The sequence below is a fragment of the Nothobranchius furzeri genome, chromosome 10 (assembly GCF_043380555.1).
Source record: "Nothobranchius furzeri strain GRZ-AD chromosome 10, NfurGRZ-RIMD1, whole genome shotgun sequence".
Classification (NCBI taxonomy): Eukaryota; Metazoa; Chordata; class Actinopteri; order Cyprinodontiformes; family Nothobranchiidae; genus Nothobranchius; species Nothobranchius furzeri.
In genome coordinates this window covers 42,474,860-42,546,948 of record NC_091750.1, presented here as the reverse complement: position 1 = coordinate 42,546,948, position 72,089 = coordinate 42,474,860, and the positions used below count along the sequence as shown (strand labels likewise).

The 72,089-nt window shown below is 43.0% G+C and overlaps 2 protein-coding genes across 4 annotated transcripts; both read right to left on the bottom strand.

The window, feature by feature from the left end:
* Positions 1–282: 282 nt before the first annotated feature.
* Positions 283–8,340, bottom strand: poli (polymerase (DNA directed) iota). Of its 3 annotated transcripts, none has more exons than XM_054730447.2 (11): positions 8,151–8,340; positions 7,967–8,086; positions 7,729–7,893; positions 7,201–7,347; positions 6,810–7,046; positions 6,524–6,702; positions 5,724–5,815; positions 5,493–5,626; positions 5,087–5,307; positions 740–1,381; positions 283–415 (listed from the first exon to the last, which is right to left on the bottom strand). In XM_054730447.2, the coding sequence occupies exons 1-11, from the start codon at positions 8,227–8,229 to the stop codon at positions 350–352; spliced, it is 2,082 nt and encodes a 693-aa protein (XP_054586422.1). In that variant the 5' UTR covers positions 8,230–8,340; the 3' UTR covers positions 283–349. The 3 variants fall into 3 exon arrangements, with proteins under 3 accessions (XP_054586422.1, XP_054586423.1, XP_015815624.1); XM_054730448.2 differs by having other exon boundaries at positions 303–412; XM_015960138.3 differs by lacking the exon at positions 283–415 and having other exon boundaries at positions 570–1,381; positions 8,151–8,339.
* A 12,559-nt stretch (positions 8,341–20,899) lies between these two features.
* Positions 20,900–54,314, bottom strand: acer3 (alkaline ceramidase 3). Its single transcript, XM_015960141.3, has 11 exons — positions 54,105–54,314; positions 37,362–37,472; positions 35,517–35,569; positions 35,361–35,413; positions 31,833–31,914; positions 31,719–31,754; positions 25,170–25,228; positions 24,993–25,094; positions 24,656–24,760; positions 22,105–22,150; positions 20,900–21,087 (listed from the first exon to the last, which is right to left on the bottom strand). The coding sequence occupies exons 1-11, from the start codon at positions 54,232–54,234 to the stop codon at positions 21,034–21,036; spliced, it is 831 nt and encodes a 276-aa protein (XP_015815627.1). The 5' UTR covers positions 54,235–54,314; the 3' UTR covers positions 20,900–21,033.
* Between the last annotated feature and the right edge of the window lie 17,775 nt (positions 54,315–72,089).

Here is a 72,089-nt window from a genome sequence, read left to right as displayed (position 1 = left end):
GACCATGGAAGTCACTGAAAGTCTCTACATCTTCCTATTTCGATAAGAAAAGTCAAAAACATCTGTGCGTTTTAGGTTTTTCCTGTTTTTGTCACGTTAAGAGTTCACAAAGACGACTAAACAGTGATTTAGAAGTAAAATCATTAATACCATAAGATGTATTTAAGGATTTAAACAAGCAAAAATGCAGTAAAACAGATAAAAAAATACTTTTCTGCAACCAAGCACATAAATCTTACCACGTTATCCACAGGAAGTACAAACGTCCATCCAGAAGTTGTTTTCCACTTTATTAGATCAAAGATGACGGGACAGCGAAGGCATGCTCCAGGCTGAACTTTTCCTCGTCTCACGTGTGATGCAGGGAGGAGACTGTTCCGATTCGAGTGGGGCTGAGCTTACAGACTCTGTTCTGCTGTTTCTCATGAGGGATTAAAAAAAGGCTCTTTTAAAACTGGATTTATTCCCACAAACACCATCTCAGTGGATTTAGTTAAGATCTCAGCCCACATTCAGATCAACTCTCTACCGTTAAACGTTACATGTTAACCATGAAAAAACACATAAACTTGATGACAAAGTTTTATTTAGTCCTCATCACATGAACCTTTTCCCTAGAAAAACAACACACCTGGACGTGAACGAAGTGTAGAAACAACAAAGTTTAACTGGGTTTAAAATACTTGAACAGATTATTTGCCTGGCTGCTTTTCCCTGCAGACTTTCTGTCTTTGCTCACCGAGCCTCCTCCTGGTTTCCTGGACGACGGCGTCTTCAGAATCAGTTTCTCCTGCTTCCATTCAGACATGAGCTCCCGTTGAACGTCCGGTGGGAGCTCCGAGAACACCTCAGGGTCCACATTTCCAGGGAACTTACAGTCAGAAGGCTGGGGGAAGGGCAACTCATCTCCTTCCATGACGTTCTCTCCGTGACTCCCACTTGTTCCTGCAGGCTGACTCATGGTGGTCGCTCGGTTAGACGTGTCCAGTGTGTTAGCAGGATGTCCAATCCTTTCAGAGTCTGAGGACTTGTTTGTTGGTTTGCGGGTGACACCCGAGACTAAGTGATAGCTGGACAAGGAGTTTAGGAAGAGAGGAGACAACAACTCTTTCTGAATTTCCTCTGGAAGGAGCTTAAACACCTCTGGGTCAACATCTGGGGGCAACTGATCTGCCGCAGTGTTTGCTGTTGCATCAGGACAGGAAACCTCGGAGCAGCAGGCAGTTGTCTGATTCTCTTCCATAACAGAATCTTGTTTCCATTTAAACCCGTGTGATGCCCCCTCAGAGCTAGTTGAGCTTTTTGAGGTGACATGTTTTTTTTGTGGAGAAATCCTGATTTGTGTGTCGAGCCGGCCACCGGCGTTCCGAGGCGAATCGTCCTATTGGAGCAAAAAAAGGAGGGGGGGGGGGGGGATCAGAAAGCATTTCAGGAATTTCTAATGGGCTCGATACACGGGAGGCGACAAACGACTGCGATCAGCGAAATTTGTCGCTTTCGTTTTTATTACTAGACACACAGGAGGCGACCTGAGCAGTGGCGGTACCAGGGGGGCGCTCTAGCTACCCCTGGATTAGTCATTGCACCCCCCCCCCCCCCCAAGTAAGTATTAGATTTTTTTTTATAATTTCATTTGAACTTAAGGTGTGGATGTGATAATATTTAACATACAACACAAAAATAGTCAGTAAATTATCATATATAGTAAAAACTTAAACCAAAACAGGAAATTGGTGTTAACCTTTGACCTCATTTTCCACCTGTAAACGAGTGAAAGGTAGAGCTAGTGATAAAATGGATCGGTTTTTGTTGCCCAAATTTCCACGGGTTCAGTCAGAAACGAATGAATCTTTGGAAGTGATCTCAGTCCCACAAAAACCTATGGATCTGGATGAAGAGAGTCAACCCACTACCGCCGCAGCAGTCGAGGGTTTTGCCGCTGGAAATGCTAACACTAACGTTAGCTAACCTTGCAACACTATGGATGGTTTTCTGTGCGGCTGTATGTGTTTATGATTTCATGGAAAAGTCAGCGATTGTTCATATGTTTATGATGTATATTAATGATTGTTTCAGGTGTTGTTGAGGTTGTGTGCGCGCATGTGTCTCTGCTAGTGTTGAAGGTGTTTTAGAGAACAATAGGTACGCATGACCACTTCCTTCATAGCAACCTCAATAAAAAGACTAGCTCCTTCATAGCACCTGCAGAAAAACATTTCTGGAGCCGTCACTGGACCCACGGCAGCGGCAAAGCCGTCGACACGTTCTGTTCCATGGCGAGATCGAATCTTCCGTTGCTTTTTCATTGGCTGTGTCAGGTTGGAGGGAATTAAGGTTATTTAAGAGGTTCAGAGTTAAAAATAGGCGGTAGATATGTTTCACAAGGTGCTTCTAGAGTTATGTGAAATCTTACTTCTGGAAAAAAAACAGAGAATGGTTCATTCCATGTTACAAACAAGGAGAGGGCTGCTCTCTGTCTGTCAGGATATGCTTCAATTTATCACACGGTTTGGATCTCACATTAAGATGAACACAGTCACTGAAGGAGAAACGGAGTCCATGTTTGCTCGGAGATGTACGGAGCATCCTGTCTGCTCATTGGTCAGTGAATGAAACCTCCGTTGATTGGTTCTCGTCCGAGCGACAGCGATAAAAGTTGAAAATATTTCAACTTTCTGGGATCGCATCGCTGGGTTGCCGGTGCACGACACGTGCGCGAGCGCAAAATTTCACACGCGAGTTTTTCGCATTTCGCTTAGTAGGAGAGAGACCTGCGATTATCGTTGTGCCGCGCACATCTCATTGAAAATGAATGGAGGAGAGGCGATGTCGCCTCCCGTGTGTCGAGCCCATAAGAGTTGGCACAAATAAAGCAGCTAAAGAGAGCAACTCATCTGCTCGCCAAGATAATTGACAGCTTTTAATACCCAAATATTCTGTCCAAGCGAGAGATGAATAATAATAACTGCAACATCTAATGCTTACTCACATTTAAAAAAGAAAAAGCACTGATTAACAACATCTACAAATAATTACATACAAATTTCTTGCAAAAAATACTAAAAACAAATGTTAAAATTCTGGTTTTCAACTTTGAAAATATGATTTGCTTTTTTCCTCTTAAAAACAAGAAAAAGTTCATATTTTAGTTTAGTTTAGATGTGCAAAAGCTCTGAGTCATACAGTTTTCACTATTTGTTTAATTACCGTATTTTCTGGAGTATTAGTCGCACCAGCCATAAAATGTATAATGAAGAAGAAAAAAACATGTGTACTGTAAATCCTCCAATACAGGCCCAGGTCTGTATTTGACTCAAGCTCATCAAGCTCCAGGCCTTTATTGGAAGGAGGGCCAGAATTAGAGGCAGGCCTCAATTTCTATTTGAGCAAAATGAACTAATGGTTCGCTGGAGTTTTTGACAATTAAAATTGCGCCCACATTTTCAAAGTTAAACACATTTCTTTTAACAACGGTAGTTTCTGCTTCAGCCCTCTCCCCCCTCCCCCTGCGCAGCGGCCGCAAACTCACTGATGCGCCTGCAGCCTGTCAGAGTTCCTGCTGCTCTAAACATTAAAATAATTATTTCATTTTCTGTTCCTCACTTCTGATTACCTTCAATGGTGTCTGTTTGTTGCAACCACCAGGTACAAAAACTAGCTTGTTTTTATTTGACTATTTTTCTGTCCTGTCTGTTTATTATCTTCCTGCATCTCCTCTCAATCCTAAAGAAAAACTGCTACCTGGGTTCATATATATTCACCTTATGAGTTACCTTTGAACTGCAGTTCTAAAAGATCTACCGACCGCAAAAACAGCGGAGTGAGCGCTGCTTGCTTGTATCAGTGGTGCTTCACCGAGGACAAAACAGTCGATGCGCCCCAGTCCACAGCAGTGAAACACATCAGGCACAAATAAAAGAATAAAAAAGCAAAAAACGTAAAAGGAAATGAGCCGACATGAACGATCTTGTGTTAAATTAGTTTTTGAGGTGGCGACACCTGATTTGACAATGTTACTGTGGCAGATGTCTGGAGCCCGTCAACAATCAGAGCTTTGCATGCGCAAGCTGGTTAAGGTTAGGATGGGGGTGAGGGGAAGGTTAAATTGCAAGAGGGTAAACGTCACAATTTGGTTAAATGTCCGTTTTACGGCAGGTGTCAGTACCGACGCTCTGGCACAGCACGTTGCCTCCCGACGCGCAGGAGCTTGTCACCTGCTGACAGCAGGCTGCTGTCTTTTCCGAGGACTGCATCTTGCCGGTCATTATCACGTGACAGCGACTAGTCGATGACAGGCATAAAAAGTCACTATAGAGCGGTGAAGTCGACTAGTGACTAGTTCATACAACCCCTGCTACTGCTCTCCAGAGTGTTCGGCAGCATAATCTGCACATTCTCTTTGAACTTGATATCAAACTTTCGCCTCCTCTTCGTCTCCGCACGGTTAAAGTTACCCTCGCGGTCTGTCACTGGCAAATCAAAAGTGAGACGGATGACACAACCGCCCCCCGTACTTGCTTGTTACCACATTCCACCCGGCCACAATTAAAAAACGGCCATTATTCACCTCCGCCGACACCGACCAAAATATGATACCCGGCAGTTAATTAAATACAGGCTAATATTAGAGGATTTACGGTAAGTTGCACTGGACTATAAGTCACATTTTGGGGGGAAATATTATTATTTTTCTTACAAAATCTGAGACCAAGCATGTCACAAGTACCGGTAACAATAACAGAATAAACAACGCGGGCGCAGCAGCGCGCCACGGTCTCCAGCAGAGGATGGCGGGGCAGGGGAGCTCATTCCTGGTCCAGAGCTGGCCCGCAGCAGCGCGGTATAGCCTACATAATTTGGTATATAAGTCACAGGACCAGACAGACTATGAAAAAAGAGTGACTTATAGTCCAGAAAATACAGTATTTATTTAATAATAAAAAAGTAAAAATATGGTAATAGTCTTTAAATTTTCAGAAAAATCCTTTAAAAATACACAAAAGGTACAAACCACCTTTAATGATATAAAGAGGAGAAATGAAGAGCTCATTTAAATGACAGAATCTGTAGATCTTAAACACACCACCTGGTTTTGTGACGGTAAGAGATGGGGTTTTCTGGGGGATGCGTTCTGCGTGAAGAACGATGTGATGGCGCCCCTCCCGCTCACGGCCGCCCCTCTCGTCTGCAGGTTGCTGAAGCAGACATTTATGAGTGTGAGGTGAAAATCAGCACTGCTGTCCACCATCTTCTGGAAAAGTTTCATAGCCATCGAAACCAGCTGGACCACAGCTTCTTCTCTGTTTTCTGTGGAGAGAAAATAGAAAAACTTTTATTTTTAGGTGGTTTCAGAAAGCAGGAACAAATAAAACTCATCTAAAGTTCAGGAGAAGAGGCTCTCACTGCCTCGAAATAAACACTGAGATTAATCCGGAAATGTGTTTCAAACCAAACTTGTTTCACTAAATAAAAGTAGATCAAAGTGGCCACACCAGAGCTGATCTTCTGTCCGATGCTGTTGGGGATCGGGCACTGGCGGCTCTCCCGACTGAACCACTTGTTGGTCGTCGTGAATCTTCGGATTGTAAGCCTGAAGGTTTGAGGCTGGCGGCCATCTTTCTGCATCCTGGTTTTTATAAAACAAGACAAAGTAGAAGCGGCAAGTCTTCATTCAAAGATTAGAACCATGGATCCATTGATGAGGTGCTGAAACTGGTCCTGACCTTTCTACCAGACTGCTCAAGAGCTGCTGAATCTTTTCCACAACTTCTTTAGTTGAAGACATTTTTTTGAAGGAATCTTCATCACTGAGAGACTGAACGATGAAGAGGACATTAATGCAACTGATAAACACCATTTCCTGATCAAGCAGCATCTAAAGACAGATTCACACCAATACATTGATAGTTTCTGATATGTAATCTTTATTATTGGAGATATTGTCCTTAGTTAAACCTACTTTTATTGCATAAAATTAATGTCAGTGTAATAATCCTACAAAATTCTACTTAAAGAGCAAGTCACCCCCTACCAGAGCATTACTCCACTCCCACTTCCTGTTTGAAAAATGCAACAAATGCTGTTACCTAGCAGACAGAGAAGGCGGAGCCGCTAACAAATACACACAAACAGGCTCACAACGACATTGTGACATCATATGGTACCAGCTAATGTCCTAGGTTACCTCTTAGCCAATAGCGATGGCAGATTAAAATTCAAATGCAGTGCAGAGTTTTCCCCGACAACGGCACAACACCGACAGTTTTAAGCAGAAAATTTAAACTTTAACTAAAATGCACTAAAGTGCAAAACTATTGACTACACGTGTCTGCAGCACGATTAGACACGCGTTTATATAGTTTATCAGAAAAATAAAGTTGATTAGGGGGTGACTTGCTCTTTAAATAGACATAAGTCCAAATCTATTCACAGCTTCATGGCGGTCATTTCTAATATATGATAAATAACTAAATGCTACTTAAGGATAAACGTGTTAGAAAGTCTTTGGGGCCTCTAAATTCACCTGAGGGGCTCCAGAGGGGGTGACAGGAGAATCATCAACACCTAGCACCAGATTCTTCAAGCGCTGAGCCGTAGGACCTCCAAACTGCTTCGCTAAGTCGTTTAAAGGGTAAACCTGCAGGTCTTTAACACTGACCAATCCCAGAGATTGAAGTTTTTTAGCAGTTTGGTGACCCACGCCTGAAAGAAATCACAGAAACACAAAGTTGTTATTTAATACACAAATTAAAGTTTTTTCCACCCTTAAATACCAGCTCTGAATCAGAATATTTTTCTAACGTGCATACCCGGTACTTTTCGGAGGCCGCTCAAGCAGCCCATAATGTCGCCAACGTTCTCCTGCAGTAAAACGGTTTGCTGGTTTGGTTTGAAGGTGCCAGAAACAAGTTTGGCCAGCAGCTTGTTTGTGGCGATGCCAGCACAGCCAGTCAGGCCGAGTTTGCCGCGGACGGCTTCTCTCAGCTCTGCTGCGATGTGAGAACCTAAAGCCAACCTGGGGTGGTCGCTGGCTTTAGCATCAGCACCTGAGCAAGAACGGAGAAAAAGAAAAAAAAATCTAAAATGGAACGGTTAGAGTGACACTGAAAACGGCATGCAAATACGTCACAAATGAACTCTTTCACAAGTTATCTTTCAGTTTCAGTGAGCCAGATGTGCAGCGGCAGACACACAACTCACTGGAGTGATTGTAGACGCGTCCTTTGAAGGAAAAGCAGCCAGGCTCTGCTGTCTGTTTGAGCTTTTGTTCCACCATCTCTGTGACATCCATGAAGTTTTCATCAAATCCAAGCCTCTCAACCAGGGGACAATAAGACATCAGCAGCTCTGAAAGTGAAGGTGAGCAGAAAACATTTATAATTTATGCATTTTTGATGTTAACTAATTTAAACATCAGCTTTTTTCTCCCCACAATAACAATAACAGAAGACAAGGACACATTTCTTGTAGCAGCTCAGCTGCGATATAAATTTGTATCTTCTTTACTGACTTCTGTGACACTTATTTTTAATTTTCCAGTTTTGATAGCAAAAGGCGCTCTTTTATTATTATTTTTTTTTTGGCTGCATATGATAGTTTAAGGTTTAATGTGCTTCCTGTTGGGATTTAATAACTAAAATCAAACAGCCAACAGCACATTTTTCCCCACAAAAATCAATCTGATGTGTTGGAGGATATAAAATTCTCTAAATAGGTAAGAACGGCTACCTGTCACTTTATAGGACATTTCTCTGTAGTGTGTCAGGTCTTCTCCGTTAACCAGCACCAGCTCGGGACACTTCTCCTTTGCGTCAGAGACAGACATCAGCTTGGTAACACCCCGCCCCCTGGCCATGTAGTTACTGGTGACTATGATGTATTTCTGCTGAACACCTGAAGACAGAAGTGTTTAACCTTCACAGAAACTCAGCAACTTTAATATTCCATAATAATATTTTAGGTTTACCTAAAGGCACGCATCTCAGAGCTGGATTTCTTATCATTTCCACCTGAGCGTAGAAGCAGTCCAGGTCAAAATGCAAAATGACTCTGTGTGAAGGAGCTGATGATGCTTTAACAGCTGATCCTGAATATAAGACACAGAAGTTATCTTCAAATCAAGCTGAAGCACCAAAAACTTACAATTTTACCAGAAGCGACTGAGGAGGTGGAAAAGAGAGCTGCTGAATCCACGAAGGAGTTTTTCCACTCGCTAAGTTCTTCCTCCATCTCATCGTCGCTATTATTGATTTTAAAAGACTAACGTGATGGCGTTAACATCACGTTCAGCATAAATACATGCTTTTGTTATTTTGTTTACAGACAGTTCCGCTGCGCGTGTGCGCAACAGCGCCACTGGCCGGCCCGGAGAAGATATTGCAACACACCAAACAGCCAAAGACATCAGGAGAGAAAAAAAAACACATAAAAATGTATGAATGTTGATAAACTTTACAAATGTTGTTTATATAATGTAAATTCCGCATTTATATCAGGGCTTCCAGCATTTGCAAAACTCTCAGGGAACTGTTATTTTACTTTATTTGTCTTTTTTTATTTTATTTAATTATATGCAAAATGTATGAATATAAATTTATAAAAACTGCTAAAAAACTGAACTGTCTGGAGCACTATAGCTAGCTGGGCTTAGCACTTTCACGTCACAAAAACATAGTGTTTTCTGTTACATAAATACAGTTAATAATTATGTTTACAGCTAAATAAATATAACAAAAGAAAAAGTATGTTAGCGTTGAGAAGATCTTTTATATAGAGCCTCTCAAGATAAAAATCACGAGGTGCTTCACAAAAACAAAACAATTAAAGTATAAAAATATGTTTAAATGACTAAAAATATGTTTAAAAATAGAAAAGAACAAAAAATAAATAAATTAGAAGAAAGGAAAGGGAGAGAGAAAATGAATAGCGAGACGCCTTCATGCTGCTGCCAAAACGTTTTAGTGTTTTAATAAGAAAGATTTTACAGGAGGAGTTTCTTCTTCCTCTTTCTCGCCATGGGAGCGGAGGAATTGTTTTGGACGCCTATTTTCAACTTCTATCTCTTCTACTGGTGTAAATAATTATTTTCAGTAAATTTCCTACTTTATGTTTTTATTTAGTAATTTTAGATTATATTTAGTCATATTTGACATTGCTTTGCCATTTTTGTACTGTTCGATCACCCGTAGTTTTGTCTTTTTTCGGCTGCGTTTTTCACTGAGGCTTTTTAGTTTTTTACGTTAGATTGGTTTTTGTAAATAAACCAGGAAACCTTCTAGAAAGAGGAAACTTCTCTCAAAAGTTGTTGATGAGGAGCAAGATGTGCCCACATTGTTTTTCCATCCCAAATGCAGTAAGTATCTCTGCACTAAACCCGTTCCAGTTTCTGTTGTCTAGTATTTCTGCTAATACTATTACTATACTATTATATACTATTACTGCAACTTCCAGAAAAACAAAAGGTCCATGTACATCTGTGGTGAGGATTCAGGTGTGGATGAAGATGATTTGCCATCACAGCTACAGTATATTTATCTACAGTTTAATTAATTTTTTTTTACAGTTTTCATTTTCTAGTATTTACCAGTTATAATCGGTATGTTGCTCTTGAGGCTAACAACAACAATAACAACAACAACAACAAACAATTTCCAGTCAGTCGTAGGTTGCAGTGAGGCAGCGTGATGAATCATGGAGAGGAGGGAACAAGGAGTGGACAGTAGAGAGGGGGGACGGGTGCAGGGAGGGTGCTAGTTTAGAAGACGCTCTGTGAAGAGCAGGGTCTTCAGGAGTTTCTTGAAAGTGGAAAAGGAAGCCCCTGTTCTTGTAGCGCTTGGTAGGTCTTTCCACATTTGTGGAACAATGCATGAGAAGAGTCTGGATTGTCCCGAGCGTGGCGTAGGCTCTGCTAGCCGACGATCTTGTGATGACCGGAGCGGCCGAGCCGAGACGTAAGCCTTTGCAAGAGGATTCAGGTGGATGGGAGCCGTGCCATCTCGGACTTTGTATGCTAGTGTTAGCAATTTGAATTTGATGCGTGCAGCTAGTGGTAGCCAGTGGAGCTCAATGAACAGAGGGGTGATGTGTGCTCTTTTTGGTTGATTGAAGACCAGACGCGCCGCTGCGTTCTGGACCATTTGAAAAGGTCTAACAGTTAGTGGTGTGCATCTCTACCTGCCTCACGATTCGATCCGATTCCGATTAACTGCCTAACGATTCGATTTGAGTCTGAAATGCATCACGATTCTTCACACAAAAATTTTCATTACTTAATAAAAGCAGTAGAATAGTTTTCAATTTCGTTTTGAATTCGAAATCCCTGAAAAACAGAACATTCATCTATTCACTATAGTGAGCAATAATGTTTAAAGTGTGCTGCCGATAATTACTTAAATAATATAAGAAATAATGTTTTCGGTAGAGCAGCTTTAAGATAGAATATTACTGAACTTAAAAATAGTAAACAAATACTGTATTAAGCGATTCTTTCACATCCAGGATCCCAAAACAGAAATTAGCCCAGACATCCGATTTAAATGTAACGGGTACATCTTTGATTACTGGTAATGTTGGCCCTGTACCCCTGTCCAATTGCTTCTAGGACAACGCAGTGCGCATGTCATTGCAACTCTGCCCCCAGAAGTAATTATAAAACCTCAAAATTTTATTGTTCTCGCATAGACTTAGACCAGGGGTCGGCAACCTGTTCCCATCAAAGAGCCATTATTACCCGTTTCCCACAGTAAACAAAACACCGCAGCAGCCACGGCGTTGTGGGCGGGGCCTATCCTCAGACAGCAGCCGGTACCGGTCGCTCGTGTACGTCAAAGTTGTCTTTCATAAGAAGATAATCAATAAAACGATTTATATAAAGTAGATCCAGAAGTTATAGCCCATCTCTGCCTACAATATTTTGATATTTTTCACCCTGTTGATGGTTTTACTGAGCAGGTCCCACTTTTGTCATACGTTTCTTTTTAAAACATGTTTAGACAGTTCAGAATACAAATCCAGGCTCTGTCATGTTTGATTGTTGTAATTAAACTTTGTAGGTGGGGAAGGTCAGAAAAGGATCCGATCATTTTGTTTTTCCCTCATTTACAGTGACGGAGACAACGACGCAGTGCGCCTGGCTCTGGTGTTAATCAAGTTTAATTTTATCTATTTTCACAAGAAAACAAAACAGTTAAAAGCAGGGCTTGTGTTGTGTTGACCGGACAGTTCCCGTTTTTGACTATTTATTTTGACGGAGAAAGAATAGAAAGAATACCCGACGCATGCAGACGAACTGACATTTTATTCGTTTCGCACATCGCAGATGTAGCTAAATCACTTAAGAAAAGATTTCCATCTGAGCTGGACACAGAGCTCAGAGCAGCTCGCTGTCAGCGCGTACGTACGGCGCACAGTGAGCTGAAGATGTGGAGAGGGGCTTGGAGCACGTCGCAGAACCAGGGCGCATGCAGGAAGATTCCTCCGACTGAAGCGAGACTTGTCACTTAGAAAATGCTCCCTGATTGTGAAACTTTGGCTGAATAGCGCTTGCTCCTGTCTCCAATGTGGCGACACATCCAGGAGCTGAGGAGAATCCCAGAATCTCACATCCTTGTCAGGTCAGAACACGCATATGATTACGCACAAGCGTGACGCGTCTACCCGGTCTCACAGTAAGACCGGGTTGGAACTGTTCAGGTTTACGCAGACAATCTTTACATTTAGAATTAGCTTACAGATGTAAAATTAATGCAGTAAAATATAAAGCATTTTATTTAAATATCCATTCATTATTTTACAAGCACAGAGAGCCGCATCAGATGGATGGAAGTGCCGCATGCGGCTCCAGAGCCGCGGTTGCCGACCCCCGACATTAGACATAGGGAGAGAATCTCATTATGTCACGTTGCTGCATCGATGCGGAATCATGCAAGGCTGAATCGCGATGCATCTTAGAATCGATCATTTTTCCCACCTCTACTAACAGTACAGGCTGGAAGACCAGTTAGAAGGGCATTGCAGTAATTGAGGCGGGAGATGACAGGAGGTTGCACCAGGAGCTGGGTGGCATGTTGTGTTAGGTATGGTCTGATCTTTCGTATGTTATACAGCGCAAAGCGGCATGAATGAGCAAAAGAGGCAACATGATCTTTCAAGGTCAGGTGTTCATCAATCACAACACCAATATTTCGAACTGCCTTTGAAGGAGCCAGAGATAGAAAGTCATTTTGGATTGAGATATTGTGCTGTTTGGATGGTTTTGCTGGGATGACAGGTAATTCAGTTTTAGAGAGGTTGAGTTGGAGATGGTGGGATTTCATCCATTTTGATATGTCAAAGAGACAGTTTGATATTCGTGCAGACACAGTATTGTCGTCCGGTGGAAATGACTGATAGAGCTGGGTGTCGTCTGCATAGCAGTGGTAGGAGAAGCCATATGATCGAATGATCTCACCCAATGAGGTGGTGTATATGGCAAAGAAAAGAGGTCCTAGTACAGAGCCCTGGGGGACTCCTGTGGCAAAATGGTGCACAGTAGAGGATTGTCCAAGCCAAGATACACTGAATGATCGTCCTGTGAGGTACGATTCAAACCAGGCGTGTGCTTTCTCTGTAAAGCCCATGCTAGAGTGTGGACAAAAGGAAGCCATGGTTGACAGTGTCAAATGCAGCCAATAAGTCGAGCAGGATACGCACTGAGGATTTGGCAGTCGCTCTAGCTTCTTTTAAGGATTCCGTCACTGCTAACAGAGCAGTTTCAGTGGAGTGGCCCTTTTTGAGCCCAGATTGGTAAGGGTCAAGCAGACAGTTTTGTGAGAGGTATTCTGTGATCTGCTTGAAAGCCACCAAGCATCTTCTGGACTCCTGGACAACAGAGTCAGACCCAGGTGCAGCCGACCCACGACACCCAGATTTATCCCCAGAAGAACCTCTTGTTATCAGCTACCTCTCACCACCAGCTCCACAAACACATCAGCAACAAGTAACAGAAGGAGGCCGTGAAACATCAACAATTTCAGGAGCAGCATTAGTGTGTGTGCACATGATGAAAACCCTCCAGTGACCTCCGCTCAAGGTCACATCCCTGTCCCCTGGACCAGTGGAGAAGGAATGGACAAAGCACGGAGGGCAGGTCAGGGGTGAAACAGGTATGCTCTGTGCACAAATAAATAAATAAATAAAAATGCTCCCTGGATGTGCAAAGTGTGAAAGAAATAGTTTAGTCTGCAGCAGGACAAGAACTGCTCTGCAGAATACCACAACAGCTAAAAGCTCCTGAACATTGACAGACAGTATCTACGGAAACTCAGACACTGAACGTTGTGCATATAAATAAATCAATACAAGGTTGTGATACATGTTATGCTTGATTTCTGCTATTTTAGATTTTTTGTTCTTGTACAGTTTATTACAGTTATAACATACTGTTTTGGTTTAAAATCCCAATTCTAAACCACACACCAGCTTTAAATGTTAACAGCCCAATAAAACCAGAGTTATTCTTAAAATAATTCCATCTCAGACCATCAGAAAGATTGTGATCTTGACCACTGCCATGATACAGGAATCTTTAATCAATTGTTGTCGTACTTGTTCACATGCACTTGGCCCCTTTATGTGTATGTGTGATGTGAACACCCCTCCCGGGGTGGAGGGCTGCACTCTGACTGCTTTCTAGTTTGTATTACTTAGTTATATTTCTTGAGTGAGTGTTTAATTTTAACATTGTACCATGTTTTTGCTTGCAATTTGTGACAATTCATGGTGTGTTTATAGATCATCAATTGCAGTTTGTCAAAATAGGGGGGCCCAGAACAATTTCATGCATAGGGCCCCCTCAATGCTAGAAACGGCCCAGTGGGCCAGAGTGAGTACGATCTGGAGTCTTGAACGTGGGGTCCGCGGTGCCGCTGCTCGAGCTCCGAGTGACGGACAGCTAGCTAACTAGTTAACTAGCTTCATCATATCAGGTTTTGGGTAGTTTACCGGAAAAGGTGCTATTTAACAGTTGATCAGACTGTCTAGCGATTAGCTTTGCGCTAACGTGAAGAGAGAGAAATTAATTATCTGACTAAGGAGTGACACAATGTAACGCATAAACACACAAGTAAACACACTTTTAGCAAATAGAATGTGATTTGAAACGCTCGCTTCTTACAGACTCGGTTGATTTTACCGTGTTCAGACTACCGGAAGTTTATGCCGGAAGCCGGTGTTGTCCCTGCAGCAGAACCACTCCTACCAGAGTTGGGAAAGCCACCTGACCCAGGGGAGGCTGACGCTTGTAGCGACGCTCTGCCTGAGACTCCACACCCTGCAGTGGGGACACCACCTGCCGCAGGGAGAGTTAATGGTGGCACTGAGACTCCAGCTGAAGCCCAGTACCTTGAGGTGGGAACACCACCTACCAAGAGGGGGGCCGACGCCATCACTGACCTTACTCCACTACAGCTGGCGCTGATGACCTCTGAACCTCAGGTGGGTGACTTACCTACCAAAAGGGGGGTCGGATGTCGCCCTGTACCTCTACTGGCTGACCCTGATCTCTCTGATCGCACCTGTGTGTCGACCGGGGGCCCTCCAGAGAGCACATCTGCTCCGGACCCTTGTAAGACTGCAACTGCACCTGTCTATAGCCCAAATCATTCTTGGTTTCAGTCTTCAGAACAGGCAATGTTTCTCTTGCTGGTCACATGTCTGTGTCTGATCCTAAACGTGGCTGTGCTTCCTCCGCAGCCTCCTCTAATATGACCGTATGAGCCTGGCTCCTATTCAGGTGTCTCACTCCAAGGACTCCCAGATCTCTTGATGTCCAACCATCACCTGCTGTTCCAGCCAGTTCAGTCTGGTGGTGCTGTGACTTTCACTAGTGAGCGGGCTTTGCAGAGCCTTAACGACAATCTGCATGCTGTGTTTTCTTTTCCACAGACAAGTCTGAAGAAACCAGCAGGGGGCAGTATGACTCCTCATGATCAGAGGGCCTCTCATTCTGACCTCAGTTTTGCACCTAATTCAGGTCACACAATAGTCACCTCTGGTAAACTGGTAAATAACCTTTCGCAGGAAAGGTCAGGTCCGTACCTGACAACTAAACCACTCTCTCCAGTCGTGTATCTGATCAAAGACCACCAAAGGTAACAAAGTTCCCATCTATTTGAGGATGGTCTGTGTGTGAAATATGTTCAGAACCAGCAAATCCAGAGAGACTATTAGTTCTGAGTGGGAGTGAAAGGGTGTTTCGCTCTAAGCTTTTGTTTGGAGATTACAACACACATTGAGACGCCATCTGTCGGTCTACGTACCCCAATTGGATCAGAAAAAGGAGATGTGTCATGTGACTTTAGCATTACGTGTGATCATTCTAGTGTCTAGTTTAAAGTTATATTACTTATTATAACACTATCATAGGATTATAATATCAAGTAATTCATATTCTCATTTCACAGATTGATTGAACATTGAGCTTCACATGATTATTTGGACTAACAAAGTTATTTGATTATTATTTAAAGAGAAAGAGTTCTTCATTTTTTTTCTTCTTTCTTGTGCTGTCCGAGGAAGCAACAGTTTAGATAAGAGCACAGAGCATGAGTGGCCTTGGCCCATATCTTGTAGATTAGGCTTGTGTCAGAAACTTATGGTTTTGCTTGGGCAGAGCAAATAGAGCAGGGCCTTTAGGTCAAAAATGGACAATTCATCATGCTACATAACTAACCTTGTCCCTAGACTCAGAGACTCTGCATCTCAGAGCGTGTGTTTCTGAGATTCTTGGTAAGTTTGGTAACAGATAACAGCGGGTATATACCAGCCGCTCTGCTTTCTCGTCAGTCGGAGAGGAAGCTGGAGACTGGCCATCTCTTAGCAGATCATCAACCCAGAAAGGATTTTGACACGCTGTCAAAACCTTAAAGCTTTTTTCACCTGCGAAGCTGGGGACAACAAGATAGTTTTTCCTGCAGAACAAAGCAGATTTTGCAAAACTCCTTCAGAGTTATTTTAAAACGTGTAGTTTCCATCCAACTGTCATGACCCGAGACACATCTCTAGGACTGAAAGGACGGCACCTCGGTACTCTACAGTTCTCCGGTGCCAGCAGTCATCCGACAACTCTGACTTTCGGATCCGCCAAGAGGGTGCCTCTACGGTAATGTAGACACACAGATGGCGACTGTATGCAGTTTGATGAATAACAGCTTATAGCTTATCTGCAAACCAAATTATTTTATCCAGAACGCACCTCTCTGAAGATACGGAGATTCTTATTCATCATCATATTCACATATAGTTTTCAGAAACCCATCTTTTAGTTCCATCCACTTACAGGATAATAGTTTAAACCATTTGTCAAGTCTTAATTGTTTGTAAAATAAATTCTTATTTGTTTGCAAACACTGACTGGTTCTTGAATCATAAACAACGTGTGAACGATCCCTTAATAATTAAAAGAATCCTAGAACCTTCTAATCATCCTAAGACCAAGCAAGGTGATATTATATAATTGATATTGAGTATTACAGCTATTGGTCACAAGTAATGAGAATAGAAATAAATAGCTTTTAAAGCAGTTTACTTAGCCCACATTACTCTGCTATTTTCCATTACAAGGGTCATCAATATTTGAACATTCTATGCTGGCGATACTTAGGCTTTGGTTCTGTATAGATATTTTTAGTATTATAAATCTACCCTTACTGTGAAATTGATGTTTTTGTGTATTAAAATAGCTACACCTCTTTGCCTAGAGCATGGGCCCCCAATTATAATGATCTGAGGACCACTCACAAAAAAGACCCCGAAGCTAGGGGGCCGGGGGGGGGGGGGGGGGGGGGGGCTGCTGCTGTTTGGATCGCTAGCTGTAATGCACATTACACACAAGCTTGCAATATAAAGCAGGACAACACCTGTCCCCCTCCAGCTCGGCTGTGTGACTGCGCTAACCTGTCACAGCACATTTATTACGTCCCCGGCTCTCTAGGAGTGATGAGGAAGAGGGAGTAATAAATGAGTTGTGCGAGTGAAATGATAACAAAGTGCTGTGTCGCTAAAACAGAAGACTTTATTACAAAAAGGGTGCGCAGAAGGATATTTACAACAATAATGATTATATATATATATATATGTATATATATATATATATGTATATATATATATATATATATATATATATATATATATATATATATACAAAGCTAAAGGGACTATATACAAAGAGGAGAACGGAAAACGCCAACCCAGAAGGGGTAGGGGATTAACTAACTGAAAAAGTACAAATAAGAAGAGCAGTCCTGATAAGCAGGAAAGCTCAGGGAGATCCAAAGACAAGGTCAATAAACTTTCCGAAGTCGAGTTACCAAACCTTCTAATCCTGACACTAATCTAATACTTCATTTGATCTGAGTGCTCCAGCCTACCTTTTTATTCTTAAGTTGCAAGTACCAGCTGTGGATGAAGCGCAGTGTGTTTGCTTCCTCATACTAAAAAGTTTTTATTTAAAATATATAATTTTAAAAGGTCATATTTCCTAAAATAAATAAAATACATTAAAAAAAACATCTTTTTGGTCAGCTGCTCGTCCTCTCGTCAGGCAAAGTTTCGATTCGATTGGGTTTGAGTACCAGGAGGAGGTAATAAAAATATGTTTGACGTATTATGCAATGTCTAAAAAGTGTGCATTTATTTCAAAATATTCATCTAAATTTGACTGACTAAAGGAACATACAAAATAAGATGATTTGTTTTTTCACCGAAGAAATGGAGAGAAAATTCCCCAAAGATTTTTGGGGGCACAGCAGCGCCACCTATAGGACAAAAATGATTTTTTTTTTTTTTTTGTGGTTTGTAAATGACAGTATGATGAATATGTTTTGTAGGATTCTGGATATTTTTCATGAGTAAAAGGGCACAATATTTTTAAGCCTATAAGCCACGCCATAAAAATAAATAGAAATTTTTGGTTAAGGGTGCGTTAATGAACATCTATGCCAAGTTTTGTAAAAATCCATCAAGCCTATTATGCTGAAACAAACTGCAATGTTCTTCATCAAAATAACTTACCTTCATCTATAGATCATGTTTCCCAAGTTTCAAGTTGATTCGACAAAAAATGACGGATTTGTGATTAAATTTAGGTTTTGTGTTTTTCACAATCTAGAAAAATCTGGTTAGGCGCAAAAGGGCGTGGCCAAAACAAAACACAAGCAGAATCATCCAAGGATCAAGCACATATAAAGTTTTTGAGTGTGTGACTTATGGTTTGGGAGTTATTAGACAAAAGCATTGACCCACCTAGGTGTTTCTGGGTATGAATTTTTTTAATCTGAGTAGCGGTAGGGATTTTCTATCAGTCCGCCATGTTAGATTTTTCCTGGCATTTTCTGGCTCTTGAGCCTATATCACTTTAGCGGAGAATAATAATGAAAAATCTGTACAAAAACAACAGGGCTCCCTGGCCTCTGGGCTTGGAAACCTAATAATACCACAGTAATCTAACTATCAATGAACCAATAACATCAAATGTCACTAATAAGAAGAGTACTACTAATGAGTAATTTAATGTTGAGATCATTTGTTTTATTGGACAACATGATAAATGACTGGCATGATCACACTTCAGCATAACTGTTGGCAGACATTGGTCTAGTGGTCTAAACACAAACACTTTAATTTCATGGGAACAGTGTGGAAGTTTTTAACCATGAAATCAATGGAAGGATAAAAATCAGGCACACACTTAGAAGCTGACAATGTCCTCCTGATGCATTAGCAGGGGATAAGCATGTGAGAAAATATAACACACATCAAGGTAACTTGGAACACACTTCAATGATAACAGTAAGGCACCTCGATTCCTGATGAGCAGTGATTCAAAAGTAAACCACAGGAAAGTTCACAAAGACATGTGGACAGTGCTAATACTTCTTTCACATAATGTGCTTATGGATGTTTGTAACACCGAGAGTTTAGACTCATGAGCAGGGGGGCTGCAAGATATGTTGGGCCCCATGAAAAAATATCAAGTTGGGCCCCCTGGCGGCTCCTCCATAAGAGGCGCTGTGGCTCTGCCTTCCCAGATGCGAAGGAAGAAAAAAATTGAAAAAAAAAAATAAAAAAATAAAAAATTATATATATATAATTATACTTTATATTTATATTATATATTATAAATTATATTTATATCATATTTATATTTATATTATACTTTATACTTTATATTAGTGTTTCAGTTTTGCTTAATTGTGCATGTCTACAAGCATTCTTGCTTATTTCAATGTTCAAATGAACTTGTCAAAATAAAGTAGAGACCTCTGAATTCATTTACATTTGATTGAGACAAAAATATTGTTTGTTTAATGTCTTAAATTAGAAAAAATACTGCAAAGTAAAGTACTTATGGTTTTTAAAATGTTATTTTTTTATTTAAGTTTGAAACTTTTTTGGGCCCCCTGGCAGACTAGGGCCCTTAGACTCGTCCTAACCTTTCCCCCGTTTACGGCGCCCCTGCTCATGAGTATAACAATAATGGTATGTGTCCTCGGGAAATGATCCAGCAGTTTAGGAAATGACTAAAAGTTCATCTTGAAACCACCCAAATGTTGTGCATATTCCAGTTAACCAGTGGAGCTCCTGCCTCCTGCTAACACAAATCTAGTTTCACAGCAGCAGGAAAAAAAAACCTCCCATTCACCATAAAGAACTAAGAAATACACATGGAGATTCTGAGAGGTCTACAGCAAATACACACTGTGGCATGTTGGGTAAATTCACTATGAGTTGGAATCTGTTGCACCCTAGTGATTTAAGCAGTTTTACAAAAGTACTCCTCTGGAAATTCCTTCTTTATGAGTTACAATAATAATAAAATTAATAAATATTAAATAAATGCATCAGTACTGGTGCACTTAGCCTTATTTCTGCATTTGTTAGAAATATAAAACAGTTTATAGAGAAGCTAGAATTCCTGTTATGAGCTGTCATTAAATCATGACATTGTTTCTTCAAGATAAAATTAGTGATACATCTCACACAATAACATAACTTTAAAAATATGTGCAACTTTGGCAATAAGATCATTATGAGTCTAAAACTGAATCTGTCCAGTTGTGACATGTTATAATGTGGAAAAATGAGCTTCATCAAATGGGATTAGAGTTTCCTAAGTTGAAAGTTGTGACACTAACATCCCAGTTAGCATGTCTGGTGATCCCATCCTTCTTAAGAATGTGACTCCTCAGCACTGAGGTCCATGAAAGGTCTCAGTTTGTTTTTAAACTCACGCTGTTGTTAAAATTACTTGTAATATAAAACCAGTGGTTCGACTAATAAATGACAGTCTTCGACATGAGCCTGAGTAAAAAAAAACTTTCGTTTGATTTTCATTAAACTTTCAGATAAGGCAGAAAACATCTCGATATAAGCCATCGATGGACTGGCTTCGTCTACATGCCAGCACCGGCATGGGCAGATATGTCGAGCTCTACTGGGTCAGGGAGAAACATTTTACTGAAGCAAAATCAGGTAGAACAAAAACCAGAACCAGATTTTTTTTAAGGTAATCGTGAATTTGATCCCACACAAAAATGGACAAAGAGATCAAATTGAATATGTCTGTTGAAGCGGGTACTTTTTTATAAAATGATATATTAAACATTAAAAGGTCTAATTAATTTTTTTCTCATGTCTTCATTAAATAGTCAAACTAAACTTAGAATGTTGAAGGAAATGCACATTTTAAGTATCCTTAAACCCATCAATGTTTGCCAGGACAGTGGGTCGTAGCACCGTGCCGAGCTAATAAAATATCTATGTTATAATAAAATTAGATAAAACTAGTCTAATAAGCTATGCTTGATGAAAAAAAAATAGTTTGACTAAGTCCTATACTGGAAGTAGTGATTTCCTACAGCAGAATAAAGTGGTTGCTAAAGGGCTTTTCTGGTGTTGACCAGCCCCAGCAGTTGGTGAGCAGCACCGGCAGGTCTCCGTGCCAACAGTGTCTGAATCTGGCAGTCACCATCTTTAAGCTAGTCCTATTCTTTCATTTCAATTCTTCTTCTGTGGTCCGATGTGCATCGTGGGCCAGACTCCAAACAGAAACTGGAAGAAAGGTCAGATCCACAAGTATGGTTCAGTCATCATGAGCTGAATGTCAGATACAATTTAAGGTTTTGAGAACTGGTTTAATCTCTTCTTTTTACCAAAGCGAAATGGTGATAAAACATATTTATTAGGGATGTAACAATTCACTCAAGCCACAATTTGATTTGATTCCCAATTTTAAGTTCACAAATCCGATTTATTATTTCCGATTTCTGTCTTGATGGTATTTTGTTCACCCTTTTCATTTTGTAAACATGGAGAAACCAAAACGCTGACACACTGTTGATTTTATATGGATTGGAGCATCCACTATCTCAAAGTTCCTGTAGCCATGCTTGCCTCTAGTGGTGCGACTGATGAAAAATCTCACGGTTTGAATTGCATCACGATTTTCTGTCACGGATCGGATTGTTATTTGGATCAGCAGAAAGAAAGAACAAGAAAAACAGAAAATATGCTCTCTACTTTGTAGAACACTTATTTCTGCAACTTGTTGTAAAAGCAGGAGTTACAGAAAGCTGTGATTGCTGATGAAATGTTAAAACTGCTTGCCTTATAGTTTTTCAAGCTCCTCTCCTTCGTTATGACCACTGTTTGACGTGCGTTTCTACTTTGGATTAAACAGGTAGCACCTACAACCTCTGCGTGACTGATCTGGACCACATGCCTGCTGAACCAATCCATATGGATCACAGATCAATAATAATAATAATAATAAATTGCTGATCCATTGCATCCCTATTTGCCTCTGTTCTGATTAGCAGCACCATGGCCAATGTCTGGCACAAGCAAGCATGCCATATTACGTAATATTTGTGGTCGCTGTGAATCGATTTTCCTTCTTTCTACAACAATGGATATTTTAACTAGTTTGCAGCGATTTTAAATCGATTCTCGGTGCATTATTACATCCCTAATATTTAATACATTTTAAAAACATGAATTGATAGCACAAGGGGCTTTCACATGAAGACAACATGAAGACATCTAATTAAAGATTTAAAACCAGCCTACCTTAACTTTTGGTGTGTACTTGAGGTAGGTTGCTCTGATTTGCAAGCTACAGAAAGATGAAATTTTTATTTTAGTGTAATTTATTTCCATCCATCCATTTTCTTTTGCTTATCCGGAGTTGGGCAGTGGGGGCAGAAGCCTAAGTCGAGAGGCCCAGACTTCCCTCTCCCCAGCCACTTGGGCCAGCTCCTCCAGGGGATTCCAAGGCGTTTCCTGGCCAGGTGAGAGACATAGTCCCTCCAACGTGTCCTCGGCCTCCCTTTATGTGTCCTACCAGTTGGACGTGCCCGGAAAAGCTCACCAGGAAGGCGTCCAGGAGGCATCCTAATCAGATACCCGAGCCACTTCAACCGGCTTCTCTTGATGTGGAGGAGCAGCAGGTCTACTCCAAACCCTCCCGAATGACCAAACTTCTCACCCTATCTCTAAGGGAGAGCCCAGCCACCCCACGAAATAAACTCGTTTCAGCCGCTTGTATCCGCAATCTTGTTCTTTCAGTCACTACCCAAGGCTCGTGACCATAGGTGAAGGTAGGAGCGTAGATCAAGTGGTAAATCAAGAGCTTTGCCTTCTGGCTCAGCCCTCTTTTCACTATGACAGACAGGTACAACGCCCGCATCAGTGCAGACGCAGCACCAGTATGCCTGTCGATCTTGCGTTCCATCTTTCCCTCACTTGTGAACAAGACCCCGAGGTACATAAACTGCTCCACTTGGGGCAGGACCTCATCCCTGACCCGGAGAGGGCCTGGTAACCCATACACCTTTTCCCGACTCAAGATCATGGTCTCAGATTTAGAGGAGCTGATTCTCATCCCAGTTGCTTCACACTCGGCTGCATACCGCTCCAACAAAAGATGGAGATCACGTTCTGATAAAGCCAACAGGTCCACATCATCTGCAAAAAGCAGAGACGCGATCTTCAGGCCCCTAAAACAGATCCCTTCAACACCTTGGCTGTGCCTAGAAATCCTGTTCATAAAAGTTATGAACAGAATCAGTGACAAAGAGCAGCCTTGTTGGAGTCCAACTCTCACTGGGAAAGAGCCCAACTTACTGCCAGCAATGCGGACCAAGCTCAGACACCAGTCATACAGCCACCTAACAGCCCGTATCAGAGGGCCTGGTAACCCATACACCTGAAGTACCCCCCACAGGGCCCACTGTGGGACGCGGTTGAACGCCTTCTCCAAATAGGTCACAAAACACATGTAGACTGGTTGAGCGAACTCCCACGTACCCTCCAGGACCCCTAAGGGGATAGAGCTGGTCTAGTGTTTCACAGCCAGGACGAAAACCACGTTGCTCCTCTTGAATCAGATGTTCAACAATCTGACGGACCCTACTCTCCAGAACCCCTGAACAGACCTTACCAGGGAGGCTCAGAAGTGTGATCCCCCAGTAGTTGGAATACACCATGCAGTCTCCCTTTTTAAATACGGGAACCACCTCCTTCTGACAGGAGACTCTGCCAGATGTTCTTACAATACGTTTTGGCATGCCCAGTCTGATCAGCATCCTCCCCCATCATCGAAGCCAACTTATCACCAGGAAGTGGTAAACTGACAGCTCCGCCCCACTCTTCACCCTAATGTCCAAGACATGCGGCCGCAGATCAGACGAAACAACAACAAAGTCGATCATTGAACTGTGGCCTAAGGTATCCTGGCTCCAAGAGCACATACGGACACCTTTATGTCTGAACGTGGTGTTCATTATGGACAATCCATGACTAGCACAGAAGTCAAATAACAAAACACCGCTCAAATTCAGATCGGGGGGCCATTCCTCCCAACCACACCTCTCCAGGTCTCACTGTCTTTGCCCACTTAAACATTAATGTCCCCCAGCAGAACGAGAAAGTCAACGGAAGGAGCACTCTCCAGCACCCCATCCAAGGTCTCCAAAAAGGGTGCATAAGCACAAACCAGTCAGGACTTGTCCCTCCACACGTAGGCAGAGGAAGGCTACCTTCTTGTTCACCAGGGTAAACCCCAGCGTACAGGCACCAAGATGGGGGCAACTAAGTGTGCCCAATGCCGCTTGTTATCTCTCAGTGGGAGCAACTCTAGTGTGGTAGTATCCAGCCCCTCTCAAGGAAACTGGTTCCAGAGCCAGAGCCACGCGTTGAGATGAGTCGGAACCTCTCAACCTTGCACACCGACTCGGCTCCTTCACCAACAGAAAGGTGACATTCCACGTGCCAAGAGCCAGCTTCTGTAGCCAAGGATGGGACTGCCAAGGCCACCGCTCTTGGCTCTAGGCTTGGGTCCAGAGGGGGGCCCCGGTGACCTGCGTCCAGGTGAGGAAATACTGTTTCCATGTATATTTTTCTTCACAAGGGGTCTTTGGGCTGCTCTTTTCTGATCCCTCACTTAGAATCTGTTTGCCATGGGTGACCCTACCAGAGGTAAAAAGCCTCAGACAACTTAGCTCCTAGGATCAGTGGGACACGCACACCATTCCACCATTGTAAAGTGGTAGCCCAGGGAGGGGTAACTTAATTCATCTAACTGAAACACTGTAATTTCCTAAGTCAATAAGAGCATCACCTGAGAAGAATGTGCAGGTAGGATCCAAGACCCGTGAAAATGTGCCAACAGGCATGTAACTGTGTCAGGACTCCAACACCAGGGGGCAGCATTCTCCTGCTGGCTCTGGGTTGAAAAAAGAGAATAAAACATAATTTAACAGTAAATATTACAAAGGATTAGAATTCTTAATATTTTTTGTCAGGAAAACAGTTTTTATAGATTCAAGTGACTTTTTGTTATCTCCTGAGTTTTTCCACAAGAGAATAACTTTCTTTGATCAAAGAATTTAATTTAATTAATTCTGATCAAACCTATACATGACAGAAACAAACTCCTATACTTCACAAATGACCACCTTAATGAGTCACAGAAGATGTTGTCGATGTTCCACAGCAGGAACCCCAACATGAAGATGCCTAAGGAGGTGTAAGAGAGTGGCCTGAGCCATGGGTACACCCTAAAAGGAAAAAAAAACCACCACATGAGCATGATATGGGTATGGTCAATTTGGATCTACTTTTGGCAAACTTACCATGTAACAATGAAAATAGATCGCACCACCAAACAAGCCACTAGAACACCATACATGACCTGAAAAAGGAGTTCATCTGTGTAAAACAGTGCATTAGCAGATGATCTACTACGGTTAGAAGTAGGGTCAATTACATTCTGAACTCAGAAAAGGATGTTAGACATTCTGCATCCATCTGAAAACAAATAATGTTATTTTCCTAGTGAACATGGGTGAAAATATGTTTATTTGTGACCTTTAGATATCAGGATGTGGTTCTCTGCTACAATGGAAAAAAGAAGCATTAAATTAATTAGTCTGTTTTTTGGCAATCCTCTAAAAATGCCACTGCATATTGACAGCACCTTTGTTTGATGACTCTCCTTATATGTGCATTTGCGGAGGAGTCAAGGACAACACAAAGGTAGGTTTCATTCACATTTTTAGTATCTCAACACTGAATCCTTCTCCTCAGTGTTGGGCATTAAAAGCAGTCTCAAGTCATTTACATACAAGCCTGCTTGTATCAGGAGACAGCCAGGCATCAACCATATTTACACACACACAGAAACAGTAAGCATCCTGCCAGGTGCAGGAAGACTCAAGGCGTTAACATTATTTACATACAGTCAAGAGACCTGGGTGTGAGTGTAGCCTCTTTTGGCGCTTACACATTAGCGTCAGCACGGTCGGGGTTTGATCGGGCTGGATGGCGTGAGTTCGGTCTCGAACGGGCGGTGGTGTAGTGTTCACATATAAATCCGAGGGACTTCTCAAGAATGTGGAAATCTCCGAGCCTGTGGGCGGAGTTTAATACGTGAGGGAAAGTCCGCTCCACAAGGTAAACAACAGGCAGACACGAGCTGTGTTGCTTTTGGAGACACTGAACACCATTACTTTATTAATTTGCTGTGTGTGTCCTCATAATCTTGTGCCACACACACACTAGGGCTGCAACTAACGATTATTTTCATAATCGATTAATCTGTCGATTATTTTTTCGATTAATCGATTAATCAGTTTGTTATTGTTTAGCTATTTAACCTATACAAGTGATGAATACATTTCAGTTAAGAAAAAGAAAAACATAAGAGAATTGTGCAGTTGACTGCAATCTATTTTATTGCACATGAACACAGTCAGCAGTGTAAAATGAGCTTAACAGTGCAAAATATCAGTCCAGAATAATTTTTTGGCATCAAAATATCAGAGGTAAATTCCATAAAAAAATAATGTAGAATCTAGAATAGAGTTTGTAAGTGGTAGGCATTGCTGGGGGGTGAGTGTCTTGTTCCCCATGTAGTTGTCCATCGTTGCTTGTTTTTTTTTTCTTCATGAGAAACACAAATAGACTGAAATAAGTACGCATATAAAATAAAGCAGCACACACACTACAACACTAAATCAATATTATATTATTTGAATTAATTAACAATATACAGTGATCATTTATTTGGACAAAAATGTGTTGCGAGGCGTTTTACAGCCTTAGATAGTAAAACAGCCTTATAATAGTAAAAAAAATGATTTTCTGAATTTCTCCTGTGTTTAAAAATTGAAAGCATACAACTATGCCGCGTTATATTCACCTGGACACAGCTCGTCTGTATGTTTTTCTCCGCGGAGTTGTCCTTTTTTGAATGAGGAACATAGTTATGGGTTTGTGCCGTTTTTCTCTTAACGAGAACATTCTTATAAACAGATGTGCTAAATTTGGCAAGCGCATGATTCACAACACGGAGGAGATTCACGATTGCATCTAGTCAATCAGAAGTAGAACACCGTAGACTGACGCGGCAAAAAAAAACATGTTTAACATCCACTATAACGAACTCAGCTAAAACACTAAGTCCCAAATTTGGTCGGCGTGTAGTGATGGACCACTATAATTAGCTTGTTTATTTTCTGTTACTTACCGGGCTGGCGCTTCCTCTGCTGCATCAGCCCCCACATGTTTTCGTCTCAAATGTTCACTTAGGGATGTCGTGCTTCCGTGCCATGCTAGATGGTTTTTGCATATTTTGCAGGTCACCCGTCTTTTCATGGCATCTAGAGTGAAGTGCTCCCATACTCATGAGGTATTTGTCCAGGATTTCTCTTCAGTATTGTCGCTTCTATTTTTCTTCAGTCTGACTGCTGCGGAGAAGGTCTGAGAAAAAAAGTTGCCTCGGAACTGAAAACGCAAATCTGACCTGTGTGTGAAACCAAATTCCGGTGCCGTTCGGTACCGTATGGGCCCGTGCCGATGCTAATGTGTAAGCGCCATTTGTGCCCCCCCACACATTAATAATAAAAGGTGGACAGCCTTCTCCATTTTTTCAGTGCCTGCATTGATTGGTTTCAAGCATACAGAACCCAGCTGATAACGCTGTGTCAGTGACATTCGGCCACTGACTGACTAGGGGACAAAGTAACTATTTGTCCCAGACATTTCCGTCTGCTGCCTGCTTCCATTTCTGGGTTTAGAGTCTGATAACAAATCCAGTGACTGAGCAGAGTGTTCAACATCACCATCATTGTTGTGCTGCGTTTTTTGTGACATACAGATCACACTGTGCTACTTTTTAGTCGGGTACAGATCACCTCGCATTTGCAAATTTTAAATGTAACAAGTTTCTCTACATCAATATTCATTATTGCATGGATGACTACACCGTAACGTCACATAACTCACGGCGGGCGGGGCATTCAGACCCCGTAACAGTTAGCTCTGCGTTAGCCTGCTAGTTAACATGTTGCCTCAGGACAGCAAACATGTCTGCAGTTTGGATGTAATTTAAAGAGAAACAAACTTAAAGGAGCATGGGGCAGGATTTGTCCAAAAACAAGAAATAAATAGGATATATGTTCATTCTTGTGAAGCTAATGGGTGATGAAGCATTTTAAACTAAAAAGAATGATGAAATCCATTTATCATTCCATTTTGTTAAATAGGCTGTGCGCTGCAAAATGCGCAGCAGTTCGGAACCGAATTTCCCACGCTGTTTTACGGATGTGACGTAAATTGACACTTCAAGCGCATTCTCGACAAACTTCAAAACTGGAAGAAGAAGTAGAAGCTCGCTAGGTGGTGGTAATGCATCGTTTGCTAGCCGCGTTAAAACCTCAAATAGAAGAGGAAAAACTCTGCAAATGGATTCTACAACCAAAAAAAGACCAAGCGCAACAACTCAAAGCCCACTAAAGAGTGGCAGAAAGAAGGTTTTATCAGAGGCATCTCGAGAGTCAAAAAGAAAATATGATAAAAGTCGGGCAGGTTTTTGTTCATGTATTTAGCAGATGCTTCTGCCCAAAGCGACTTACAAGTGATAATCGGCATGTTGCCCTTGAGGCTAACAACAACAACTTGACATCAGTCATGGAGAGGAGGGAACAAAGGAGTGGACGGTAGAGAGGGGGGACGGGTGCAGGGAAGGTGCTAGTTAAGAAGATGCTCTCTGAAGAGCAGGGTCTTCAGGAGTTTCTTGAAAATTGAAAAGGAAGCCCCTGTTCTGGTAGTGCTTGGAAGGTCATTCCACATTTGTGGGTTACCCAAGGCAAAGCCTTCCAGTTGTTTGTATATTGTGTCATCGTATGTAAAGTAAGTGGAGTTAGCTACCAGTCCTATCAGTTGTGCTGTCATCTGCTGTGAGGTTTGTTCTTTTGTGTAAAGTTTAGTCCTGTCTGATTCTGTTAACTACTATGTCTATGGTTTTTTGGATTGGTGTTTTTGTGAACAAGGATGTGACGTCATGTGAGAAGAGTATATCGTTATCTTTTATTGTAGTCTTTTTTAGTTCTTTTGCCAGTTCTATGCTATTTTTGCAGTGTTGATCTGTGTTACCTAATAATGGGCCAATGATTTTGCTGATTTCTTTTGCCATGTTGTGTGTTGGTGTACCTATGCAATCTATTATTGGTCTAAGTGGGGTGTTTTGTTTGTGTTTTTTGGAGTTCCATAGATTCTTGGTATTATGTTTGCTGTAGGAATCCAGTGTTTGTACATTTTTTCTGTTAGTTTGCCTTTTTCTTGTAGTGGCTTCAGTATTTTTTTCATGTTTTTCCTAATGCTTTCTGTTGGGTCGTTTTTAAGTATTTTGTATGTATTTTTGTCCTCTAACATCGGTTTCATCTGTTGTTTATATTTTCCTTTGTCCATTACTACTGTGGTTCTTCCTTTGTCTGCCGGTAGAATAATTATCTGTTCATTTTTGTATAATGCTGTCATGGCTGATTGTTCTTCTTTTATAATATTGCTGTGTTGAATTTTGCTGCCCGCGGATAAACGGAGTAGAAAGTGACGCCACCATCAGCATCAGCTCTGAGGATGTTTTGCAGTCGGCAAACGAAACGTTAGCAAGGTTTAGAAAAACCTTTCCTGTGTTTTAAAAAAGAACCAAAAATGGAATTAGAAACTAAACACAGTAAGAGCACACCGAAGATGGTTATAGCTACTCTACCAGTTAAAAAAATGTTATAATTATGACTGTTTTATCAACCTACCAGTCCTGAAGGAAGCAAGCAAGTTCTGTTAGATCTTAAAGTGGTCACAATTCACACACGAAGGAGGGGTGACGTCAGCCGGAAGGTCAGGTGTTGTGAGAAATTGTGTTCCCTTCATCGACATATAGATATATGGACAATGGGTTTCCAAAGACTCCAATAACAGGTTTTTGAGGAAAAATGGGAGGTGGCCACCACCGCCATTTTGACCGTGTCACAGGTTCCGTCAAGCCCAGACAATTCCACAAAAGGGAAGAGAAGTAAAAAAAAAAAAAAAAAAAGAGAAGTGGAGCTGAGGGTGGGGCTGTAAGGCTGGGATCAAATGACGACACCCGGTCGAACTAGCTACAAGCTAACCTGAAGCTAACCCAAAGCTAATGCGGAGGTGGGAGCTAAGCTAATGGAGGTAGCTACCTAGCTACAACAGGAGCTAACTCTGTGGAACACCAGCGACCTGAAACTCACATGGAGTTTGTGTGGAGGTTTGCGGCGCTTTTTCATGAAAACTATCTTTCTGTGAATAAAAAAGTATTAAATCGGTAAGTTTATAAGTTATTTCCTTAATGAAAATATATTTTGCGTTGAGCAAGTTTTCAATATTTTTAACGTACCGTGTTTTCCGGACTATAAGTCGCACCAGCCATAAAATGTATAATGAAGAAGAAAAAAACATATATAAGTTGCACTGGACTATAAGTCTTATTTTGGGGGAAATTTCATTATTTTTCTTACAAAATCTGAGACCAAGCGTTTCACATTGCAAGACAAGTATCGGTAACAATAACAGAATAAACAACGTGGGCGCAGCAGCGCGCCACGGTCTCCAGCAGAGGATGGCAGTGTTTGAAACCGTCCCAGCGGGACAGGGGAGCTCATTCCTGGATCGGAGCCGGCCCGCAGCAGTGCGCCACAGGCTGCAGCAGGTGATGGCGGTGCACAGGAGCTGAAATGCATGGTGGCGCAGCTGTTAGCACTGTTGCCTCGCAACACGAAGGTTGCAGATTCGAAATTCGGCTGCGGCCTTTCTGCGTGGAGTTGCGTGTTCTCCCCATGCATGAGTGGGTTTACTCCGGGTACTCCAGTTTCCCCCACAGATCACAACATGTCCTATAGGTTATAAATTGTGCGCAACGGCGAGCAACAGGCTCCGGCAGGTGATGGCTGTGTGTTTGGGACTTTTTAACCTACTTTATGCTTCTTTGTGAAAAATCTCCTGATGTACATTTCTGTGGAGGGATCAGACATAGAAACAACTTATTGTGGGATAGTGACTACTCCTCCAGCTTCAAAAAGCCTGCGCGGTTTCAATTTGGTTTGGTCTCTTTGTATTTTTTATTTTTTAATTTATTGGCAACCCTGGCTGTCCATGTGTGCGCCAGAGCAGAGCAACCAGGAAAACATGGAATGGATTTCAGCAGGCTGAGTAATTTCCAATGGATCAATTGGAATGGAATTATTTGAGAACCATTGAAAGAGCGTAAGGCAGACTAAATGTGGGTGGGGGGGAGGAAACCAAGTGCGTCATTTAAAAAAGTGGGGGGGGGGGGGGGACACATCCTCTTCTGACATAATGGTTCATAAACCCATGGTGTGTGCATGCGTGCGCGCATGTGTGTGTGGGGGTGAACGTGAGAGTGTTGTGATTTTGCACTACTTAGATGTAGTCATCCTTACGCTGACAAAAAGTAACTAAGCAACTTTTACTTAGAGTACATTTTATTTATCAAAGTTTTTTACTTTACTTGAGTAACAATTTAGGCAAATACTTTTACTTGTACTTGAGTAAAAAATCATTCAAGTATTGGTACTTGTACTTAAGTAGGAAACTGTAGTACTCATTTCACCTCTGGCTATGAGGAACATTTGCATAAAATTACACCCGTGTCTGACTAACAAAATGTTGTTGATTTAACAGGCAGATCAAGCCATTAATTCTGCATTTCCTAAGCCTGCAAGAGGCTGACGTTTAACAACCAACATGCACAGCAGTGAGTGCTCACGTTGTTGGCAAAGCCAGTGTTTACACAAGTTACGGCTGACCTACGGCACACTGAGCCCTAATAGCAAATATAGGGAAGTCTGCCTCACCTGGTGAAACACTGGCTCCTTCCACTGCAGGTACACCTGTGTGAAATTCAAGCACAAACAGCTCAGGAGGTCTGCTGGTTGTATTAAGTGTTTAAAATATATGTGTGTACTCACCAAAGTAACTGAGACACTAAAGAATAATAATAACACAATAGAAAATCCACTGGTGCTGTTCTCTTGCTTGAAGCACTCATATCTGAACAAAAGAAGTGTTTTTTAACATTTAACACTCAGCTAACTGAACAATAAAATCATGAATTAAAGTTGTAATGAATGACGGTGTTTTACACTCCCTGGTAGTAAATCAAACTGATACATTATGCATTGGGGCTTTGCAGTCGGTTGATTTTGCATTCCAATTCTGGCTTCTATGATCACAAAACCAGTATTTTACATTTCATCTTAATCCATTTTGTAATATGCTTTTATTTTGTCTGTGCTTCTGAATGGAAGGCATTTTCACCGCTTCTAAGGGCTAGACTCCCATGTGTTGTAGTGTTTTAAAACATCTGTACAAAATCATGGCGAGGAGTGGTTAACTTCATATTTGGTAGTCAAATCATTCTTCGTCGTTATTCGTAAAAATATCCTCCAGTGCTCCTGTGTCATGTGGAGTGCCACAGGGTTCCATCCTTGGCCCCTTGCCTTTTTGATTTATCTGCTGCCCCTTGCAGCAACTATAAGTCAACAAAAGTTGTCTTTCCACTTATATGTAGATGACCTTAAGATTTACAGACCAGGTAGCAGCGACTTTCAATCTTATAGTATCTCAAGTCTACTATACAACACAGTGGCTAAATCAAAACCTTCCATAACATTCCATTACACCCAGTCATTACCTTGTGACAAGGTAATGAATTTCATAAACAGTTAGGCTCAATTATCAAATTGAGCTTTTACCACTTTCGCCTTTTTGCAAGAGGTAAATATTTTGCTTTACTTGTGCATATCTTCAGAAGGTGATTTACACTTTAGTTAGTGCGAGAATGGACTACTGTAACACTTTTGTTGGTGTCTCTCAGTCATCCATGAAAAACCTTCAGTTGGTCCAAAATGCAGCTGCACATCTTCTGACACATAACCCCAACATTATTTGCTTTCCACTGGCTGCCTGCTGTTTAGTTGTTTGTTTAGTTTTCCAAGCTCCTAATGGTTTGCCCCACCTAATATCTCAGATTTATAGAGTTTCTGTGTCAGTGGCAGATCTCTGAGGTCTTCATCCCAGTTTCTCCAGAACATTCTCGTAGCTAAATTTACTTGCTTGGCCATTTTTAATCAAATCTTAAAACTTTTTTATTCATGAAAGCTGTCAACACTTAGTTGCAAAATATCATTCCATTTTATTTCTAGCGACTTATTCATTCCTTTTGTTCTTTGTGAATTTTGTAAAGCACTTTAGCAATCTGGATACCTAGTCTGTACAGGGTAATATACATAAAAATGAATGGAAATGAAGGACACAAAGACAGCATATGATAAATGTCAAACATATTGTTAACTGAGGTCCCCTAAAAACTGGATCAGAGGGATATTTATTCTTGCACTTCTATTTTAAACTCAGTTCTTTTTAAACAGTACTGTCTCCTGCACTCCACATTGTACACATCTGACTTTTGCCACAACACTGCAACTTCCCATATGCAAAAGTTTTCTGACAACACTGCCACTGTGGCGTGCATTATGGGGGTGAGGAGGGGTAGTAAAGGTGGCTGGTAGAGGGCTTTGTGGCCTGGTGCAAGGGGAACCATCTGCAGCTGAATGTTCAGAAAACCAAGAAATGGTTCTGAACTTCAGGAGGAAAACTCCTACACATCAGACAGTGCTCATAGAGGGAGACAGCGTTGAGGTTGTGCTATCATATAAATACTTGGGAGTGGTGTTGGACAATCAGCTGGAATGAGCTGCCAACACAGACCAGCTTTACAAGAGGCGCCAATCCAGGCTGTACTTTCTTCAAAGGCTGCAGTTATTCAAAATCAACTCTAGGCTACTGCACGTTCTACCAGTCAGTAGTACCAAGTGCCCTCCTCTATGCTGTGGTGTGCTGGAGTTGCACCAGTAAAAACACATCTACAGACTGAATAAAATCACAAAGAAGGTCAGCTCTGTGGTGGGGCTGAAGTTGGCCTCAGTGGAGGAGGTGGCAAAGCAGAGGATTATGTCCAGATTCAGGGCAATCATGAACAACACCTCTCATGAGGTCTTCAAGGAGAGGAGTGTGTTCCGCAGCAGACAGCTGAGGAGGTCATTTGTACCACCTGCTGTTAGATTGCACAACTCCCTGACCAAGCATAAATAATTGAGCTGTGAAGTGTTTTGCCTAGGTTTTGTAACTTATTATAGCTGTTTTTATTGTGTTTTAGTAATTTATTGTGGAGTGTGCTGTATGAATGACAGCAGCTGTCCATAAGGCAATTCCCTGTGGGATCAATAAAGTTTTTATTTGATCTCATCTTAATAATAATAATAATAATGCATTGAACTTATATAGCTCTTTTCTAGACACCCAAAGATGCTTTCACACACTCTCACATTCACACACTGCTAGTGATGGTAAGCTACTTGTAGCCACAGCTGCCCTGGGGAGGTCTGACAGAGGCGAGGCTGCCATTTGGCGCCGTCGGCCCCTCTGACCACCACTAACACAGGCAAGTTGGGTGAAGTGTCTTGCCCAAGGACACAACAGCAGTGTCAGAAGGCTGAACAATAACCTGTAGAATAATTAAAGTCATCATGCTAGAGCAGCTTTCTCAGTGGTGGACCACACCAGCTTGTTCCACAATAAATAATAATAATAATTAATCACACACAAAGTTGTGAACATTTTAATTTCCTTTCTGAACTATTTCTGTTGAGAGTTTTAATGTTTAAAATCGTTAGATTGTTACTGACAGCAGCTACATTTAAGTTTCACTTTCTGTTCTGACTGAATGCTGCTGTAGCATGGAGGTGTAGTTCTCAGTCATCCTGGACATGATCATCCTGAGAGTTTTAGCTGAAAGCAGCTGGACGTTTCTGGATATGTTGGAGACATTTAGCCTCTCATCCCAGAGGCTTCTTCCAGACTTTGGTTGTGGTCAGAAACAAACACACTGGTTGTGCTGCAAGTCTTTTTCTTTTTTTCCTCCAAAACATGTTTTTGTCTAAATGAAGGTGATGTTATTGTTCATAGAATTAAAATTCACGTTGAAGTTAAGATTATTTCATCAAGTAGGGCCTGTGGTTAGCTGGCTCATTTAAAACATGCCATGTCTTGAAAGAACCGGAATCGGGAATCGATAGGAACCGGAATCGAAACAAGGAATTGGAATCGCTCAAAATCAAATGATGACCAACCCTAGTCATAATAAATCATATAGAGCTCTGGACATCTCTTGAAGCTCTATTTTGATGAACAGCACATCATGATTTTCTGTATGGTTTTGTCTAACGAGAAGTAAGAAATGTTTGTTTCCCAAACATCCAGCAACCCTAACCCTAACCCTAACCCGTTTAACAATCAGGATATTGGGATTGACAAAAGTGATAATGTTTTTTTTTATAATCAAGCAACCCTAGCAAAAGCTCAGTCATAACAAATGAGACACTTTAAACTGTCTTGTTTTGTATAATAACAGCAAAGAAAAAGCCTGAAAGCCTTACAGACAGTAGACGAAGACACATGTACTGTAAATCATTGGCAGCTCGTCCAGCAACTGCAAAACACAGAAAAACAGTTTCAGCATGATTTAGCATTTTAAGTCAGAAGTTTTCTGCCAGACTCAAATTAAAGAACAGACAAGTGCAGTAGTGACCCACCTGCATCTCATATAACAATGTCATGTGGAAGCACCAGGAACCAACACCTACAGCTGGGTGAGAGACAAACAAAACATTTTCAGTCCAAGGCAGTGTCAACAGTATGATGACAAAGATCAAACTCCTGAAGACCCAGTCCTTCAGAGAGCATCTTTTAAACTAGTATCCTCCCTTTGACACCTTTTCCACTGTTGACCATCACCTGCCACTGGAGAGGCTGAGACTGGGTAGGCCTATCAGGATCTGCTCTGGAGTGGTTCTCCTCTTATCTGTCTGAGCGCTCCTTCTCTGTGGCCGTCTCCAAATTAAGGTCATCCACTGCATCCCTCTTTCATGGTGTCCCACAAGGTTCTGTGCTGAGGCCCCTATTCTTCCTCCTCTGCTTCCTCTTCAGCACACCTGAGCTCCTTCAAAGGAATCTCCTACCATCTTTACGCAGACAACATTAAACTGTACATCTTCTTTAAGCTCCATGAGATGTCTAAGCCGCAGCTGCTACACACCTGCTTAGACTATTAAAACCTGGATGGCTGGGAGGTTTCTACAGCTGAATGAAGATAAGACAGATTCTCATCTGTGCCCCAGACAAGCTGGATCCCAAAATCAGAGACTCTCTTGGTCAGCTTTCTTCTCACACCAAACCCTCAGTCAGCAATCTTGTCGTGACCTTTGACCCAGCTCTCACCCTGGATTCTCATGTCAGTTCTCTTGTTCGCTCTTCCTTCTTCCATCTCAGGAACATCGCTAAGCTGAGTCCCATTCTGTCCCGCTCTGAACTTGAGACAGTTATCCACACCTTCATCTCCTCACGCTTAGACTACTGTAACTCTCTTTTCACATGTCTGAGCAGAACCTCCCTGAACCGTCTACAGGTGGTTCAGAACGCCTGTGCTCGGCTTCTGACCAAGTCCTCCAAACACACCCACATCACCCCGCTTCTCCTCCAGCTTCATTGGCTGTCAGTCAACTTCAGGGTTCATTTCAAGATCCTGGTTCTGGTCTATAGGGCCTTACATGGACTAGTACCACCTTACATTGGTGATCTTCTTAGTCCCTACACCCCCAGCAGGTCCCTGAGGTCCAGTGACCAAAGCCTACTGGTTGTGCAGCACCAGGCTTAAGACCAAAGGTGACAGATCATTTGCAGCTGTGGCCCCCAGACTCTGGACCTCTCTCCCCCTGAGCTTGACATCAGTGGACTCAGTAGTCACCTTTAAAAAGAAGTTAAAAACTCACCTGTTCAAGCTGGCTTTTGTGTGACCTTCATCACCCTCTCCTTGTTCCGTTCTTATTCCGCCTTTCCCGGGATCTATTGATTTCCCTCTTTCTTATTCATTTTCTCTCTCCCTTTCCTTACATTTTGTTCTCCTTTTAAACATGTTTTGAAGCATTTTTTAAATCTTTTTATACTTTAATTTTTTTAAATATTTTTTGTAAAGTCTTGTGATTTTTATCTTGAGGCACTATAAAAAAGATTGCCTTCTTCTTCTTCTTTTCCCTGTAACCGCCCCCCACTCTACTGTCCACTCACTCCTTGTTGACTTCCCTTTATGATTTATTATGCTGCCTCACTGCCACCTAGGATTGATTGATTAGTGTTTGTTGTTAGCCTCAAGGGCAACCTGTTGACTTCATTATCACTCACGAACAAGACCCCAAGATACTTAAACTCCTCCACTTGAGGCAGGACTTCATCCCTGACCCGGAGAAGGCATTCTACCCTTTTCCTCCTGAATCTGATCAAGGTTTGACAATCCGACAGACCCTCCTCTCCTGAAACTCTGAATGGACCTTACCAAGGAGGCACAGAACTGCATTCTGCTAAATACATGAACATAAACTCACCTAAAAGTCCCAGAAACGAGCAGATGTATCGAAACTCAAGGCCGTCACGATAGGTTAGGAAGGCCCCATAAATAGGAGGAAGGATCATGATCAGGTTGCTGACAGTGTTCCCTGTGCAAAGAAAAAGACAGTTGTATCTGAATGTCTCTGGAACCATGTTGTTGTTCTGATGTATTTCTTGTTTTTAACTAAACTGTAATTCGAGCTGAAGCGTGTGTGGCTTAGGGATTGTTTATATTTCGACTACTGCTTCTGAGGCCTCTGCTGTAAAACTGGAAATGCGATCAGAGGTAACATCAGGTTTACCCTGGTATCACTCTAGTGCTAAGAATTCATCAGCATTCATATTCCTGTGATTAATAATTTAATCACATTTATCAATGGCTTCTGAAGTACTATGCAAAGAAGATTCTTCAGGGAGGGAGACGTGGATATTATTGAGGCGTAAACAAAAAGAACTTAAAGTCAATCTACAAAACAATGGGTAGTACATGAGGAAAACCCTGCTCTTGACGAAAATGGATTAAGAACATCACTGGCACAAAGTAGAAGGAGAATCTAAAAGACAAAGTCAATGAACTCTACACATTCTTTGATAAAATGATGCTGCACTCCATCCTATGTTCATGAAGAAGCTCAGTTTCTTCCTTCTACCAACAGCTCCTCTGTCAAATTTCCATTGTTTTAACTGTTTAATGTTCAACTTAATTCAAGGATCCTGCTGCTGCCGATTATTGTCATTAACCACATCAGGAGAAAATGGTAACCCCCCCCCCCCCCCCCTTCCTGTTAGTCTCCATCAGCCAGGTGAAGAGACAGCTGGAGAAAGTAAACCATAACAAGGTTGGAGCTCCAGAGTCCTCATGGCCCATGCAGACCAATATCTCTTTACCCTTGGCCTGACCCAGGATCTTGACTTAAAACAGAAGTCCCTAAGTGTTTGTAACAAGATGTTACAGATCGTTTATTTGTCTGTTGGAAAGGCAATCAGACCTCCTGGAGGAGCAGAATCAGAACTAGCATTGGCAAAGATGGTTCTGAAGCCCCCGAGCTGGCTAGAAAAAAGATGAAGCTACACAACAAGATGGACAGCCCTGATCATCCTCTTCACAAGACAGGAATTCAGCAACAGTGTTGATAAAAGGACGAGCAACTAAGTCCTTCAGGGGTGCTTCTGAGTTAAAAAACTGCTCATGAAATATATATGTGGAGTAACCAGGTAGGTAGGTTTTAACGTTGCAAATCTGCAACACCTTTCTCCAGACAGTTAAAGGTTGTTGAACTTCATGTAGGTTAAAGGTACCTAATGTGAGCGTAGGCTTAGATGTTACAACCTGATTCCTGTTGTCAATGTCAGGAGATGTTTACTAAACTGCATTGTGCTGAACATAAACTGTCAACAACACCAAATAAACTGTTGGTGGTACATGTTTTATCATGCACCACCAAGCAGCAGTGGTTAAAGTAAGAAAATGAAACAAGTAAGAGAAGAATCGGATGCAAGTCGACGTGAGAGATAATGTCTTCTACCAGAGGGAGGAGCTTATCTAGCGCAGTCTGATTAAGGCAGAATGAGCTGGTTCTTGTTGAGCCAGTGGGAGATATGATTAGTGATTAGCGTGTTTCTGTTAGCTTTTACTCTATCATTACCACAAGTACAGTAAAAACAGCTAAATTGATTTAGACACTACAATCAAAAGTATTTAATCAGCATAGAAAAGCCTAAGTCATCTATGTCATGTCCAGTCTTGCTTTAAAGATGTGAAGGTGTTGAGAAGCAATATGTTTTCTTTAACTAAAGAGTATTCATGCAGGACTGTAATGTAATCTGTGTTAAACATGAATTTGTTTGTTACCCTCAGGAGCTGTCCTCTGCGGCAGCCATCTTGAACCAGGTAAAGAGGAAGCCCGCCTCTAATGCTGCCTTTTTATAGTACAATGCCTGAGTGGAGAACTTTTAAAGAAAAGCATAGAATGACTTATTTGTAAATTTGATGTGATTTACATGTAGACTATCTAATTATCGAAAATAGCTGAAGGTGGTATGAATGTTAACATTTTCTTTTCTTCTGTGAAAGGCTGAGGTGATTGGCCGACCTGAATTGGAGGGGGGGTCGGAGGGTATATAGGTGGACTGCTGGGTGTGGCAAGAGATCTCTCTCTGAAAGTGACTGAGACTGGAAGAGATGGATGGGTGGCCATTTTGAAGACTGCTGGATTTTCTGAGTTTTTTTAACCAGAGGAAATTAACCTGGTTTTCCTTGTTCATCAACCAAGTCATCATGTCTCTTTTGTGCTTACTACACTTCACTGTGTAACAGAAGGGAAGGAGTAATGCATTGCTCTAATAAAAAAACTAGCATTTTGGTTCTCCACACTTTAGGTTTAGCATTCTTCAGTTATTATAGATTACAGTTCCTACCAGAAATGTGTGGTTGCTGTCCTGTTTTTGCTTACTACCGACTATCTGATACCAACCCTCTTCCTGCAGAGGGAACACTATTAGAAAGCATCGGCTGAACAGACCTGCTTTTATCAGGCTGACTGCAATCAGATAACAAAAATGGATATCTACACATTCCTAACGTCTGCATACTTTGGGCCTAAATAGAACAAAAGATTTGTTTTAGTCAAGTGCGCACGTGGGCAGTTGGTTTTTACTGTCTTTGAGTTTGACTCCTGAAGAATGGTCTCTGAATGAACTAGTGTCCCCTTGGTAACTGATGCATGTCAAACAAGACCACAGAGACTCTACTCTGCCTCAGGCACAGAAACGGCCAGGCTAACCACGATGTTAGCTAGCTTGAAAATCAAAAATGTCTAAATGTTTTATCAGAGTCAACATACCTTTCATTATCTGATAAAAACAAAGCCATTTACATGAGAGCTTGGATGTGTGCACAGAGGTCACTGATAAAAAGTGCAGATGCAACAGTTTTACAAAAGCATGCGAGTGTGGGAGTGTTGTTTGGTCTATCAAAGACAACTGTAAATGTCTGAATTGCACATACCAAATGGTCATGTTTTTCATCAAAAATGACCAGAAGTTCACTTTTAAGTTACATGCCAGACTTCTTCACACAGGTCAATCTGACACCATGGTGCCAATACGAAGAACGTAACTTGAGCCAATATTCTTAACTAATCCTGTGTACGTCATGAGTCTTCAAGGCTACAAGACGCAGGACTTCTCATCGATCCTCTTTGAGTAAAGCTTGTCTTCCCTGGCTCGTGGATGACTTTAAAAGGTTATATAATCATATTTTGTTAAATGAAATATTTGTTTAAATCCAAAGTGTTTTAATAATGTGTCCTATACTTTACATTAATGAATGATGGGTTAAAATGAATATTTTTCCTGTACTGTATTGATTGGTGCTGTGAATGGGAGATAATGTACACACCCACACGTAAAAAGGGGACTAAAGTTGTGTCAGTGCTACTTTTCTGTAAAGAAAAATACGTCCCAGCCTTTTTAGCCAGAATACGAGTTTAAATGCCTAACAGCTCCTGTGCAGCTGAAAGCATCAACCTTGAGGGGTCAGTGTGTTACTTGTGCAAACAAAAGCTTCAACCGTAACACTCCAACAGATTCTGTGTTGAAGTGAGAGTGTAGAAAAGGTCAGTGACTGCAAAACATTTTCAGAATACACGTCAGCCGTTTTAATGTTCACAACATGTGTCCCCTTTCACTACAACAGATCTGATCTGGCTTAAATCTGGACCTGATGTGAACTGAACTTAATGATTTTAGTACAGCACTTTGAGACTACTTGAATTACATAAATACCTTGAAGTGAATTTCTGCCGTTTCTGTTTTTCATCAGCAAACAAAATCCAATGCTAAAGATAACCTGAAGAAATGTAGAAAGGGGCCTGCCATCTGGCACAAGACGGTGGCAACATGGTGAGATGCCAGGTGCCAGGAAGCTATAGCTCACCTCGACGCTAGTTAAGCAAGTGATTGCTCATATATAAACCCAGACATTACTGTGCAATTGGCATAAACACAGAAGCAGGCCCCTTGGTGTTAGCTAAGCTACAGAATTCCTGATAAACACTGAAGCGGTCCACTGACCTCGACGCCAACTAAGCAAACAAATACACCCAGATATCCACCTCGACTAGAGCGCAGCGTCCAACTAAATTCATTGCCATGCACGGTAGCTGTAACTCAGCCTGGAACACAGCTAATCACCATCTGTGGCACTGCACGCGGCATGAAGACCTATCGCTAACCGTAGTGCGTCATGGAGTAATTGTTTGCCGGATATCCAATGTCCAACTAAGATCAACACCTTGCACGATAGCTATAGCTCACCTCAACAGTATCTAAAGAATAATTGAATATAAACCCTGAGATTACTAACCACACAATTGGTCTAAACACTGAAGCAGTTGTCATCATTAGTTTAGAAATATAGAATTAAATTAATTTTTATAAATGTGTGTGTTTTCCTGGTAGTCCAAAGAACCTCAGTTCATATTAAATCAAATATGCGAAGGCCAATCAGATTGATAATTCATATTTATATGGAATATCACATCTCATTGTTCATTCAGTAAATGTAACCACTTCCATCACATTACATAATAAACAGTTTCAAGGAGGTTAATATTTATAATGTTTGACGACAGCTTCATTACTTATCCATCTTTCAATTCTCAAATCCTTAAAAATTATTTCTTGATTAACAAACGTCAGAATAACTATATTAATTTACACACTGATATTTTAATTAAAATTCTACTTACCCTCTTTGTCCAAAACTTGCAAGCCAAATAAATATCCCCAATAAAAATAAAACTGCCATACAGAAAACCTGACAAAACTGACGTTGGTTCCCATTTCTAACCCTAACCCACAAAGACCTCAAACCCCATAGTGCTTTGTGGCATTAGCGTGTCAGTTGAAGTGCCCCCTCCTTATCTGTTTACCGTCATTAGCTTCCATGCTACCAGTATAAGTGTCACCAGCATTACCCTCCTCAGTCTCTTCTTACTCAGAGCCGAGTTTACTCAGCAATTTGCTGACTTTGAAGCCCAGAAATGAAGATTTCAAATATTCAGTAATCTTTTGCTGACAGAGGAAGCTCACCGACCAACTTCTAGACCGAGATGATTTAACTCCAGTTTAGCGACACGCTCAAGTCAGCATGACTCTGTAGCTGCTGCAGTTTTTATCCGTCCTCCCCGACACACTGACCCAAATGCTTGGTCAAGCTGCTCAGATGATCTCCATGTTCAGCAGCACTTACGTGTGTGCAACTGTTGTCTATGGTGAAGATGAACAGAACAACACAAACACTTTTTTCTGCTCCAATGCCTGAACATTATTAGCTGAGATATTACATTTTCATTTAAGAGAATTACTATTTTTGTTTTTGTTGTTAGCCCATGAAAAAAGTTTTAACCTACTTTAACACAGGAACTAGAAAGACTACAGATAGGAACAGAATAGAAATAGAATAGAAAATCCCTTTATTGTTCCTCTATGAGGAACATTTGGTGTCACAGCAGCAATTACAATGAATACAGGAGCAAAAAAGGAGAGTACAAAATAAGAATAAAGAGTAAACAACAGGAAAACATAAAAATAGAAATACTTAAAAGATTCAAAATATTAAACATTTTAATATTTGCTTAATATATAAATTTTTTAAGGGATAAAAACAATCAAAAACCGAGGCATAAGTGTAACGTCCAGAAAAGGGCAATTTTGACCTATATATTGACCACATAGTGACCGGTCACCTACAGACAAAATTCCACTATCTAGGTGGATTTTCTATTCTATCTTCTAACACTCAGAAGATTCTGCTTGTCGACAGTCCATGAAGACAAGATTGTCAAACGTATCTCAGACAGCTGGATTCCACACTCTGAATGAAAAGTGAACTTTTACAACTCATAAGTTTTGATAATCATTTATAATCATATGGTTGAATGAACCAGATGTTAAATGAAATGTTTGAATAATCTGTGCCTAATTCAGTGAAGTTGAAATGAATATTGTTGTGCTTACAATGATCCGTTTATATTTTATGATCAGTAATGTTTGATTTAACAAGTTAATCATTATCTACACTCATACTCAATGTTCGTAAGATGCAAATTAAGGTTAAGGTCATCTTACATCAAGTTTAAAGATTCTTTATCCACAGAACTAGAACAGCTTGTATCTGGAAGGTGTGGTTTCTGAGGGATGTTTGGTAAAGCCTACAAACAAATCATACTTGAGCTTTTCCATCAGAGCCACATATGATGTCCTACCAACACCAACTAATCTCCACCAGTGGTTTGGTGAAGATCGTGGGTGCGTCCTGTGCTCCAAGCCAGCCTCCCTCTGGCACATACTCACTGGGTGTAAAACCAACCTTACCCAAGGACGATACACTTGGCGGCACAATCAAGTTTTGAAATGCCTTGCTGCTACACCGGAGGAAAAACGATCTAGCATCAGCGCCCTTTCAGTACCTAACATCTCAACACCACCATAGGCAACTGCTTTAATCCGTGAAGGCACAGCAGCCACTAAGAGCAGCTCTAAATCATCAGAGAGAAGTCAGCTGTGCCTAGCACATGACTGGAAGATGCTGGAAGACATTGGCAAACAACTGGTGTTTCCCTCAGAGATAGCTACCACCACCATTAGGCCTGACCTGGTGCTATGGTCTTCCTCCATAAAGAAGGTTTACATAATCAAACTCACCATACCCTGGGAGGATTCCATGGAGGAGGCCTTTGAGCGGAAGCATCTGCGGTATGCTGACCTAGCCGCCAAAGCAAAACACTGTGGCTGGAATGAGGTCTGCCCAGTGGAGGTCGGGTGCAGAGGGTTTGTGGGAACATCTACCACAAAACTATTAAGGGACCTAGGAATCATGGGCCAGAGCCACTGGCGGCTTCTTTCTGCTGCCGCTGATGTAGCTTTGATGGCTTTGCACTGAAGAGGAAAGACCCCATTTGGACCCCCAAGTAGTGTGCCAGGTTGCACACTTTAATGGCTAATTGGACTTGGGACGCAAGCTGAGGTCTGATCAACCTGCAGCTGACTGCCTCTGAGGAGGGTGTATAGTGATAAAGGTCGAAACACCCCGTGATCCAGAGGAACACTACTGAGGATGCGTCCCAGAAATTTTTTCCTGCAATTCTACCATCCACCGTTAAGTAGATCAAGCACTCGTATGTTCTTGCACAAGGAAACACCATCTGCTCCTGTGTTTTCTGGAATCTAGAAGGTGTGGTTTCTGAGGGATGTTAGATTATTAAAACTAGAGTGACTTCCCGAGTTATTTGTTTTCAAGCGGAACTCCGGAGTGGCCAATTTGGAACCAGCCTCCTTGAGACACCTCTCTGAAACACAGTCAAACCTGTTGGCACACTGCCAGCTGACACAGCCGTACGACTCAAGAGCCCATCCGTGTTAGATGCAACGAACCTTCCTGCCTGTTGTGACTTGGAGACATCTCAAGACCGGACTGGTCACACCGCAGTTATTCTACAAACTTTGGTGCCTTGAGTTTCACTGGATGACTTCCTGACATTTCGGATCTGACCGGGGGTCTCCGATCAGGGTATGTAGACACAACAGATTGCGTTTGATGTTGTTTTATTAATAATCAACTCTCTAGCTTATAGCAGACAACAAATTATTTTACACCCAGAATTCACAATCTCTTTCAGATAAAGGTTCTGATACACATCTACTTTACACCACACCACCTACAACACACATTACATCACCGCATATACACTCCATCACATATCATTACTCTTAGCTTGTCATGCATTATAATTAGTTTAGAAAAGAATAAAATTCCTTTTAACTATATACTTGGCTCTGCCTGAATTAATACGAAGTGTGTTTATGGTCCCTGAACAAGCAAAGAATCCAAAGATCAATCAGGTTGATATTTCATATTTATATGGAAGCATCACGTCTTACTGGTCATAATTAAATATGCAGTCGTTACGCTTTAAAGTGTGATGCTACATAAGTAACCAATACCACTGAATTTATTTAAAATTGACTCACTTGTGTATAATTTGGTTATTCCACATTCAGTGTTACTACAAAAACAAGTTTGCTTCCAAATGAAAAGGTTCAACCATACATAGACCAATAGCAGTTTGCATTAAATAGTTTGTGATTTGTTAACCCTTTATCTGATTTGTGGAACTTAAAAAAAAGATGGATTTCAACATGATTTTTATCTAGTCCACATTGAAACTGGTCTAGCTCAAAAACACAAAAAAACACATCTACACTCTTCAGTACTGAACAAGATTATTCTAGATTAACAGCAGGTTCCATAAAACATAGCTTGTGATTTGTGAAACTTCAAAAAAGCCCGATTTCGAGCATCTGGTTAGGATGCCTCCTGGATGCCTACCGAGGTTTTACAGACACATCCAACTTGGAGGTGACCCAAATCAAGACCCAGGACATCTTGGAGGGACTATTAGGCCTTCTCCAATAGCACTAGTCAGCCTAAAACAGCTCAGTACAGAGTGGGTAACTCAAGCTCATTTTAGTGTTGCTGGTTTTTCCTGCCAGCTCTAAGACAAAAAGTGGGTACACCCCCTGGGAAAGGGGGAGGCATGTGATCTTTACTCAAGACAAAAACAGTGTGAGGTGACCTGTATGCTTCAAAGAAACACAACTCAGCACAAAAATGGTAGGGCTGTTGAACATTCTGCTCAGTTTTATTGCTTTTTGTTTGACTCTGAACCAGGAAACAGTTTTAGGCAGCAAGGTAGCAGCCAGAAAGCGATGCAGTGACTACACCCTCTAGCTAATCAGCTGCCGACAGTCGCGATGCCAGCCGGGTTCAGCCCTTGGAACCACAACGGGGCAAGGACTAAAAAGTAGAGTAGGGGGGAAATCAGGGCTACCCCTGGCCAAAGTGCAGAATGTTATCAGGCTGAGCAACAATTATGAGTGTGTTTAAATTGAAAGTTTCTGAGTTTTAGGGTTTGAAAACTGCCTCCCGCCGAGAGGTTCCCGGTCACGGAGAAGAAGACACGAATGCAGCACAAAAAAACTTTATATTAGAGGGATAACACTTGCTGGCAGGTCTGGTCTTTGCTGACTTTGTCTGGTAATAACTGACTCCAATTATGAAGCAGAATATTGACTGCTTCACTTACAAGCTCCAAACGTTGGGTTTGAAGTTTGTTTCACCGTGTGTGAGACACGGTGGACGCAGAAATAATGGTACAAACACCGCTAATGTGACAGATGTAGCAGCAATGTAATAAAAGACATAAAAAAGTGGCAGATGTGTGACATATGGAAGTCAAAGTGTGCCATATAATCATTTTTTGTTTTTTTGTTTTTATTTAACAATTTTCCTGTCCTGTCTGTCTATCATCTTCCTGCATCTCCTCTAAACTCTCCAGAAAAACTGCTGCCTGGATTCTTACTTTTTCACCTCATCAGTTACTTTTGAACTAAGCAGATCAAAGGGATCTCCTGACCGCAAAGCGGAGTGCGCGTTTCGATGCTGCGTCAGTGAGGTGAAATCACCGCAGCACATGATGAGCGGAGCGCGTCAGGAACGATTAAAAGACAGAGTACCAGAGGATTTAAACAGATATGAATGATCATGTGTTAATAATAATGTTTTGTTGCGCCACCTTGAGAAAGTATCGTGCGCCGGACGCAGCGGGCCCGCCAACAATCGGCGCTCTGCGTCCTCTCCACTCAACGTCCCCGCTACGCCGAGAGTCCATAAATATTGTAATATAGGCAGAAACTGGATCATTCCCTCAAAGATATTTATCCGCCATAACTCGATCCCTGCTGCCGGATGAAAAACTGGACATTTTGATCAATGTAGGAAACCCCCTCGGATGCCCTGGACAGAGAGTGAAAAGTGGACATGTCCAGGGGAAAGAGGACGTATGGTCGCCCTACAATAGCACCAACCATAGATATGTACCAACCAGCGAGAAAAGCAGTTTTTGGTCTTTTTCTGCAGCGATTTTAGCACTTTTCGGTGCACCGCTGCTGATACAGCGCCCCTATAGTGGTGCAACTGCAGTTAAAATAACATCCATATAGCTGGGGGCAGAGTGCAATCAGGCTGGGGCGGCACAAAAATAGCTGGAGGCGGCCGCCACGCAAATTTGAACACAGGAAAAACCCTGTAAAAGATAAACAATGACATAAAATGTTCAAAGGAACTTTATATATATATACATATAAATTAAAAGTTTCTAAATAAAATGAACATTTCTAAATAACGTAAAAAAAAGGAATGTCTGTCAAAATTATCCATTCCAATACAGCAGCCTGATGATGTCATAAAATGCTAATTTGATGAGTGAATTTGTACAAACTTTGGGTCCTACTGAAGATTTTCCTCATTCGCAGTTTATCTTCATCTGTAATCATTTCCAAGCTACCTTTTGAAATAGTCATTTGAAAATTGAATATTTTCTTGAAAAACCTCTGGCACCCAAAGGGTTCATTTGAGCCCGCCTGATTTTGAAAGGACGCATTTCGGTAGCATTCTGCTAGGATCCGGAAACTCAATAGAAAGATGTTTGTTGACATCTGTTTTTCATCTTTGTGCACAAGCGCAAGTGGCTATGTGGCAAAAATGGCCCGCTATCAATAAGCGACGTAAACCCTTAAGGGAGCTTGCGGGCAGAATCCCCAATATATGAACACTTCACCATCTAAAAACAGGCGGAGGTTTAGAGAGAAGCTTAAACTCTGTGCTGAAAACTAAATGTATTTAAAACCTGTATAAGCTCTGGGATGATGCAAAACGTTGGTCCCAGTCGCTGGATTGTTCTTTTTTTATTTTTTCACAAATCTGCTGCGGGAGTATTTAGTCCTATTTAAGACAAAGCCCTGGGCCCTTCACTCATAAAATGAAAGGCTTTCAAACATCTGGAGGCCTACAATTATTTAGTTTTAAGGAAAGTTAAGCCGATTTCTTCTGAAAACAGAAAGACGTGGTCGTGCTAATAGCAGCAGTCCGCCCCGACGAGCAGAGCCACAGCGTGGGTGATGGTCAATGAAAAAGGATAAATCCTCACAGCGACAGCAAAGCCGGTAAGACTTCTTTAATCGGTGTTCTTATTTTTTTACATTTTTTATTATTCTAATAATCGCAGGTTGAGACGCCTGAATCAGAATGTGAAAACAACACGACTCAGTGGCTTTAAATGACACAAAGATGAATGTTTAAAAATGTTTTCTCTAATTAACAAATATGTGGTCACTTAAGGACTTACCATGAACTAAATGAGCCTCACAAACTGTTTGTTACTGCAGGAATACAGGCTTTCTTCGTAGTATCCAGGTCGCTTTCTAGCATCTCTTACCAATAATACATTTTATCACGCCTCCCACGGGCCGAGCTATCAACCACACAGCAAGAATAATCCATCTGCTTCGCTGAATCCTCCTTCGAACATGCACAATAACCAAAATATAGCCAAAATACATTGTTTCTTGCCACACACTCTCATGATGCAATGAGAGAAACATAAATGTTGATGCCACAAAAGATCATTTTATTGTTAAGCAAACTTTTTAGCTAACAAGCCTTTAGCTTAGCGCTACTGTTGGAAGTACAAAACAACAAAATCATAGGCAGAAGAGGATGTATGCAATTTAGAACTTCCTTGGGTTCTGTTTTTAAAACATTCGCCATGCTGCAGCGGGATTCTGAGTCGTTCCGGTTCGGTTCCATGTACCGTCTGCATCCGAAAACATCCCTGCTGCGCTGAAGAACGTTGGTTACGTATTGTAACCCCAGATTCTATGAGTCTAGTCGCAGCCCTTAAGCTAGCTGCTATTGGAAGGATGATCTCAGCATCAGCCAATCATAAAGAGCTTAAATGTACGCCCACCAATGGTGGGCACCCCTTGTGGGTATATAAGTGGAGCGACTCCACTGTTCGCCTCCGATGGCTCTTAGTCCTAACAGAACCAGTGGGGCCAGTGGCTTAAGGGCTGCGACTAGACTCATAGAATCTGGGGTTACAATACGTAACCAACGTTCTATTTCGTCTAGTCTTAGCCCTTAAGCTAGCTGCTATTGGAATAATGCGCAGCTGGATGGGTTTACGCCACACTGGTTAGCTCAACCAATGGACACACCCAACATGTTTCCTTTTAGTGAAGGACGCTCAGCCGCAGCCCAGGGCTTAAAAGGCTGAGGCAACAAGAGAGGAGAGTGGGGCCCCACTAAAATTATCATCCACAAGAGGAGGAAAATCATTCAAGCAAGGCTGATGTGGTGCCATAATGCCTTCACTCAGCCTGCTGAGGTCCACGCACTGAACGAGTGATGGATCCTGAAGCCACATCTCGTAAATAATAACGAGTAAAGGAACAGGGTGAAGCCCATGAAGCAGCCTGACAAATGTCTTCCATTGACACACCACTGTGGAGCGCCATAGAAGAGGAGATCCCTCTGGCTGAGTGAGCCCTGAGTGTCTCAGGAGGATCCCGCCCTGATGATGTGTAAGCGAGTGAAATGGCGTCACACAGCCAGTGTGAAAGACGCTGGGTCGACAGCGCTTGCCCAAGGGAAGAGTCTCTGTAGTGCACAAACAGGCTTTGTAAACGGCAAATCCCTGAAGTGCGTGACATATATCGTGCGAGCGCGAGCACCGGGCAGAGAAGGTGGGAAGCCGCCTCCTCATCAGAATTATGGGGAGGAGGGAAAAGTCCAGCCAATGAAATTGACCTGGATTTGAAGGAAGCATTAATGTTTTTGAGGGGATGATTGAAAACAGATCCCTCTCCAAAACCCGGTGACAGGATGAGATAGCTGCAGCATATGTTTTAATAGTGCTGAATGCGAGGCCCCTGTCCATCAGTATCTGCAGAAACGATAGGACATCCGCCAGCTGGCAGGAGAGCGCTTGAACATTTCGCTCTGTACACCATTTCTGGAAAGCTGCCCATCTAGCAGCATAAGATGTGACGGTAGAAGGCGCCCGCGCACTCTGAATCGCGGCGACCACATCATGCGGCAGCCCAGAAGCCTCTAAGCGTGACCGCTCAGCGGCCAGACCCAAAGCCGCTGGCCTATTTCGGGAGGATGTTTGATTATCCCATCCGCCTGGAGAAGGGCATCCGCCCTCCACGGGAGCCTCCACAGAGAGCCGGACACTAGCGCTTGCAGGTCCGGAAACCATGACACGGACAAGCGTCTGGGAGCTACCAGAATTACCGAGAGCTGTTCCGACCGAACTCGGTCCAGGAGACGGGGAATCAGTGGGACTGGCGGAAACGCATACAGGAGCATCTGAGGCCAGGGCTGGTGCGAGAAGGCGTCCGCTCCGAGCGGGGGATGGTCCCGGGGACTCAGAGAAAACCACAGGCGACACTGTGCGTTTTCGCGAGCCGCAAACAGATCCACAGATGGTTCCCCGAACCTGATCCAGATCTGTGATATCAGTGCGGGATGCAGACGCCAGTCGGGAGTCGCGGGGTCCCCCTCTCGACAGGATGTCTGCTGCTACATTCAGGACCCCCGGAATGTAGGTAGCTTTGATGGACAGCAGGTGGACATGTGCCCAACACGGTAAATCTGTGGCTACACGCAATAGTGGGAGGGATAGAACTCCCCCTTGGCGATTTATGTAGGCTGCCACCACCTGGTTTGTCTGTGTGAACTTTGACATGGCGGCCCTCGAGAAGGGCAGCGAAGTGTCTGATCACATTTCTCACTGTCATAAGCTCCAACACATTTATGTGCTCGTGTGTGTGGGAGGGCCAGCGATCTGCCACCGTATGGGACAAGCACGTGCCCCCCCATCCCAACAGTGACGCATCCGTAAACACAGATACGTGTGACGTAGGACATCCGATGGGGACCCCGTGTGAGAGGATGCAGGGATTCCCCCAGTGAGCGAGGTCCCGCCCACTGAAGGGGGAACCCTCAACATACGTCTCTTCTGACGTATCGGGTGTACCCGGAGGCGGATGAACCAACGCTGCAGGCGCCTCGTGTGCAGTAAACCTGACGGCACCACAGCGTGGGCTGCAGCCATCATGCCCAGGAGTTTCATGACTAACAGGGCTCTCACGATCTTGCGGGGTTGCACACGGGAGATCACCGTGGTGAGATCTGCCGCTCTCGCCGGAGACAAACGTGCTCTCAGTAGAGAGGCGTTCAGCTCCACCCCGAGAAACACAATCGACTGGGATGGAAGGATGGAGCTCTTCTCCCAGTTTATGGAAAACCCCAGGGTTGACAGATGCTCTATTAACTTCCTGGTTTGCTCTGACACCTCGTCCTTGGACCGGGCGCATATGAGCAGATCGTCCAGGTAAAATAAAACCCTCATTCCCGTCGTGCGCAGTGGCTGCAGCGCGGTCTCCAGACATTTGGAGAAGGTGCGCGGGGCTAGCGAGTAGCCGAAAGGGAGACGATTGAACTGGTATTGAACTCCCTTGAATGAGAAGCGCAGGAACTTCCGGTGCTTGGGAATTACTGGGATGTGGAAGTATGCGTCTTTCAGGTCTATTGACGTGAACCAGTCCCCGGAGCGCACGTATTCCAGGACTTGCCTCATTGTTAACATGTGGAAATGCATCACTGCTATGGAGCAGTTGAACAGGGAAAGGTCGAGAATTGGTCTCATTCCTCCCGACTTCTTCGGTACTACGAAGTAGCGGGAGTAGAAGCCTGAGAGCTCTCGTCCGCGAGGGACTTGGGAAATTGCGTCCTTGGACAAAAGTTCCTGCAGCTCTAGCTCCAGGGCCTGAGATTGTACCTGTGACGTGAACGTCGTCTCCACGATCCCGTTGAAAGGAGGAGGAGCGGACTGAAAATGGAGTGTGTGACCGTAATGAATGGTGTCCGATATCCATTTGCTTATGAGGCAAAGGTGGCACCATTCTTGCGCGCGTTCCGACAGCGGATGCGTGTTCGAGGTCACGTGAACGACGTCTGAGGACTGGGTTTGCGCCCTTACCGCCGTCGCTCGCACCAGAGAACTGGGAGCGACCCATGGAGGGCTGTGCTCGAAAGGGCGAGTGTGAACAGCTGGAAGAGACTGATCCGCACCGCGGAGCGTGGAGTCCAAGGATGAAGGACGAGTGGGAGCCGGGCCCGTGCACGGGGAAGGCAAAGTGCCAGCGGATGGAGCCGCAGGCAGAGCGGCACAAAACGGGCACAAGGCCTGGGGGGTCAAGGCCAGGCCAGTGTGATGAGCCCCGAGACAGACCTGACACTTGGCGTGCAGGTCGCCGCTGGAGATGGAGCCCGTCTGGCAGGCCGGGCAGGTCCTGGTGTCGCTGGACATGGCTGGTGAGTTGAATGTTGTTTCTTCAATAATTTACTCTTTAAAGAAAGCTCTTAAGCTTGGCTTGAAGAGATCACGGAGGCGAACAGTGGAGTCGCTCCACTTATATACCCACAAGGGGTGCCCACCATTGGTGGGCGTACATTTAAGCTCTTCATGATTGGCTTATGCTGAGATCATCCTTCCAGTAGCAGCTAGCTTAAGGGCTAAGACTAGATGAAATAGAAACGCAGAACCTCGGTGATCGTTCGAGTACAGTGCAGTTGCCCAGCACAGTCTCAGATGGTCCTTCGGTGAGACTGCAGCTTTTATCGGTTTTTTTTCCTGAGACAGCTTACATGTGCTGCCATGGCTCAGAGGTTGGTCGCTCATTTTTGAATTTGGTGACTTTCAGGGTCGACCCCATCTTTTTACTTTGTCTCCTCGCAGTTGCTCTGTTGACTTTTGTTATGGCTTAGTGCACAGCTGCAGGCCACATTATTTGATTGTTAGCTTTGTAGCGAATTCTTCTGAACTGAGTTCAATAGCTACACCAATCAACCGATGGCCATTAAATTATATAATCCACATGTAAATGCTATTTTTAAACACCACTATCTTGAGTGGCTTCCTAAATACACGTACCACTGCTGTTGTGCTCCTTGCAAGTTTCAGCCCCAGCTCAGTTAGCACAGCTCTGGTGAAAAAGGACTTGGGCAACCAATCGCACCTTTTACAATACCATGCCCTTTCATATAATCTGTGCATGTGCACGGGCATGCATACTAGTGTCGTTTTTAATCACTATGAACTCTCAGGGAAACATATTTAAAAAGGATTGTCAAAACTTGTTTTTTAGGCATTTCCACTATTTTAATATGTTTTTAAATACCAGTTATGATTTCGTAACTTTTGAATTCTGTTTTCTATTTCTTTAATAATCAGTCAGAAAATATGTTTGTAAGATGGGCTTTTATTTTGAAAAACAGTGGCTGACCTTTTACCGTAAAGCTATGAACTCGTGCGCCTAGCAAAATCGAGTGAGAGCTCAGCTCACTTTACCGTCAATCGGCGAGTGGAGGCTGGCTTTACTCCAGTCCGCTGCGTCCAACCTTCTGTCTGACTCAAAGATTTTAATTTAACTAGATGGCCCCAGGTCTTTCCTGCCAACGCACGTAAACAAACAGAATCCTGTTTATCAAGTGGTTTTAAAGGATAAACAATAAACGATTTAAACGTGTCTCTAAGCTGTCTGCACATCGTTAGTAAAGTTTCCCCCTATCCTCAAGGCTTAACTAGCAGTTCGGTGGTCGTTACGTTAACATGTAGCTGATAAACACAGAAACAGCGTTATAGCTCCAACAGCCTGATGTTTACGTCAGGATGGTGACGTACGCTGGCTGCACGGCTGTATACCTCCTGGAACGAGTCGCGGAAACCATTAATGTACAGAAAAGCATGTCAGAACGTGTCACTCACAAAACTCCGCGACGTAAAACGAGACGGCATAATTTTCCTCACACCAGTCCAGCGTTGACGTTGGCCGCCCCCAGTATCCTTGCCTTTCTATCGAGGGAGCCATGATGGAAGAAGAGGAAGCGGTGAGCATTAACGGGTTTGCAGTCTTCTCACAGCGCGCGCGATCCCGGCGCGTTACACGAGTCTATGGCAAGCCAAAGGTGTATGGCAAGCCAAAGGGATTTTAAAAAAGCGCATGTTCTAAGCGAGCATTACGTACGACCAAAACGCGCGTTTTGACGCGAAACCCCGACTTTCCACTGGCCGTGAAAGCAGTCGCCTATTGTAATAGCGACGTTCCACTCGCGAGTTAATTCCCAACCGGGAGCAATTCAGATGAGAAATGGGAGCAAAAGCATCCCACACAACTGATCCCATGACGTCACGAAACACGGGAGAATTGCAACACCACTCTTGATTTCAGACGTCCACGCACAAGAACAAACGACTAGAAAGACAGCTGCATGTATAAAAACTTATGTATGTTATTTTTTGTTCTGTTTACATCGATTTACATAAGTTTACAGGAATTGATGTACTGCACCATGACCTTTTTTATGAAAGTGTCGGATGTTCTACACTGCCTTTGTATTTGAGTACTAGAACACCTCTTCTTCAATTTAAACATTTCACCCAAATCTAATGTGGAATTTCTAAATTAAAGCACTTTGAAAATGGTTATAAATCATTCACTCCTCTACTTTGAAAAATATATTAGGGTTATGCCAGCATCTGTTGTGGACAGATGCGGACTAGAACACCTTTGCCTCATATAAAAAAAGTTTCGTCCAAATCTGATGTGAAATTTCAAAATAAAACTTCTTTGAAAATAGTTATACATCATTAGTTCTTCTACTCTGAAAAATAGTGTGTCCCTGTCGGACAAAACCCCATTGCATTCCATAAACCCAGAAACTTATGGGGTTAAAAACATTTCCCTGTTATGCCTTCATCTGGTGTGGTGTTACATCCACCAGCTTTTCCCTGCCAGCCCAGGGAGGGTCCCCTGCCTCGTGGATAGCTCCTTCTCTCAAAGGTGCTGTGCCAGCACCTCGGCCAGCTCCGGATGAGAGCACTGCCTGCTGCAGATGCGAGAGGTTACGATAATGAGAACGCTGACAGAAAAGGCGGAGAAGTGCTAAGAAGTGCACAGGGAGTTGTGGTGGAGCCGAATGAGTGAGAGAGAGAGATGCAAAATCCCGAAACCTGAGAGGCAAACCAGACTCAACTACATGTAGGGTTGTGAGGACCGAGAGACCGCTGGAGTTTGCTAGACTCAGTGACGGAAAAGCAAGAAAGATCCTTGAGCTGAACCTGCTTCCCCACCTTGTGTTGTTAAGAAGGTCTCTGAGCCTATGTGTGCTTTGATTCACTCCAGTTGTGGAGCTCACTAAGTTACTCTACAGATAACTAATGTCCTTTTGAGTAGGATGCTATTAAAGTACCAGACTCCTGTTGTGTCTTGTCCCTGCTGAGGCTGTGGACTTTGAAGTAAATGAGGAGTTCTAGTAAAACACCTCTACCTCATATAGAAAAGTTTAATCCAAATCTTACGTGGACTTTCAAAATAAAACCTCTTTGAAAATGGTTGTAAATCATTCATTCTTCTACTTTGAAAAAATGTTGAAAAGATAATCCCCCTGTTATGCCAGCATCTGGTATGGACAGATGAGTATTAGAACACATTTAGTTCATATAAAGAAGTTTCACCCAAATCTGAGGTGGAATTTCAAAATTAAAGCAATTTGAAATTGGTTATAAATAAGTCATTTCTCTACTTTGAAATCCATCCATCCATTTTCATCCGCTTATCCGGAGTCGGGTCGTGGGGGCAGTAGCCTAAGGCGAGAGGCCCAGACTTCCCTCTCCCCAGCCACTTGGGCCAGCTCCTCCGGGGGAATCACAAGGCGTTCCCTGGCCAGGTGAGAGACATAGTCCCTCCACCGTGTCCTGGGTCTACCTTTAGGTCTCCTCCCAGTTGGACGTGCCCGAAAAACCTCACCAGGGAGGCATCCAGGAGGCATCCTGACCAGATGCCCGAGCCACCTCAACTGGCTCCTCTCGATGTGGAGGAGCAGCGGGTCTACTCCGAGCCCCTCCCAAATGACCAAGCTTCTCACCCTATCTCTAAGGGAGAGCCCAGCCACTCTTCGGAGAAAACTCATTTCGGCCGCTTGTATCCGCGATCTCGTTCTTTTGGTCACTACCAAAAGCTCATGACCATAGGTGAGGGTAGGAACGTAGATCGACCGGTAAAATGAGAGCTTCACCTTCTGACTCAGCTCTCTCTTCACCACTACAGACCGGTACAATGCCTGCATCACTGCAGATGCAGCACCAATCCACCTATCGATCTCACGCTCCAGTTTTCCCTCACTTGTGAACAAGACCCCGAGATACTTAAACTCCTCCACTTGGGGCAGGGCCTCATCCCTGACCCGGAGAAGGCATTCTACCCTTTTCCGAATCAAGACCATGGCCTCAGATTTAGAGGAGCTGATTCTCATCCCAGCTGCTTCACATTCGGCTGCGAACCGAACTCCTCCCATGCCCGGGTTTTTGCCTTGGTGACCACCCGAGCCACGTTCCGCTTTGACTGCCGGTACCCGTCAGCAACCTCTGGAGTCCCACAGGCCAAAAAAACCTGATAGGACACTTTCTTCAGCTTGACAGCATCCCTAACCACCGATGTCCACCAGCGGGTTCGGGGGTTGCCACCACGACAGGCACCGACGATCCTACGACCACAGCTCCGGTCGGCTGCCTCAACGATGGAGGCACGGAACAGGGTCCATTCAGACAATGTCCCCCACTTCCCCCGGAACATTTTGGAAGTTCTGTCGAAGGTGGGAATTGAAGCTCCATCTGACAGGAGACTGACAGACGTTCCCAGCAGACCCTCGCGATATGTTTGGGCCTGCCTGGACTGACTGGCATCCTCCCCCACCATCTGAGCCAACTCACCACCAGGTAGTGGTCAGTTGACAGCTCCGCCCCTCTCTTCACCCGAGTGTCCAAGACATGCGGCCGCAGGTCAGACGAAACAACAACAAAGTCGATCATCGGGCTGCGGCCTAAGGTATCCTGGTGCCAAGAGCACATATGGACACCTTTATGTGTGAACATGTTGCTCATTGTGGACAATCCATGACTGGCACAGAAGTCCAATAACAAAACACCACTTGAATTCAGATTGGGGGGGGGGGGGGGGCTTCCTCCCAACCACACCTCTCCAGGTCACACTGTCATTGCCCACGTGAGCGTTAAAGTCCCCCAGCAGAATGAGGGAGTCACCAGAAGGAGCGCTTTCCAGCATCCCCTCCAAGGTCTCCAAAAAGGGTGGGTAGTCTGAACTGTAGTTTGGTGCATAAGTACAGACCACAGTCAGAACCCATCCCCCCACACGTAGGCGGAGGGAGGCTACCCTCTCATTCACTGGGGTAAACCCCAACGTACAGGCACCAAGATGGGGGGCTACTAGTATGCCCACCCCTGCTCGGCGCCTCTCAGTGGGAGCTACTCCAGAGTGGTAGAAAGTCCAACCCATCTCAAGGAAACTGGTTCCAGAGCCAGAGCCATGCGCTGAGGTGAGTCTGACTATATCTAGTCGGAACCTCTCAACCTCACACACCAACTCAGGCTCCTTCTCCACCAGAGAGGTGACATTCCATGTGCCAAGAGCCAGCTTCTGTAGCCGAGGATCAGGCCAAGGTCACCGCCCTCGACTACCACCCGTCACACACTGCACCCAACCCCTTTGGCCCCTCCAACGAGTGGTGAGCCCATGGGAAGGAGGAGCCAAGTTTCCTCTTTGGGCTGTGCCCGGCCGGGCTCCATGGGTGAAAGCTCGGCCACCAGTCGCTCGCCAGCGTGCCCCACCTCCAGGCCTGGCTCCAGAGAGGGGCCGCGGTGACCCATGTCTGGGCGAGGGAACACAGTTTCCATTTATATAATTCATCATAAGAGGTCTTCGGGCTGCTCTTTGTCTAATCCCTCACCTAGGACCTGTTTTCCATGGGTGACCCTACCAGAGGCAAAAAGCCTTAGACAGCTTAGCTCCTCGGATCATTGAGACACTCAAACCCCTCCACCACGGTAAGGTGGCAGCCCAGGAAGAAATATATTTAAAAAATAATCCACCTGTTATTACAGAATCTTGTGTGGACAGATGAGTAATAGAACACCTCTACCTCACACATTAATTTTTCATCCAAATATGATGTGGAATTTCAAATTAAAACCCCTTTGAAAATGGTTATAAATTATTACTGTAATTCCTCTACTTTGAAATATATATATTTTTTAAATACCTGTCATGCCAGCATCTGGTGTGGCCAGATGAGTACTAGAACATCTCTAGTACATATAAAAAGGTTAAACCTAAATCTGATTTGGAATTTCAAAATTAAAGCACTTTGAAAATGGTTATACATCATTCATTCCTCTACTTTTGAAAACAACATTTTTTTTTAAATCCCCCTGTTATGCCAGCATCTGGTGTGGACAGATGAGTACTAGAACACATTTACCTCATAGAAAAAAGTTTCATCCAAATCTTCTGTGGACTTTCAAAATAAAACCTCTTTGAAAATAATTTCAAATCATTCATTCTTCTACTTTGAAAATTTTTTAAAAAGACAATCCCCCAGCATCTGGTATGGCCAGATGAGTGCTAGTTTGATGGGTGAGACCCATGGACCGGACCTTCTTTTTTTTTTTTTTTTTTTTTTTTTTTTTACCGTGTCCTGTCTGGCTGTGAAGCAAGCAGAATTGATGTCTGAATGCTGGTGACAAGCCTTACAGATTTATTCTCAGGTGGAGCATCAAAGCGTGTGCTTTTAATGTCACGCCTGATACTTAAAACTTTATTGTTATTGTTGTTGAATGCTTTGTAATTCCGACCAGACACGGAGACAGAGGTGAAAGAGAAAGGAAGAGAAAAGGTGGAGAGAGAGGAGGGGGGGGGGGGGTCCCACAAAAATAAACAATGAACAAGAGTCTGCTTCTAGACCTGCAGAAAAAGAAAAAATAAATAAAAGGACACAAAAAAGGGACACAACAACAATACAACAAGATCTACCTATCACTGCGTCAACTTGATGAAAAAAACAAACAAAAAAAAACAATATATATATATATATATAATCAACATTGCTTAACTGAAGAATCACAATAATAAATCACAATGCATTAAGTGCCCCCCATAGTCTTAATACATGTGTTGAACGTGCCCAAGCCCATACTTTTGAGAGCACCATGTGAGCACCTGTGTGTGTACACGCGCTTGTTTATTTAAGGTTTCTCTATAGGAGCGTCCAACAGAGAGTGTGAGGGACCACAGATTTGCCCCCCAAAGATGCGCAGGAGACGGGGGGAGCTCCAAGTCCCAGAGATCCAGGCGTTGCCCCAGAATGCAGGAACCCCAAGGAGACTGCAACCAGAAAGGCCCCCGCCCCCCTCGAGAGGCACAGAGGATCGCCCCGGGGGGCCACAACCAGCAGCCGGCAGAGTCCCTGGAGATATCAGCGGCAAGCCCACAGGCCCGCCCGCAGCCTCCCACCCCCTAGCCGGCCGAGCCCGGGACCCAGTGACCCGGGACCCAGGGGTGACCACCCCCGCCGGGGACCCAGCAGAGCCCAGGGACCCAGACCCCACCAGGCAGCCACCGGGATCTATCAGGCAGATGCCAAAATCTTAAACCCCCAGACCCGGTTGCCACGAACACTCAGGCAGACCATGGCACAAGCCCCCACACCAGGTGTGGCAGGGGGAAGGGGGGACAAAGATTTATATCATCAAGAGAAGTTCCAAGAGAGGGGAGGACCCAAAGGCCCCACCTGACATATACAGTCATACACAAACACAGTCACACACTCCCTACCTCATGCTCACACATGCACATACAACCCAAGACTTACAAAAATGCACGCCGGACACTCACTCATGCTCCCCATACACACCCTATTAACTCTGGTCCCGGTACTGCTGCACATGGGGTACAACCATCACCGGTAACCAGAGTTTGACCCTTTCTGCTGGGGTGCTGATGAGCAGGCTCCCCCGCCCAACGCTGAGCACAGCAACCCACCACCCCAGACCCCAACCAGACGCCCAGATCTCCCTCCTAGCCTCCAGCCCCAGGAAGCCTAGCAACAACAGAGGTGGCTAAGACCCCTAGTCTCCCTCCACCTGCTCCAATATAGTGTTGTGTGATCATGAGGTGTATTCCATGGCTGTGGTGAGTGGGCAGTGTGGGCATCATCCGGCATATGCCAGCTGATGCCACCGCACCACCCCACTTACACCCTCAGCCATCAGTGTCTAAGTGCAGTTTAAAATTGGAAGTGGGCACCGGCACTCGGGAGGAGGCTGAAATATCCCCCTGCCAAATGCCGTTGAATGTGCTCACTCCCAAGGCCCTAAGTGTGTGTTTGTGTGGAATGTCGTCAGTGGAAGTGTATAAGGTGCAAATAAAATTGCGGGGCAGGTTGCCACAGGAATGCGGAAATGGGGTCCATACCCGCACTCCCTGACTTGCCCACCCCCCAAGGTCCTATGTGTATGTTTGTGTGATGATGGGAGGGAGCAGGAGGAGAGAAATATGTGGGGATGGGGAGGAATGGTTGGTTGGGCTTAGCCCTCCAGGGAGCCAGCTCCCCTACTGGCCCCAATAGGCACCTCTGTTGTCAAACTGCCACCCAGGGCATGGAGACCCCAGCCCATCCTGCCAGGGCCCAAAGCAGCAGTATTATAGAGCCTCACAGAGTCCGAGGGCACCAACCCAGCCCCATCCCAGCAGAATATCTATGCCCACCCCTGCATTTGCACAACTTCCAGAATATATAAGACATGGGACATCCAGGTAAGGTTTGGTCCTCCCCGTCCTCGACCTCCCCCTCCCCTGTGATGGAACGGCAGAGGAGCCAAGGTCTACCTGATGCCCCCGAACCCGGGCCAGGCACTGCTGCGTGTTCCTGCCTTGTTCCCGGCAGCATACAAGTCAGGACCCGACCCCCAAGGCCCCGCCCAGATCCCCACACGGGGCCGGCCACCCCCAAACCCCGAGCCCCCAGGCCCCCACCCAGACCCGCCCAGGGGTATTGCAGCCGCCAGGCAGTGACTCATGGCCGCCGCCAAGATCCCCAAGGGGCCCCACTCACAACCGCCAGCAGTCCACCCCCCGAGGCAACCCAAGCACCTCCAGAGGGGGGCAACAGCCCCCCAGTCCCAGACACCCCCAGTGAACCCACCTCCAGGGAACATCCGGATACTCCAAACTCAGACCCCACACCCCCCCACCCACACCATCCCGCAGGACAACATCAATGGCCCCCCACCCTCGCTATGTGATAGAACCGATCAAAGGAGCCCAGAGAGATTCATCTGAAGTGGAAGCAGAGGCTATATCAAGTGCAATATGATCTAACAAAAGATTTCTATACTGGTTAATGCAGAGAGTTTCTCTATTTTTCCAATTCAAGAGGATAGTTTTCTTAGCGATGCACATGGCAGTCAGAACCACGTGAACCAAAGATGTTGCAATCGGGACATCGTGCAGCTGTCCCAGTAAACAAAGAGAGGGGGAAGTTGGGATATGACATTTCAGACATTTTGACAGATCCTCACATACTCTACCCCAAAATTCCTGGACAGGTGGGCAGGACCACAGTGCATGAATGTAATTGTCAGGAATGTTGTTTGTGCAGTGTGTACAGGTGTCAGACGACACAAACCCCATCTTGAACATCCGATGACCTGCATAGTGTACTCTGTGTAGAATTTTGTACTGAATTAATTGTAAATTGGGGTGTCTGATCATTTTAAAAGTTTTTAAACAAGTTTGGGACCAGAAGTCCTGGTCAAAGCTAACTGATAGATCCACCTCCCATTTTTCAATAGGGATTGCAATTTTATCGTCTATTTTGGACAGTGTCTTATATACTTTAGACAGTAGTTTGGGGGGTTTGAGATTCTAATGCTGCTCCCCTACGAAAAGTCTGATTACAGATTTGGGTGTTAAAATAGACTATGCTCTACAATTTGATTCTCAGGTGAACTCTGTTGTTCTTTCATATTTCTACAAGGTGAAGCGCTTTTCTAAGATTAAATTGATTCTCACAAAAGAGGAGAAGTGACCACTGCTTTTATCATCTCTAGACTGAATTATTGCAGCTCCCTGTATGCTAGCTTGAGCCAGTCCTTACTGACTCGACTGCAGCTGGTCTAAAATGTTGTTGCCAGGTTTTTTTTACGGAGCACAGATATGGGACCATGTAACACCCCTTCTAGCTGCTTTGGACTGGTTACCAGTGAAGTGTCCAGAACCATTAGGACCAACCTTAACAGCTTCCATCTGATAAGGCCATATTTACCTGCAAAAGCTGCCCAGCTGTACCTGAATGCCATGATTCTGTCTCACCTCTCCTGTTTGACATAAACGGTCTAAAAAACATTTAGTTACCGCTGAGTTATAGCAGCGAAAGTTATAGTGCTCCCATAGTAAACTTTTGGGAGCACTAATAACTTGTTAAAAACTTTAAGTGCGACGGAGCTTGCAAGACGAAGTGGAAAGCCTTCTTCCAAATCTTTGGGGGGCAGATCTGTGGTCCCTCGCACTCTCTATTGGACGCTCCTATAGAGAAACCTTACATATACAAGCGCGTGTACACACACAGGTGCTCACATGGTGCTCTCATAAGTATGGACTTGGGCATTTTCAACACATGTCTTAAGGCTGTGGTTGGCACTAAATGCACTGTGACTTTTTATCGTGTGATTGTTCAGTAAAACAATGTTGATTTTATATTTCCTCATTAGGTTGATGCAGTGATAGCTTGCTCCAGTTGTATTGTTGTGTGTCCCTTTTTTTGTTTGTTTATTTTTCTCTTTCTGCAGGTCTAGAAGCAGACTCTTGTTAATCATTGGTAGTTTATTTTTCTGGAACTCTTCTGGCTTTTGAGGGTGATGGTGATGACGTGGTGGGAACTCCATGGAGTGAGCGATGATGGGAGATGGAGTTCTAGACTGAGGGTCTGTGAGTAGCGAGGCGGCTGGAGGGTGAGGATGTGACAGTTTTGGAATTTATGACCGTAGGTGAGTTTCAGGTTTTCATCTCTTGAAGTGGAAGAGAAATAAAAGCCTTATGTGAAATAACAGTTTTGTCCTTCTTCTTGTTAATCCAACCTAAAGTTAGTTTGAGAGTATAAAATGTGGATTTCCGCTACATATTCCCCCATTTGGAAATATTTCCAGATGAAAAGATGGAGAATGTTTCCATAACGATGATAATTGTAGATCAGGATCCTACTGTTAGGAGGATATGGCAAAACACAACACTTTTGCAACACCTTTGTCCTCAATGAAACAACAAAGATACTCCTCTTTGGCGATGGTTTATCTCTGGGCATCTTTCTTTAGAGAAACACTTGGACAGAATACTGGGTTAAGTACTTTTCACTGAAGAGTTGATCATGCTTCATGGCAGCATGTTCTCTAGGTACAGTGAATACATTTCATTGGCTGCTTTTGTGCCCCTCTAATCTAACGATTAAGGGGAAAAATTATAAACTTTATAATTTTTTCTATATATGCAAAGTTCGTTTTGGGAATAAATGTGGGCAATATAAATCTTTCTCATAGCTCAATAAGTCAGACTATATGTGTTGGGTTTGTCAAATACTAAAGTTCTTTTTCTAGTGTGTGATTAACAAGATAATTCCAACACTACCGGATTGCTGGGCTCGTTAATATCATTATCATTTAATTCTGTTTCCTCTTTAAATGGGGCTAATGGTGGGATTGGGCAAGACCGGCCAAGGTTTTAACGTTTTCTTAATCGAGTAATGTGTTTGGCACATTTATCAAGCTTACCATGTAGACCTTTGGTATTTCGAAAGTAAAGACAAGTAATGACGAAAACCCAGATGTAGCCTAATACAATTACGTATACGAAAAGACTGTCGGCTGTGGCCCAAGCATAAGCCAGAGATTGAACAGGTGGTTTTTGTGGAAATGTCATGTTCCCTGAGTACTTCTTCTATTGGACCGACATCAATGACTTTTGTGCTAACGTATTGCAATTCGTCAATGGTTCAACAGTTCAGTTCCAAAGACTGTTGTTTAAAAAAAGTCTGGAATTTCAATCTCTGCTCCATATTAGTCAGGATTTAGATGATATAAGACTAAATCTTCCACAAGGATAAGAGCTCCTTTAGGAAATGTGATCCACATGATCTTGGAAATAAGTTCAGTCCTAGTGGAGGTGTCATGACGATCGTAGGCAACTGTAGTGAACCTAGCCCGAGTATTAACTAGCCAAAGGTCTTGAACCATAGCAAGTGAGGAAGAGAAAGGGGAAAAAAATTGCGTAAGCTGAATGAAGCCAAGTAGTTTCACATAAAGATTTTACATATCTAGTTAGTGAGAGGCATGAACTAGCAGTTAGTAAGTTGTGTTAATTGGTTACTTCATTCAATCACAAAGTCATGCTGTTTAAGGTTTATTGATGCCTGATTATAGCATTTTAGCTGACTTAGGCTAGCTGTTTTGTTAAGTAATCCTTTCTCCTTTTTATTCGGTTTCCTGATTAGCTGTTTCATTGAACTGGGTGGGAGATTTGTATAGTTTAATCTGGTTATGATGGACCCACCTCAGCAGGGGTTCCTTTTGTCCCTTGGTAACTCTGATCTGGTACACCACCTGTGATAGCTTGTGATTGATGGTGTACGGGCCCGTCCATCGAGGAAGGAACTCATGTGTAAGTTTTCCTTGCTTGGTCTGTCCTGTAGGGGTGGCGAACGCATAATACCAGACCTTGTCCCTCACTTGTAGTTCTTGCCATGAAGCTTTTTGATCATTATATGCATTTCGGCCTTCCAACTGTCTTTTCGAGGCACATTTGAATGAAGACAAAAGTACTCTTGAGATGTTGGCTCATGTCCTGCATGTATTGGTGAGTGGTGTAGGCTTTGGCTACATTAGTTTCACCTGGCTGGTAGAGCAAATGCAACGGAAATGTAATTTGCCTTCCAGTCATCATCTCAAAATGGGTCACTCCTGTGGACTCATGGGGTGCAGCTCGTAAAGCCATCAGTAAAAGTGTCATCTTGAAGTCCAAATCTTGATGGTTAGTCACCACATATTTATTCAGAACATAGACAACTGTTCCGTATGCCCTTTCGACTTGTCCGGATGCTGTGGGTGATGGCTAGTATGAAAGTTATCTTTTACCTCTAGCATCTTCCAAAGTTGTTGCATCACTTCAGAGGTGAAGTGGGTTCCTCTATCAGAGTTAACCCGACTGGGTAGGCTGAACCTGGAGAACACATGGTTCATGAGTAGGTATGCAGTGGTTTCAGCAGTGATTTATAGCGGGTAAACATTCAGTCCATTTAATGAATGCACATGTCACTGTCAGAAAGTATTTGTTACCTCTTGTTGATTTGGTGAGAGGTCCCACCCTATCAATTTGAAGATCTAACCAAAGGAATGAAATTCCTCTATTGTGTTGAGGGTGTAGGCAGAGTATACTGGCTGAAATTGGCAGCAAACCAGGCATCCTTGGATGTAATCCAGTACATCCTTGCACATTTCTAGCCAATATGCAATTTGACTTAAAGCATTGAATGTTGCTTTCTCACCTTTGTGTCCGTCATACGGATGATCATGGGCATGTACAAGCATCACCCCCCTGTGGTTAAAAGGCACAATGAATGCAGGTGAAGGGGATGCATCGGAAAGATGCATCAAGATCCCATTAATCATCTTAAAGAAAGTCTCTTGAAAAGTGCATTAAGTTCTGGTATGTCATTAAGTTCGTCTTCTGATGGGGCAGCACAATCAGGATCGGACAAGTAGCCAGTCATTCGGTTCATGGCTGGATCCATGGACTGGAGTTCTATCAGATCCTTGTCTGAGAGACTAGGCTCCACCAAAACAGCATCAGCCGTTTGCTGTGGAGTATTGAAAGCTTGGGTTGCAGCTTGTGCCCGAGTTACCATTAAGAGGTCGTGGGTGGTTGGGAGATTGTCAGTCTCAGTTAGTGATGGAATGATGATACCTCAAGGAGTGTATTGACACACTAGACAAACTGTGTTGGCACTGTATTGACACTGTGTTGGTCACTCAATAGTGACACCTGCAGTATTTCTAAAATCATTGCAGGTAAATAAGATGGAAAAGCTTACATGCTGCAAACCCACACCAGGTGTGCAAGATTTAATTTTCTGTAATTAAAATATCATATTATGGAATTTAATTTACTCAATTTGTTAAGTTGTTTATGAAAGGAGTTTAACATTTGCTTATAACCTTTGTGTAAATGCTACAATGAGTTAGCATGTTAAATCTTCTGAATGTGTCTAATAAAAATCAGAAGTAAAAGTTTTAACTTATGTAAATGTGTTAACCTCTGTGTTAGATCATACAAAATAAAAGACTAAATATGGATTCATTTATGCATTTTTATTGAGGAACAAAAGTTTCTGCAGTGTGTTTGCTCCAAGGCGATTTCTCCTCTTAGACACCAGTTCCCCTGCCTTAGAAAACACTCTTTCACAGGGTACAGATGAAGATGGTGTGCATAAGAATTGAAGTGCGAGTTGATAAAGGAGTGGATATAAATTCTGGTTATTTTTCCAATATTGTAATGGGTCTTGTGTTCTTGGTGCATTTCTTTCAGCCAGGTAGCGTTGGACTTCAATTATGGAATTGGCTGTAGTATTAGAGGTCATCCTGCTCTCCTCAACCTCCATATCAAGGTGTCTCCAGAGATTGCGTCCTAACAAATAAATTGGAAATAAGTCTGTTAATCATTGGTTTACTATCACATGACAAACTTACACAGAAATAAACAAATATTCACAAAGAAATGTGTTTTCATACCTGAACTGTGTTCAGAGGGTGTGTAATAGACTATTTTTGACAATTCAGATTTTTTTGGTGATAATTTCAACATACCTGGGGTATCTACCAATTCATCATTGCCATGCCGAGCTCTATAATGCCTCAGCATTGACGAAGTGCTCTTATTGGAGTAAGACAGCTCTGTGGAGCAGAGCCGACACTTCACCTACAGTAAAATAAATAGTTAATTTATTTGAAAACAATTTAAGCCTCTTACCAGAGAAAGACTACAAACACATTTAAAATACAGAAATAACAGTAAACATTGCCAAATGGAGAAAACAATTTACCTTTTTTGGCGTCAAAAGATCAAAATTATTTCAGACTGGGGAAAACTTCTTGGAACGATCCATGAAGTCAGCGGAGAAAAGTGAGCGTGAGGGTAAGGAAAAATCCAAAATACAACAGCAAAACTCTATCCAACAAATCCGCAACAAGTCGATACACACGCACCGATACGGGGTTTCACTCTTGTGCAGTCGACACTGTGCTGACGCGCCAGTGTCGTTCGTCCCATCACTAGTCTCAGTCACCCATTTTGAGTCAAATAACCAGGTTCCAGTCACAGCACCTTGCTTAGCTAAAATGTCTGCCCAATTGTTGAGATCCTTATCAAGTCCTGGTAGTTTGGAATGACCTCTCACCTTTTTCCAGCAAATCTGCAGGTTATGAGAGGTGATAGGAAGATCACAAACTTGAAACGGCTCTTCGTTTTTGTCAGTGTTTGTTAGAAGTAACAAACCAGTTCTTTTTCCACAAAGGCAGGTGGCAGGAAAAGCTGAGACGAACATAGTTTGAATCAGTGCAGATCACTAGTGTTTGAATGTTGTGCTTGACTGCTAATTGCAGAGTAATGAGAACTGCTGCAATTTTGGTATATTGAGAAGATTGTTTTCCCAAATGGTACATCTGATGTTGAATGGGCTTGTCATTAAGCCAGACGATTCCCAGTCCAGCCTTGATTGCAGCCTCGTGATGAAAGGAACAACATCAATACAGGCAGTGATCATGCTTTTGCAGATCTTTGGGTCAAAGTAGTGATGATGTGGGTCCTCTTGAGTCACAACTAAGTCAGGAGGCAGGGAAGATGGAGGAACAACTTGGTCACAACTTTGACATGCCATTAAGTCTGTTCCCAAAGTCTGTTCTTTTGTTCTGGGAATATCGGACTTCAATGTCATAACTCTGATAAGCTATTGTAGCAAGCGGTGCAAGGAGCTAGGGATCCACACGGCTCTAGTGCCACGCTAGGCCATAACCAATCTATGACGTGTCCCTCCGAAACTGGAGCGGGGGGCAGGGGACAGGTGTTTCTGTGTTGACAAAAAAAAAAAAACAGCAACAATGCCACCTTGATACCCAAGGACAAATTTTAAGAGACATAGGTCCACTCTTGTGAAAAAGGAGCTCGAGACTGGGAACAAGTTTATTCACAGACAAATACTAAAAACTATTAAAAAGGCTAAAACTACTTATTAAGAGGCAGAAGTGGCAAGAAAATAATTATAAAAAGAGGGCAGGCTGAGACCACTGAGGTGGGGCTGACACCCTACGGGGAGACGGAACTTCAAACTAAAGAAAGACAAAAGCAAAGTTCACCCCAGACACTCGTGCAACCGATCAGGCGTAAAGTGAAGAACTCAGAAAATGCAAACACAGCAACCCAACTGGAACTGTCACCCCGACGTGGCCACCACCACCAGCAGCTCTCAGCCTGTAAAAGTAAACAAAGGAAAACAGTCAACAAGGGAGGAGTGGGGTCCTTCACATTGGCTATAGCAAATGCCTCACTACACACACACACACACACACACACACACACATGCACGCACGCTCGCACACACGCACGCGCGCGCACACACACACACACACTCACTTAATGAATGTGACATACTTTATCCAGCCATAATGTGGGTTACCACCCGCAAGTTTTTAATGTAAGCTTGCATGGTAGTATGCTGATTAACTGCAGCCTGTCCTGCTTCTGGGATGATCTGCCCTGATCTAAGCTGGTCGGCGATGGGTGAGTGGCCGGCCAGTGAGGTCAATGGCCATAAAACATTATAAGTTGTGTCTATCTGAACACCCAGATGGAGAACAATTTAAATCTTTTTTGTGGGTCCGTCTAGGATTATGTGATCACATGACCTGGGGTTCAAGAAAGGAGGTGACCCTCATGCAGGAGGATATGCTGCAGTGCCTGTTAATTCTTCCCTTACCTTATCCGGATCACGCTCTACCATCCGTCGTGCAGCAGCACCCCCTGTAAGCGCTGGAAGATCCATGAAAGTTTTGTCTTCTTGAGGAATAGACTGAGATTGAAAATATTGGAACCCTTCATTTAGACGATTTTTGGCCTCCGATTCACAAAGCTGGGATTGTAAATCATAAATGTCATCGTATAGCACCTCTAACATTTTTAAATGGCTTTCATTTTTAGCCTGGATTGTCCGCGTTAGTTTCACAAGGTCATCCAGAAGTAATTTGTTTCTCTGTTTTTCTTTAATGATGTTATACAGTTGAGTGGAGGTTTTAGCTAAGTCACTCGTAGCACGTTCAAGATCTTCTTGAACCTCTGCAAGGTTACGTTTGTAGCGAGCCGTCTCCTCACGAAGCTGCTCAATCTTTTGAGATAGTTTTTTTGTTGTTGCTCAGAAGCCTGACCGACCTTACCTGAGCTTATGGGCTAACTGGAATCTTTGAGAGCACGGCTGCTAGGCTGCTGATGGTTTTAACTGCTGATTGATATCCGGCTGTCTGAGCCAGTCCTGTATCAATTAAATCTGTCACAGCAGACTGCAACTTCTCAGAATCCATTTGCTGAACTTCATCTAAGTACTCTGGAATGTGGTTCTGCGTACGTTCCCAAAGAACTGTATCCAGATCATCGAAAGAATCTGGCTCCACGGCCTCAGGGGCGATAGGTTTCACTGATTTTTCTGCCATATTTACAACGTTAAGTCAAAAGTTTGACTGTAGAAACTTTTTTCTTTTCCTGTAATAAAAATCTAAGACAAATTAAATTTATTAACCACTTCTTATTGTTACATCAACAGTTTCAGTTTCTTATGCGGTTAAAATATTTTCTTAGCTTCCAAACTTATTTTTCTCTTCTTTAGAGTAAACCCAACTCAGTTTTAATTCCCGGTGACTTGTTCGTTAAAAAAATTCTTTTAATTTTTTCCAAGAATTGACTCTTAAATGCAAAGATTAAATGATCTTAGTAGTTCCCAAAAAACTTAACATGAGAAAGTTATTTAGCTTACATGCAACATCTCAAAATGACAAACAAGCATTTATCTTTAATATATCTGTAATATATCTGTATATCTGTGAAAGGCGCTATATAAATAAACTTTTACTTACTTACTTACTTTAAAATTATTATTCAATTTTGCTAAATCACAGAAACAAAACTTGCATCACATGCAGTGAGGGAAGTCGTCCACCAGAGCACAGCAAAGCCCCTCTGGTTTATCTTGGAAGTTCATGGTGTAAAGCAGCAACTTCCGTTTTGTCAAAAATAATGACAAATAATACTACCTTTAACGCACAACACTAGAGAAGAAAATGTTCTTTAATCCAATAATTTCTCAACATTACAGCCACGAATGAAACTTTGGTTTTGAGCCAAACACAAACTCTTCACAGAACCACTGAACAGCATGACACACAGTCTCCTGTTCTCCATTCAACAGGTCCCAGTTAGAGCTCCAGCAGATCTAGCATCACAGCGTCAAACTGGCCCTACATGGGGCACCAATTTATCTAGCAAAAGTTACCAGATGAGAAGTATACAACCCAACGCTTTTGGATTCTACTTACCCATTTACCTCGTTTTATTTTTGATCAGGGGCACCACCAGCTTTGATAAAAACTGGAAAATTCAGATCTGTTCAAATTTAAATCAGTCTAATTTTAACACCACAAAATTACCAGAAGGATGAGGCCTTTCCAGATGCGCTGAGTATTCTCAAGATCGCTAGAAATGATCAGGCTTTTAGTTACATTTTGTGAGTTTATTATATTAAAAGTCATCCAGTTTATACAGTAGCAATATAAACCAAACATTTATAGTTTCATGCATGAAATTAGCAAAATTGATAAACCAAAGCTTTTATGACAGTGATATGAAATGAACTGACCTTTAATCAGACTGATAATTATATGACATTATATTGGATAAGTTCTAATGAGGCTCTAACGGGGATGTGCTCATGCATGTGTGTGTGTGTGTGTGTATCCAATATATAATCCGATAATATAACAATTTGTAGTTCAACATGACTACAAACCGGACGGTTGGTACATATAAATGACATCATCACTGACTCTCCTCTGCCCTAGCATAGCTGCCACATACCATATTGCCAGATTCATGGTTCTTTCCTCCTGAGTGAAGGATTCAAAGCTCTCTGAACTTACATTCATTTTTTTTCTCTGCTCTTCTCCGTGTCTGGTTTTGGATTTGTGTATTTGTAGTCTTGGATGTATTTTTACACAATACCTAAAATAACTTTTGCCGCTGTTCAAAAATAAAAGTTTTCATGGAATCAGGACGTGTCTTTAAAATTCACCGACATGTGAAATCCATGGCACATAACAAAAGGGATTAGAAAATAGCTTTTATAGCTCCACTGACATGCATGCATCTTTTTGATCTTCAACAAACCCATGGTCTGGAAGTAAATGGGTGTGAATTAGGCTCCCTGTTGTTGTACAGGTTAGACAGAACTTCATTAGGATGACTTGCTGTCAAGTGTCAACTCCACCAGCAGGTGCCACTATAAAAAGCTGATTGAATGACGCTACCAGTAAAGAACCTTTGGGCAAAGCAACAGGCTGAAACACCTCATTGCTTCATAAATCGTCATTTGGCCATTACTGACCCAGCTCGAGAACATGCAATAACACAGAAAATAGAAGTATTTTTAATAAAAAGAACCATCTGAAGTCCTGAAACCAACAAACAACAGACACAAGCAATCATTGTCTACACCAGGGGTTCCCAACATTCTTTGACTCGTGACCCGCTGAGCCGTT

Bases quoted from the DNA above. Each gene is read 5' to 3' on its own strand.
- acer3 (XM_015960141.3), bottom strand. From the start codon at position 54,234: ATGCTCACCGCTTCCTCTTCTTCCATCATGGCTCCCTCGATAGAAAGG. The intron at 24,761-24,992 runs GTGGTCATTTGT...TTTTCAACCCAG, and splicing joins ATCTTCTGTGACTCATTAAG to AGCCAGCAGGAGAATGCTGC. The intron at 22,151-24,655 runs GTGATGCTCTTA...ATCTTTCTGTAG, and splicing joins TACCTGCACATTCTTCTCAG to CTTGCAAATCAGAGCAACCT.
- poli (XM_015960138.3), bottom strand. From the start codon at position 8,229: ATGGAGGAAGAACTTAGCGAGTGGAAAAACTCCTTCGTGGATTCAGCA. The intron at 8,087-8,150 runs GTAAAATTGTAA...TCTTATATTCAG, and splicing joins CACCTCCTCAGTCGCTTCTG to GATCAGCTGTTAAAGCATCA. The intron at 5,816-6,523 runs GTGAATTTAGAG...TTCATCGTTCAG, and splicing joins CCCCCTCTGGAGCCCCTCAG to TCTCTCAGTGATGAAGATTC.